Source organism: Spea bombifrons, chromosome 4, assembly GCF_027358695.1.
Source record: "Spea bombifrons isolate aSpeBom1 chromosome 4, aSpeBom1.2.pri, whole genome shotgun sequence".
Taxonomy (NCBI): domain Eukaryota; kingdom Metazoa; phylum Chordata; class Amphibia; order Anura; family Pelobatidae; genus Spea; species Spea bombifrons.
The window spans coordinates 45,352,202-45,417,101 of NC_071090.1; the positions used below are offsets into that span (position 1 = coordinate 45,352,202).

Below are 64,900 nucleotides of genomic sequence, written 5' to 3' on the forward strand. Positions count from 1 at the left end.
AAAAAACATGATCCCTTATCTTTGGTGTTCTCAAAAAGGGAGGTTTCTAAGTGATGGGGTGAGTTAGAGTGGCTTAATGTATGGCCTACACAGTAATACAAGCCACACCTTCCCATCTGAATGCCCATAACAACTTGTTGTAGGTTTGTCTGTATGCAGTGCAGCCAAGTGACTAAACCTGATCAAAAGGTTTTGACCCACACACCCATTCTTAACAGCATTAACTATTCGTAGGTTAAGGGGCAAAAAAAAAAAAGTAATTATTCCATATCCCCCGTCTTACAGCAGTTGTTTTCATTAAACCTGGGATAGTGAAGGGATTACAAAGAAAGTGATCAACAAAGTTCTTGGAAAATTTGTGAGATTTTGTTCCATCCCCTACACAAAAGTGGAAAGACTGTAGTAGAAGAAATTAAGTGGTCAAGGCAGCGTTGTCTTTTCCTTTCTAAGGCCCAAATTCACTGAAATATGCTGAATATGAACCTAAGAAACCCAACTGCTAGTTGAGGTAGAACTTGATTTTGGCGTTTGTCTAATCTTCTTCAGATTCTTGTGAAGAGGTCTCTTCTGTTTGTTTCTAAAGGAAACACAAATGACAAAAGGTCAACATATTTCGAATGTTAATAAATATTCTAAAGCAGCATTCTTTAGGGTCTTTAGTTGGAAAAGAGTTAAATGCACACTTTATCCCATGTAATAAAGTCTTCCTTCTAAGCATCACAATTTTTTTTTTTTAAGATTAAGCAGGTGTAGCCTTAGGCCAATTACAAAAAGCCAAATGATTTGGGTGGATATGTAAATGAGCTCAAGTAGATTTTTTTTCATAAAACAATGTAAATACTTAAAAAAAACTTATATAACACACATTATAAAATATTTTCATTAATGTACATTGGAGTGATTTGGTCACTTCCCAGCAGTAGAAAACTATTTCACAAAGAAATCCTTTATGTAGTTTAACAAACAATATTACATCATTGGGGCTGATTACCAATTGTAGTCACACAGAAATTACACAACCAAATCCCATAAGGTGGTAAAATGTCAATTATAAATGGTTCTTCAGACGCCATAAAGAACCACATGGCGTGCAAAAGCAAATAAATTACAAAGCATTATGGAGTTCTTATTGTTTATATCAGCCATTGTTGAACAGTTCCACAGGGATGCTGGGCCTAATGATTACTCCTGCACGCCTCATGGTGAAGTTGACTTCAAGGGTTAGTTGGATTGACATCAAGTGACTGGACACAGAAATAGGCTGAATTCATGGTCCTGTGTATGACTATTTCTTGAAAATCCTAACGTTGTGGCAACAAGCCAATGTTTTAATTGTTTAGCCAACCTCAAAGACATGTTTCGCTGAAAGAAGCGGATCTGTGGTTTGGCCTTGGCTGCCATACTTTATTCAAATCAAGGAAGATCAAGTTGTTTAGTAGATCTTTCCACAATTATGTTGTTCTGAACCATCAGTTGACCAACTGACAGCAGTTTGGGTTTTAGTAACCACAGAATAGGAAGAGAAGCTAATGCAGTTTAATATTTATTATATTGTGTAATAAGCTAAAAATACTGAGAAACATGTTTTTATTCTAAGACTACTGCATTTCGTCCAGGCATAAGAAAGAAAGATTTCATGAATTCAGTTTACTGAAAGACATAACTGAATGCTTTTGCTGAACAGGAAACTAGCGGGGGAAATGGAGCACATGTAGAGTTGGCATGAATCACATCTATAGTTGAAACTAAAAAAAGGGTTGCACCTTATATCCTTTTTCCTATGCCATTATGTTTCTGATAATTATTAATTTTTCCTTCCGTTGTATACAGCTGGAGTAGCATTGTAACAATGCGTAGCATAACCACTCAGACCTCAAATTAACAAAGGAGCAACACGAGGACATCAGCTTCTGTATCTATAATGTACTCCAACAATCCCACTCAAACTAGTAATTCTGCATGTCTTGAGGAATATAGAGGTTACATTTGAGAAGTACAAGGTCAAAAAAATGGCAAGATTGCCTGACAAGACAAGGATTGCCAAATACATAGCATTTGAGATAGAACTCCAAATACATGGATAGGTAGCGAGATGTAGCTGCAGCAGAAAACTTTTGATGTTGAGCCTGCTGGCAACCCTAAGGCTTTTTGTATGGTACCTTACCACTCTGGAAATTCAAGTGGGCTTTCTTCCCTAATTTAACAGTGCCATGGTCATGCTTCCGAAAGTTGTACGGCGCCCCAGTGCAAAGGTACTTATTTTTATCTGCTTTTTCTACAAAGCAACAAACTTTTTCCTCTCCTCATCACAATGATCTAATGGCCCAGTGTGCATTCAATGGTTGTGTACACACATTACACAAAACAAATTCAGCTGAACTATGACAATTATTCCCAGACGGAGCATTCACATACAAATTTAGGCCTTCAGGCATAGAAATTTGATCACAGCAACAATCTGAGAAATCTTCATCTTGACGCTGCAGAGATCACAACTTTCGAGCTGAGGACTTCATGCCGCAACAGGTAATTAAAAGCAGAGATACTTGTGGGCTCCAAAAGTATGGATGTACAAAGGACATATGATGAAGGCAGTGATTAATGACTACAACTAAGTTCAGGAATAATTGACTGCATTTTATAAAGATTATTTAGGACTCCCTAATCTGAAACATCATATGACAGGTAGTAACTATAAAAACTATTCTGGATGATAGGTATGGATGCTAAAAGCACTTAGACACTGCATACATATCCACAAACAAGTGTACATTTTACCAAATGCTCCGCAAAGTACGCGTGCACAAAGGGCTAAAGTACACAGTTAAATAAAATCACCTCTGTAGAAAACGTAAGCCTCCCAAGAATCAACAGCTAAACCAGATTATAACAGTCTTCGTGCTTTAAAAGATTTAATTTTCCACATGGCTTCATTTTATCTGGATGGCTAACTGACTGAATTTATAATACTCTTCCTTTCTCAGGCTTCTACAGTATGCCATTCACCAACGAAAGCCTTAATGTTTGAGTTACATGGGCAAGCTTTCATTCATTAGTGTTTGAAACACTTCAGCTGTGAAGGGGCTCCCCTAAACGCTACCACATGTAACACCACTGAAACAAGAAAAGCAGAGAGCCCCCTCCCCCAAGAAATTACCCTTTTAATCATGGGTCGCCGCAGCAGGCCTTTTACAAAAAGTATATATTTATATATTTTATTTTTTTTTACAAAAATGGCCCCCCACACCACAATCCTCCTCCTCCAAAAACATGTTGCATGCAAAAGAAACACAAGCAGAAATTATCGGATGGCAGATTAAAATATGACCACAGCACCGTCAAGCCGTGAGATTTCACACCAGTTTTGTTTAGTCTGCTTAAGTCAATGAGAGAAATGAAAAGGTTGAAGAGCCTTTCCCCCATTAAAACAACGACCCCAAGCTATTCTTAAACATTTTCTATCAGTTGTCGGCAAAATATGAGCTTTGCATGTTCTGGCCAAAGAGGAAAAGACAGGGACTCACAGCTTGAACTTGTCATCAAAAAGTCAAATGACCCATGAATAGAAATAGACAACCTTTGACATTATAGGTTCTGTGGGGTATAGTTCCCATGGTACGATCAAGACGAGCAGATTATTTATGGTTAGTAAGGTGTGTGACTGCAGTGCCAGACTGGTGTTTTTAGGTTTTCTAATTGGGTGTTGCTGCATATAGTGGGTTTGTGTTTCATAAACATTATCAGGGCAGCTTCTGTGCAAAATGCGTTAAGCTTTTTCCTGTTTTAAATTTTTTTTATATATACATATGTAGATCATCCTCTTATGACTGCTGATTATTTGTGGTTGCTTTTGATGAAAAACTAAGGACCTAAATAAGGCGAGTTGTTGCTTTTAACTCATTACACACATGCCTCATTTATTCTCAGTGTCAAGGGTGTTATTTGCCTTTTGTCTTCAAAATGAGCTGGGCCCTCTTATTGAGCACTTGTGGAGAGGCTATTCTGCACATACTATCTCGACCGAGCCAGATATTTTGTGAAGTGTTATAGGCTCTAAGTGGTGGTGTATCTCTTCTCACAATATAGGTATAGGTTACAGGAAAATCATGTAATCATACAGTCAACTCTAAGTTGACATAGCTATTTTTTATAACACAGTTTAAATGTGTCAAGAATGTCAGGTGTATGTCTTCATTTAATTTAGTAAACTACGAGCTTGTCTTGAATTGTTCATTCGGGTCTTATGTTTTTATGTTCATTGTGTGGAGCTGTGATCCTTTATTTCATTAAAGAGGAATTGTTAAAAGTAAATGGAGACATGTTACTTTTTGTGTGTTCTAAATGAGCAAAACTGACAGTGAAACTTTGCAGCCAAGAGACACATATGGACACCTCATTAAGGCCTAGCTATGTGCCAAGGCCAAGATGCTGCTTCCAGGTCAAGCTACTCAGACAATGTAAAGCAGCTTTAGAAAACATAAAAAGAGGCCTTTCAAAGTACAGTGACATTTTTATGAGCACCAGGCTGTTGAACAACCACTTCACAAAGAAAGCCAACACTGCAGCAAGGAGCATTCTTGAGGTGGGGATTAGCAGAACAGTGGGATGCAGGGGAAGCGACCTTTTTACAGAACCTTGCGTCTCATGTCGTTTTTCTGAACATATTCTATGAAGATGAATCTCTTGCTTGTTTCGGATTCTCTCAGTACCAAACTTGACACAGCTTAAAAATACCTTTTTGTCTGCTTCTCTCTCTAAAAGGCTATTCAAATTATATAAATTATGCCGAGTCCTTTGGCTGACATTTTCACAAGTAGTTCTTAGACTTTACCGAGAATGAGTGATGCACAGGAAACCAATATGGTGCAAAAATCTGGAACCGGAACCAACCCCCTGTTTGCAATCTAATATGCAAACCTATTTGGTAGAAACCTCTCCATATGCACAACATCTCTCCCTTACGACTTTATTACAAAAGCAGTTGCTTAGGATGATATCCATAACTTTGGCCCTCAAGTTCCCATAAACAGACACAGACTCTCCAGCATCAATTAACACGATCACAGACGGATCTTCATTCACAGGTCTAAGATAGACACAGACTGATAAAATAGAAACCTTACAAATACACTTGTGTATGACATTTCCCACTATATCTTAAGGTAAAATACCCCTGCGTGACATCCTCGCCAACATCACTGCAAACTATTAAACTATTTATCTTGCAAAAATTTGGCACCTTGTTCAATACTCCGTGGCAAACGAGCTATGCTTTCTTTCAACTTAGATTGAAGGGGGTGGATGGGGGTCCACTATTTAAATTTATGAATCTTGCAAATCTTCAATATAACCCTCAAGCCTTATTATTGGAGAAAGAACAAGTTATAAGGCTAATTCACATTGCCACATGGAAAAGCCATTAGTGAAGGAAGTATGTTGAAAAGGAAAGGATTCCTGTGAATGTATTTATTTTAAGTTTTACATTATCATTCATGGACTTCCACATAGTTCATGTTTATATAATTCATCATCATTTCCTTAGACATGTTAGATCAGGAAACCCACATGAGCTAATGTCCTTATTGTTAATCCTCAGGCAGCCCTTCTCTCCTTTAAAGGGAAACCCAACAGTGCACAAAAGAAAACAGAATAAAACGATAGACTGCACAACAAAACATGGCTCTGAAATGGGAAATCCGTCTACTAGCCAACAGCCGAACACAAAGCTTTAACTTTCAGCCACGTGTTTTACAAGGAGCTCTGAACGGAATCCAAGGTCCTTATAAATATGGTCGCTGGGTTTAACATATGACAAGACCTTTCACTAGGTATGTCCTGTGTGACAATCTTTGGCCTTTTTCAAGAATATTTCCCTTTTATTAATATATATTAATATTTGAAAAGGTAGCAATCAAAGGAATTGCCCAATCGCCACGAGCTGCACTACGGCATTGGAAAAAAAGACTTTTTAAACAAAACTGTTTGAAAATCAAGGGTTTTTGTGCATGTTGTGTCAGAGTAAAACTGAATTGGGATGTCTTTCCAAGACTTGATACATGTGACAGTCATTGGTCAGGGATGGGCTCTCTATCAATTTTAGAGAGCATCTATTTATATTTTTCAACCATCACAACATTTTTTTTTTTTTGAACTTTGCCTTTTGTTATTGGGCTTTATCTTGAACCACTACTTACTCTGTCACATCCTATCTAACATTGATAGAATGATGGCATCAATAGTTTGTCTGTCACTGCTTGCTAACACAATTCTTATGTAGCTCACAGGTCTTCTTAAAATCTCTGGGGTCATTTATTAGATGCATGGAGATAATCAGAGGCATTTTAGATGCATAGCGTAGTTGAGTTAAGTAATGGTAGAACTCACCTGACCAGATTTTTTCTCTTGTTGTGGCTGAAAAGAAAAAAAAAAAACACCTTGTTAATTGTACGTCTTAAAACCAAAAAAACCCCACAGCAGTCAAACAAATATTTTTTTCTTACAATGGTATATTATGTACAGGGCCGGCCAAACCATGGGTATCCAGTGAGTCTCAGTGGGACCTAGGCGGCACGTTGACAGGGGTGGTAAATTACCTTCCCAAGACAGTCTTTCCTAAAGCCTTTCCGCGTCCCTCCTTCTCCACAAATCTATCTGAACCTCTTGTGCACTTTCTCAAGAAAGCGGAACCACGGAGTAGAAGCTCTGCCCCTTTGCGGAAGTGCAAAAAAGGGAAACAGGAACGTGATTGGATCGTGTTGTGGCTGAGGTGAGTGAGGTACTGGGAATATGCATGTATGGATGTGTGTGTGAGAGTGCATGGCTGTGTAAGTATAGATGTGTGTGACAGAAAGTGTGTTTTATCACGTACGTAGAGTGCAAGTATAGATATGGGCATGTGTGTTGGTGTGAGTGTGTAAGTCTGTGCAAATGTGAAAGTGTGTGTAAAATACATGCCAGTGTGTATGGCAGTTACTGGGGTAATAAAGACAACAAAGTATAAGAAGAGCAAGAGAAGAAGTGGCACTGTGGGAAAGGGAGACAGGGATATGAAAGCAGTCGTGCAGTAAGGTAAGAAGACAGAGCGTGAGTGAATTTATTAATCATGACATAATGGATGTTGGTGTGGTATCGGTGGGCGTGGTTGCAGAGGGGACGCATTTCATCCTTGGACCCAGCAGCACAATGTCTTGGGACGGCCCTGGTTATGTAGTACTGTAACAAGTTACTGACAAATATACAAATGCTCAATTTGTATACAATAACTGTCACTGTACACAATTTAAAAAAAGTTAATTAGATGGACAATTGTAGGTCAATTAAAAGGGAGACCATCTTTAACGGTTCAAACTTCTCCTGCCGGCAAATGATTGAAAGGGAAGATTGGGGGATCTAATACAGCAGCAAAACACCCAATGTTTCAGGTGTCCAAAAAGGGAGATTTTTTTTTCTGGAGATGAGTGCATTAAGAGACAGGGAAGGCGCTCCAAAAGTGGGTGGTGACAGCTCTGGGTCAGTGAGCGATTTAGTGGTGGCAACTACCCAGGACAGTACCTGGAAATTGGGACTGTCCTACAAAAACCAGGACTGTTGGGAGGTATGCAGAGGTTAAGCATAGTGTTAGTACCACATGCTTGCTCACAAAGCTAGCAATCAGTTCTCAGCCCATTCACATGTCTGTGACTTTAAACTCAATAGCATGGCACTATAGAGTAGTATAAGAGTATAAGGGGTTGTCCCCTCACCTTTCCTCAAAGATCAGTGAAGCAAACCATTACAGTGAAGCAATATATTTATGAAAGAAAGACAAAAAGGAAAGAAAGACAAAAATGAAAAAGCAGGGTAAGAGGGTCCTGCTCTTGAAAGGCTTATATATTTTTTTTAAATTCTGCTCTACGCCAGGCAATAAGAAGATACTATGGGCCTTATATTTATAGCACTGACAAAATTGCTTTAGTATAGAATTATTAAATTGAAATCACAGTGTAGATTTACTACTTAGTCTAAGAGAGCCACTGCTATGTTTAGCAGTAAGACACACAACTATTTATATTACGCATTTTGTGACGTCAAGCATTTCGCTTCACATTCATTTTTGTAGCATCATTCACTCCTGAAATTAAGTATAAACGAACTTAATGAGACATATTTCCAGACTGACTCGTCCCTACTGTATTGAAAGCCCTGTGCATCATAGGCTGCGGATCTTGAACTCATGTGACTTTGGAACACTGCAAGGCTATGAAATCCAATGAAAGAGCTGCCAGCTCCACCAATTTTTCCATGAATTACGTCCTGACACTTCAATGAAGAAAAAGACAATGTCTGAAACCAAGCCAGCCTTGGCGTCTTGCCTAGTATGTGTCACAGTATTTCTGTAAGCCGCCCTTTAAAAAAAAAAGTCTATACTTTCCAGCCTACCAAACAAACAGACTCTTTAAAACTACTGGTGCTAGTCAGAGCTATAGATGCATACATGTTTTCCAGCTTGTGGCACTCAATGGCTCCAGACGCTAGTTTTTTTTTTTTTTTTTGAAATATACTTTAAATTTATGAATGGCATGCTACACACAAGCCAACCAACAGCCAGATGTTCATGTTAGAAAGAAAACAAAAACTCGATCGTATTTGTCTACGACATGCAGAGCATATTTTAATATGTATGAGTACACAATATATACAAACATTCTATTAGCTAACCTTTCCAAAACATAAAATATTCATCATTGCAACCTGCATACAAAATCATAAAAAAAAAAAAAAAAAATAGCTTAACCCTTTCAAGTGTATTTTGTATCCTAAATAGTGGAGTTTTTTGCCATATGTTTATTCTGGCATGATCCCCTTTTGTGTTTAGTGTACCCACACTAATATAAAAAAATATTAATTAGGACGTACAACGATAAATATGCCACCATTTCAAGAAATATGAATATTCCATGTGCTCACTTATAGATACGCATTATTGTTTTTACATTTTGGAAGCTAGCAAGTGTTATATACCTGTGTGTGTATAATCTATATATACACATTTTGTTTCCCTGCATACTGTGTGCACTGCTCTAATTAGGGAGCAGAGCAACGTGGCTAGAGATCCCGGGTCTTTTAAGATGCCAGGATTCTATCTTGTAAATATAGGGTACCCCAGGTGTATTGTTGACATCACTGGGCCATGTAAGAATACTGTTTTTTTCAGCAGCAGAAGTGTATTTAAGGGCTTTATTAAACCAAGTGAGAATTTGTAGGAGAGGTGCAGTTTCAACTCACCAATTTCGCACTACAATAGCCCTGAATAAATTTAGTCAAAGATGCGACTTATAAAGAAATCTCACCGATTTACATATTTATTATACAGAGCCACACGATTTTTTTCTTGCAGGAGAATCTTTCTGGGGAAGGTAATTCATAATGCATAGCCGGATGTCAGTGAGTTCAAACCAGAAAACCCACCTGCCTTAGTTAAAAACAAAACACATTTTTAAGATATTATATATCTTTTTTGTGTGATTCAGTTATTAAAAATGACCTAATTATTTTCTATTCATTGCATTTTACAACTTTCCGTGTCCTAAGCATTGTTTTTTTCTTTATCTGCATACCAAATAAGATCTGAACCAGATAATAAGCAAGCTTTTATGAATGGATAGCATGTAGCAGCCAGACATTACCTAATACACTATGATGATTAAAATCCTAAATTTCTCAGTAGTATTTTCATATTGTCACTAAGGTCAAGCTTTTAATCTGAATGGAAATTTCAAAGAAATCAAATCTTGATGTACTTAACCCCTTATATTTCAAATCATGCTTTCTAAAAAAATGTTAATTGCATTTTGTGAGTCTTCTAAACAGGCTTTAATTTCAGCAGCAACCTAAATGTTGGACCTGTGAATACCACCTAGTGGGAGAAAATAGTATTGCAACATTTATTTAAATCTCTAGAGCTCATCAGAACTAAAGTTACAAGGACATTTCATGAGAACGTCTTTCAGGACACTTATTTTGGAAAACAATTTTGAAGCTAGGGAGTTTTATGGAGCTGGACCCTTGAAGAAACTCAGTCTCCAATGGCTTCTTTTGGGAACATATAATTCGAGATGTGGCTTGTATCAAACCATTACATAAAGCCTTTGCTCTACTGCAAAGCTAAAACTCCACCTGTTAGGCATGTATATATATATATATATATATATATATATATATATATATATATATATATATATATATATATATATATATATATATATATATATATATATATATATATATACACATATATACACACACACATGCCTAACAGGTGGAGTTTTAGCTTTGCAGTAGAGCAAAGGCTTTATGTAATGGTAAAAAATTTTTTTACACCATATTGCTAAAAATCTTTCTATGCCAGGACGTATTATGCATGATTACCAATCGAATGTGCCCTACACAACAGAATGTCTTCCTGCAATGTTTTTTCCTGAATCAAGCAGACGAATTATACACAACTACATATCATATCTATTATGTTGCTGTACTTACGATAACGAAAACCAAAAAGTCAATAGTGCTTTACTTATTCAGCAGAGCAGGTACAAACACTAACTCCTTTTTCACATCAAATGTATTTATTGCAAGAATTGTTTTGTTAATACAAGCCTTGGTACTTCTGAGTTTGAGGTATTTAACCAAAGTCCAAGAACAACGATTAAACAATCATGTATGGGCAAGGAACAGCCACCAGAGATGTGCCATCTATCAAGTACCGTATATCGTAGATATTCATAGTCGAGGTTGACTGAAGCAGCAGGTATAAAGCATAATTATCAGTTACAACAAAAAGCATGCCTCCTCCTGATATAACTTTTGTTATATAAAAGTAAGCTATCATTTTAGCTTCCTGCCTTGAGGGTGTGCTACACCTTACAACCTTGTAAATTCCACAGGTAAAAGATTTTGTTTTGGAAAAAGCAAGTCTAAACGTATTATTGGTATAAGAAACGCCAATGCCTTCTGCCCCCACAGCACCGTTCCAAATTATAAGGTAAACAAGAAATTGTAAGGAAAACATTTAGTGGCCCTCCATATGCAGGAATTAATTTTGTATTCTTGGCCATAATGTTTGTTATCGTGTGAAAGTCAGTAGTCATTGTGGACATGGGCCAAATTGATCCTTGAATTAACTTCAAAATCAAAGCAACATATATACTTCACTCCCAAACCATCTCTCCACAGCCTTTAGTCTGGAACTTTCCCTTTATTTTTTTGTGTTGTACAGTAAGTCCTTGTTTTTAACGAATTTGCCAATTCGCAAAAATGTAAGTGTATGGCATTTCACTAGCTGATGTAATGGAGGCACCCGCAGCCCATCTGTAGCTTGCTGTGCGAGTACTGTATGTTAGTGTGTGTTAGTATGCTAGTGTGTGTAAGCAGTATGTGTATTGCAAATATATATATATATATATATATATATATATATATATATATATATATATATATATATATATACACACACATATATATACACATATACATACACACACACACACACACACAAACTGCAAAACCGCCGACTTAACTTCAAAAGTAAAATACACTGTTTAATATGATTGATCGTGTCACGCCCTAGAGGCAATTTTTCTGGCATTTTGTACTTACGTCCTTGAGCCAATTTTACTGGCTAAAAAAATTTGGTTGTAAGTACATATGGCGCGTTGTTGCAAATGTCAGGTAATGTAAAATGATACAGAACGTGTGGCCAGTAAATCTGTTTACAGAACCAATTCTCAGTGTGAGAGTACCACAGTTACAAAAAAAACCAAAACAAATAAAAATAAATAAATAGCCATTATGACTTTAGAAAAAAAGACTTGAGTATGTAAAGCAGGGGATGGCAAAGAACAAGTCAGGAGCGGTGGATGTGGAAGCAATTTCCCCCATTGCAACAGCTTTGTGATCCCGCCAGTAACATTACACAGTTTTGTTTACAATGAAAAGATCCCATTAATGCCTGGCCCCATCACACAGCAGACTGTGTCCATGAATGGCACCTATCAGAGTCTAGGAAAAAATCCAGTGATTAGAGAGAACTTGCCAAAGGGCCTTTGTAGCTAAGAAAAATGCCTACTCCAGAAAGGAATGCAGAGAATTCATGGGAGCACAGGTCCTCTTTTGTTGGAAATCTAGTGGTATTCTGGAGCAAAGAAAGGCACAAAAAGGGATCTGAAAGGCAATAAGTATTCGGGGGGGGGGGGTTGTGTAAAAGTTTCATTTAAACATTCCTTATTTTTTTTCCTGAATTAACCTGTTTAGAATAATATACAACTCGTGTAAGCATCATTCGGAAGGAGTTGCAGAATATGAAAGCGACTTTAATATTGTGATCTTTCTGTAGCGAATCATTCAAGTCTCTCCTCTTCTTTAAGTAGTTGCTTTCAAGTAGTAGTAATTTGTACTTTACTTGCAAACAATGCAAAAAACCCTTTCACTATATATATATATATATATATATATATATATATATATATATATATATATATATATATATCTTACTGTATAAACTTTTTTTTTGCAAACAGTGAGAAGAATAGTCATACTACATAGAATGCATGAAATGCTGTGTAAATTGCTGATGCTATGTAAATGCTGTTTTAACAAATATTTACCAATAGGCTTGTGGTAACCAGATTATTTTTAAAATGAAGAAAAAAAATGATTTGCAAATAAATTAAGCCAAGAAATGTGAAGAAGAGTACTTGCATTGTGAAACAGGCCTCAACTGGCCACAGGTAACATAGGGGCAAGTGCTCCAATGAACCAGGCCTATTTTTCCCAATTTAGAATGTAATCATAGTATAAATTTAATGTGTAGACTGTAGTACTTTCAAGATTCAACCATTTTTTTGTCAGTGATAATAAAAAGATACATCACAGTTTTACCCCAAATTTAAAAAAAAACTCACCATTTGCTATCAACTAAAAACACTAGAAGAACTCTAAAATTAGAGGTTTTTACACTGAATGATTGGAGCCTCTTTTCTTACATGCAGCAGACTACAGATGTAAAAACGGAGTAAACCGTATTTAGCTTTTTCCAAGTGTACATCTGTGCAAAGCAGCACTAACTTAATTATCATCAGCTGCATAAATCCTAAGCACATCTTCTAAAAGATATTTATCAGCTCGAAAAATACTTCATCAAAGAAATATGCAGTGCCTGCAAAACAAGCAGCCCTTGATTTATCATGTTCTATGAGAAATACAGATGGTCAGAATTGATGAAGCATCTTTTTATTCTAATCATCTGTGAGCTCTCACTATCTCTATAGGCCCAGGGATGTGCTCCACCACTTTGAACCCTGTTAAATGTCCTTGCATAAACTCTCTATTTTTTTTTACTTTGTTCCAGCAATCTAATTTTCAGTGATGCACACACTTGGGAGTGAACCGTGTTAGTAGACTACCCCTCAGGGGTGTTCAATAAGTAGATCTTTAGTCATTTAATTACAGCAAAGGATTGGATCATGGGATGCTGTAACAAAGTGTAAGGATTTTGCCAGCTGTAGTTCCAAAAAAACGAGATCTCTTGGTCATATCTTACAACACTACTTAAGAGATTTACCATTTCACATGATGACCACAAATTGAAATGTGCGTGTGTTATGGGCACTGCTTACAGTAGTCGGTAAGCAACAGAAACACAGATCTTTTATTTATTAAACCAATTCTGTAATAAGAATATTTGGTACATAATATTTTCCACAGAGCTGTTTAAGAATATTTAATACCATAAATATAATAATTGGTTTCTACCAATATATTGAGCATAGTAGTTCTAGCTTGCTAGTTCTTAAAAGCCAGTTACTTTCTAGAACACACCAGTACTGCGACACACAATCACATCTGTAATTCTAAGACCTGTACAATGGGTGACTCCGGATACAAGACTCCGGATGTTCCTTGGACAAAGCTAAAAGTGTGTCTGTCTGGCAATGCTCTCCAATAAAACTTCAACCAAAGCATATTTACATTACCTTCCCTTAGCCTCTTTGTGTAGAGCCATTAATAGTTCAGAGATCCATCATGGATGTTTACATTTTGCCAAAGATACAATACCTTGTTTAACCCTGGGAAGAATTTGTAATTCAACTACAGACAGGAGGCTCATATTTCCTTAACCTTCTTTACTGTGTCACCATAGCAGCAAAGACATATGTTGCTCTTCCGGTTCAAGCAACAAAGAAAGAGGAGGATTCTGGGATGCTGAAAATACTTATTGGATATACTGTGTTTTAAATGGTTATCAGAATTCACATTGGTAAAATAAAGGGAAAACACTAAGTCAATTTACATGATATATGATATATATACACCGAGCATGTAATCCAGACAATCCTTACAGGCAAGGTCTGTAAAGCGTGGTACTGATGGATTAGTTTAGCTCTACAGATTCATGTTCTCTAAAGTCACAAATTGGGTATTAAAAAAAAATTTGGAGCCACAGTGCAGAAAATTGTTTCATTGGTTTCTATGGGAATAGTGCTTTAATACCGTATTTGCTCGATTATAAGATGGCTGTCTTAGAGTTCCCCGCACCGGTGCGGGGAACTCTGATCTCTGACAGTCGGGGAAGGTCTACGCGACGGACGCAGACAACCCCCGCTGCTAGCCACACCTCCTTCCGGCTGCAGCGGACGTTGTCTACGCGGATCGCGTAGACGTCAACCCGCTGCCCCGGCAACACAGCAGGAAGCACCGGTAAGTGTGTGTATGAGGGAGGGGGGGCGGGTGAGACAGGAGGATCCAGGTCCCCTGCAGCGGTCTGATTAGAAGACGACCCCGATTAGAAGACTAGGGGTATTTTTCAGAGCATTTGCTCTGAAAAAAACCTCGTCTTATAATCGAGCAAATACGGTAATATAGCTCATAAAGCACTGAAATTATAGCTTTGCTAAAATGTCAATACGAAGCCCAAAAAGGTAAAAAATATAAAATCACTTAATGCACCAAAGTGATTGAATAAGGGTTTTTAAAAGAAGGTCTTGTAGCATGTAAATACTCAAATGCAAGTAGTTCTGAAATAGAACACCAGTCACTTATGGTCTTAAACAGCCGACTGCATTTGTGGACTCCACAAATATGAAAACAGCAAGAAAAGAAACTTTTTTTTTTCTACCTTTTTCTCAATTCCAGGGACACTTTGGTTACCTGAATGTAGTTAAACTACAAAGTGCATCCTGTAACCAGCCAACCATGAAAATGCAACTGCTCAACCACTAGAAACTATGAAGAGTCAATGGAGAAAGTAGCACATTCGGCCTTGGTTTGCTGCATTTCTTAACTGTTCTCTTGTACAAACATCAATTAGAAAGCAGAGTGTAATTTCACCCCTCATTCATAGAAGACCTACTCTCACCTTAAACAGGAAACAAGAGTTAGCGGAGCAGAGCGTGAATAGGCTACTGACTGTAGCACAGTAATCAATTCTAGCACATACACAATGAGGAAAGGGAATTCTGTATCCCACAGTCAACCCCGCCAGGCCCTAACTCTGTGATATGCCATCATTTTCTAAAGCAATTAAATAAAAAGTGTACACAGTGTTTACATAACATACATCTACATGTCATTTTTTTTCTTAACTGTGACATAGCTTGTCTGTTTTGCAAATGCATGAGGGTGGGATTCTGTACCCTGTGCGCATGGGTGGCAATCAGTAGCAACAAATATCGTACCACAGAGGAGGCCAACAACTTTTTTTTAATACTCAGAGTACTTTAATGTGCATTCTTCTTTATAAAGTGTGTCGGGGACACTAGACTGTCCCTTTAAAAATATAACAGTAAAATAAACATTTTAGTATTTTGAGGAACTGATGTCTGCTTTAAAGAGTAAAAAACACCTAAATGAGGAACACAAAGCAAAGGTGTGTGTATGTATGAATGTATGTATATTACACACACATACATATTCTGCAATCCCGGTAAAAGAAGTTGTATATAGCAAGAGGTAAAAACATCCATTATGCATCGTCTACAACTTACTCCTAAGAATTGGCAGAAGTAATGTAGGACAGTAAATTAAAAACAAATTGTCTCAGAAAGTTTAATAGAACGTTTCCTACAAGCAAGTGGTCACTGATTAAGTAGGTGACTCACACGGAGGCATCAGAGGTGGGCTGGAAAGCGAAGTTCAATATTTTGCATGTGTGCGCTATAAAAAGAACGTGACTGTATCTGCAGTTTTCTGGCAGCGAAAGCCTTTCCGAACTCTCCTCATTTCAAGAGTACAGTATGAATCACAATCATGCGGCTCACATCCTTGCCAAATTCTTCTTACTTGCTACCACTATGAGTTTCTCTGTTCTCTGCCAACAATATTTGCTCTGCAGCCAACACCACCAGGGTTATTGCCGGAGTGGGAGGGAAGGGTTTTTATTTATTTATTTTTACTTCATTCTACAAGGAGCATGTAGGCAGCAGCTTAAAATACTATAAACGTTTCAATGACCAAGTAGCCAGACAGGAAACTATATATACACATGATGGGAAAAAAAGGAAGGACACAGTGAAAGTAAGTGGTAGATCGGGAGTTACATATTGCCGATTGCTCATTACCTCAACTCACACACCAAACGTAAAACCTTAAGATTCTGTCACAAAGAGCAGAACAAGGGATGACAATTCTCCAGACTTGCTTGCGGATAAACAGGTCTGCATTACGGCACTTGGTGCGACATGCACTGTGCTTTAGTCAGTCTTTGTTTCAAGCTTTTTCTATTATTTCCTCAAGAATGTTTTCAGTGAAAAGGAATGTTAAGATTTTGTGCATTTAACAAAATGATATGCTTTGCTTGCGTATTGTATAACGCTCAGCAAAGGATTATAATGACTGGATACTTAAGCATAAAATTAACCCGGTATTGTACCAGTTTTCAAGATGACGGCATCAGTTTATTATTTATTTTTTTACACCAAGAAATTCCTTCTATGTAAGATTGTATTTGCAATGTATATCCTCTAAAGCACAATGCATTCTGGGCCAAGGAAACCAGAGTCCGACCCGCAGCAGTAAAGGGTTACTTGAGGAAAGCAGACAGCACATTTTAGCCGGGTAATGCACTCGCTGAGGACAGAGATGCTTAACAAAATGTGAATGGGAAAGGATCTTGGCTCATTTCCACAAAGACATTGCTGTACATGTTTTGGTTGTTCCTCAGGGCTTTAAACCGCATTACAAACACATGGCAGACAGCACAAAGCAATGCATGTACATGCAGCTCTCATCTATACGTATGTGGTAACAAAGGCACAAAGAATTTGGGGAATGAATTAGGGACTAGGAATAAAGACTCTGAACACCCAAATGACAACACTAAACATGTGTTATTTTTCACTAACTGAACAGGGCCGTGTGCATATAATCCAGAAGATATATATAAATCACTATAACAAAATATAAGTATATTGTCAGGTCGAGGATTTGCAGTTTTCATTCCGATTTCAACACCAAAAAACTTATACGCATACCTGGTAACGTCTTCACTGACGTCAGCGGGAAACATCCCCATTTAAAGGGAAAATGGGCGAGGAGCAGGGTGTGTCAAGACCCCGCTCCCACGACCTGGAGGATTCGGGTGTTGACCCGGAGAATCGGCGCTTCACCAGGAGATGTCCGGGTCAAACCCGGAGAGTTCCCAGGTATGCTTATACGTACATATTTAACTTATGAAAATAAAATTCAGAATCCAAACCCAACTCAGTCCAATTGGGCGTGAATTCTGTAGGGTATTCTATAGTCCAAATTAGATTTGTGCATTGGGATTCATTTGAATTTTAACAGAATTTGACAATTTAATTAATTCATAGGAACGACCGAGAATAAGGATGAAATCGAAGCTGAGAACGCCGACGCTGAATTTTAATTTGGAACTGCTTTTTCACTGTCTCTCTGTACCTTCTCAGTCAACCTCTTCAGTGTTCCCATCTCCTTTCTCGCTCCGCTTCTTCTCCGTGGCTGACCCTTTTGCAGAAGTACTCTAAGAAGCCAGAATAATACAGAAGATTTGTCGGAGAAAGAAAAGTGCAGAAACTATTCTCTTTCTCTGCGAATCTATCCGCAACATTCTGGTTTCCGCAAAAGGGCCAAGCCCTCAGGGAGAGGGTGTGCACGGAGGCTTCACCCTTTTGAGGAAGCTCACCGGAAGGCCTGATCAACTGAGCTAGTACCAAGGAGTACCAGGATAGGAAACAGAAGAAGAAGCAACAGAAGAAGCAGGGCTGTGGTAAAGACAGAGATATGGAAGTGGTTGGCAGAGAAGGTAGGCAGGCATCGAGTGTGAGAGTTAGCGTGTATGGTAGCACTCCCAGGAGGTCTGAGTGAACTGCCATCAAAATATGTTGGTTGGACCGCGAGCCAGAAATTACATGTAAAAGAGCTGCATGGAGGATACAAAAGTGTATGTAAAGTGCATTAGAGGTGCTTGGCTGACTACAGATGTTTGGGCTTCAGGGTAATTAACGTAGAACAAAGGGTTTTTTTCTCCATAGTTATTTCTGTAATAATGGCTTAGTGCCAGTTGGAAGATAAAGAAACAAAATATATTAAGCTGGGACAAGCAGAAGCAAAGTCAGCTCTTATATTATCCTTCTTATTGACCGATTTGAAATACCTTAGTTTAAAGGAGAATGCATGTTAAAGTGCTCTGGGTATTTTAGTATGCATAAAAAAAGCACACACCAATTAAACAACTTACCTGAGGTCAAGGCTGCAGCCCTGAAGCCCTCCTTCCTCTCTAGTTTGAGTATTCTTGCCAATCAGTGGCAAGAACCCTTTCCACACATGCACATGGAGGTCTGGATAGACCCTTGCCTGCAGCCTTAGCCGGGCCAGCTCTGGAGCTGACTGGAGGCAAGTATGTTACGTTCATTGAGAATTTGTCCAGCTGAAAGGGCAAATGCATATGGTGGGTGGGAGATTCTGAATGTTTGAGCAGGATAACCAAGCATAACAGCACACCATTATTGAGAAAGTAGGTACCATGTGTATGAAGATTTAGAAGAAAAAAAAATGTGTTGTATAACTTAATTCCTCCACAACGCCAGTTTACTATATCAATGTACAAAATGAAGAAAATCTTCATAACCTATCCAACAAAAAGTTATGGAAACATTGTTTGACAGGAAACCGAATGACTATACTCTACACTGCAACCATTAAATGCACTTTTAACACATATGGTGGCCAAGTGTTCCCTTTGATTTAACATTCTATCCACCTTGAAAATGCATAAAGCCCCCCCCGATGCATTTGCCCTCAGCTCCTTGGCTTGCCATGGCGAAGCACATCTCCTGCGCACAGGCAACATACAGTGGGTATAAAAAGTCTACATACCCCTGTTAAAATGCCAGGTTCTTGTGATGTTAAAGAATAAGACAAAAGATAAAATCATGTGAGAACTTTTTCCACCTTTAATGTGACCTATAACATGAACAATTCAATTGCAAAACAAACTGAAATCTTTGAGGAGGGGCTCACAATAACCACTTTACGAAATGGGAGAAACTGGTGTTGATTTTTTTTTAAAATGTATTGCATCCCTGTTCCAATGGGGTCTAGAAGAAGGAAAAAATAATTATTTTCTTTTAAGAAGTCTCGCTTTGAAAGCTTCATTATAAGAAAACAACATCCAGCCACCTCCTAGTGATGTGAAGACCTCTGTCCAGAATTTGTGAATGGATTTCAGAATGTGTAAGTGGCACCTCCCATCGTTAGCCGTCTACATTTTTCTAACCGCCTGCATACTTTTGGTCAACCACTGTAAAATAAACAGACTTTCCCAAATGTTTTTGTTTTCCGTGACAGCAGTGCAATAACTCATAAAAAGGTATAATACACTAGCCTTTTCAACATTTACACTTATCAGGTTCCAGCTGCAATATTTTGGGACTTAAAACTGGTGTGTTTATAATGATTTTTCTTCCCAATTTATTCCAAATACCCTTGAATTTTGTCAACGAATGTAAGAAGTCACACTGTGACACTCAATATGGAAAAGTTCAAATGAGGGGAGCACTAAAAATAGGTTTACAACATGAAACCTTTAAAATTATGCAACGTGTCATAAAATATACAATAGAAGTGACTTATTCTGTCTCGGGTAATGCGCTTTTAAATATATCTTCCATACCAGCTGGCACAATTATTTATATAAATAATATAATAATGCACCCCCCCAAAAAAAACAAAGTGCCACTAAAAAAAAAAAAAAAAAAAAAAAAAAAAAAAAAAATCTAAAACTGGCGCGGTTTATCCTCCATGGAACCTGCCACATCAAGGTTAACCAAAGAACTTAAGTCCAAGCCAGTATTGTTTTACTTTGTTCATGGTACCGCTTAGAAAAAACAACGCAACAATTTTAGTCTGCCTTGTATATATACTGTATACCGGCGGGATCAGAGGGGCTGTCGGTTATCAGTGCAGCCATTACACCTGTGTCACCCCCCCTTTAACTAGAGACCAGTTACCCAGTGCTAGACTACCTCAGGGCTTCTCCAGCAGAGAGCAGTGAAACACTGCCAGTGGGATTACTATTCTTCAGCACGGAAGGGAAAAGAGCAAATGATTTGTCCAGCTTGGAAATATATGAAGGGGCAGCTGGGTTTACAGCAACGGCTGTATAGCTATATATAATATAACATATATAAAAATGTAACCGGAATTTTTTTAAAAAAGCTCCTTTGTTGCAGAATTTCTATTGATGAACAAGGCGCCGTGCGGCTTCTTCCATTAAAAAAACAGCTTGCTTTGCACATGTTCTCAAGCCACACAAAGCATGAGCATTAGCAAGGGGAGGCAGTTGTTAATGCCAGTTAGGGTTGCTGATGTAAGAAACCTGGGTGGCTTTTCCCATTGTTAGCCATTCACAAACAACCCTCTGCGGTAACACATATAGCACTTGCAAGATCTATATATCGTTTGGATTAATTGAATTATATATCAGAGGGCCAGGTATAAAAACATTGCCTTTATAGCTGTTCTTTGGAGGAACCAGACCTCTCGCTTGGCTCACTGAGCAACATGAGAGCAAAGCCAGACTTGCCTTCCACATAAAGAAAGATGCAAAACAACAGACATAAATTCCCAAAGCAGAGGAGGCATTTTAACTGGCCTGACTCCAGCTCACCTTGATGTGCCGGCCCGAGCCAGGTGTTGGGCTCAAATCCAGCTTTAATTTAGTCAGGTGCATCTCACGCTTCATATTTGGGTGTCCTAAGCAAACTTGTAAAGGGGAATTGCCCGTTTTCTCATTGGCAGGATAATGGAGTATAACGGAGTACTTAGTAACTTGCGACTCGGGTAGTTATTTGAAATAAACCTTACATAAAGTTTTGCAACTACGGACTGGCTTTTCCCAGTGTGGACAACCTGCAGTAAAACGCAGTGTTCGCTACACTACATTATTACATTTTCTGGGCTTTAATGTCAGGAAAGTACTGCCCCATGAAGTTTAGACACCACTTACGTAAAGCAACGTATAGTTGATAAAGCCAAAATATGCAACTTTTTGACAATATGTGTTGTTGGATGTAATTTGCAGCATTCATCGCTCCAACGCGGTGTGATGTAATCAGTGCAGTATATCTCAAAGAGGCTTCAGAAGTAAAAGAGGATTGTGGTTAGGAGTATATAAAGTGCCAACGTTTATATTTATAGGGGTTTGGCCAAAACATTATTGCTTATATAAATAATGCTTTATACAAAAACCCTAAGCATATGGTGGGTGTCCCTGTTTACTATAGGATTTTTGGGTTAAACCTGTACGTTTATGATGAAGGATTGAGTTGGGCTTTGATGCGTCTTGCATTATTAAAATTCCCATAGTGGATGAGCTACACAAGACCATTGTACAGAACAAAGAAACTTAGGAAGCTAGTAGACGTTAAGAAACACACCATGCCAGGTATATTTCATCAGCTGTACAACATACTGAATAAAAGGCATATCTATTTGGTATAGATTAAGAGTTTCACTTATCAAATGTTACAAGCTTAAAAAAAAAAAAAAAAAAAAAAACTCTACATGAATTAATGTTTGGCTCACATACTTCACACAGAAGATATTTGTATGCAGGTTTGGCTTATGTTGTAGCATGAAGACATGTAAACCTGAAGCAAATATTGGAAAGTCCCTAGAAGGGGCTTGGCAGAAAGAAGAATGGGTTTCATCTTGCTGAGCATTTGCACACTTAAAGAATTTGTGTTATTATTTATGAATCACTACGGCAAGATTATTTTTTTTGTATTATATTACCTCAGTGCAGTCCTGCCACGGCTAGCTTTATAATAAAACCAGATACATGCCAGGTAAAACAATGCGTAATGAGCAAGGGCTGCTCCATTAAGCAGGTATTTGCATGATTCATCATCGGGTAGTGTGGACTTGCTTAATTGCGATGAGTAACGTGTCTTTTCCAACAACACAATGCTATTCTTCAAAAAATACTCTGTCTCTGGCATGCAGTTTAAAGGAGAGAAAACCATGAAGTGCGATTACATCCAAATAACGTGCAATTCATATAAATAGGCACATAAGCTACTTATAAAATATTACAGAAATTGCTTATCACTGACTCTATCCATATCCTGCATAAGCTACAAGGTAGACTCATAGAGCTTACAAGGATTAGAGCAAAGGAAAAATATATTAGGATGTTGATCTGCTTCCAATGTGCAATCATGCATTTAGACTTCAAGGAGATGCCTCACAGAGCCGTAGGAAGGGTGAAGCGAGTAAGGCACTCGCCTCTGGTGTAGTTGTAAGGGGTAGCAGAAAGCATGTAAATACGAAGTACCGTATTTGCTTGATTATAAGACAAGGTTTTTTCCAGATTTCTGAAAAATACCCCTCGTCTTATAATCGGGGTCATGTTACAATCAGACCTCAACTAGGTCTGACTATGAAACCAAGATCCAGATCCCCCGCGATGCAGGGGACCTGGATCCTATTGTATCCCCCCCCCAACTTACGGGTGCTTCCGAGTCCCCAGTGCGTAGTCCGGGCAGCGTGTAGAGCTCTATGCGATTCGCATACACAACTTCCCCTGCAGCTGGGATCTCTGACAGACAGGGAAGGTCTGCGCAATGGACGCAGACAACCCCCGCTGCTAAACGCACCTCCTCCCGGCTGCAGCGGAAGTGGTCTACGCGAATCGCGTAGAGCTCTACACGCTACCCGGACTACGCACCGGGGACTCAGAAGCTCTGGTAAGTTTGGAGGAGGGAGGGAGTGTTAAATGGGGGGGCATAAGGCATTTCTGGAGGCAGAGTGCTCTGTGAAATGCCTTTTAACCCCCTTAATGCCACTCTGCCTCCAGAAAAGCCTTTTAACCCTCTGTATGCCACTCTGCCTCCTGAAACGCCTTATACCTCCATATATGCCACTCTGCCCCATAATATGCCTTTTAACCCCTTAAATGCCAGAGTGGTATATAGGGGTATAAGGTAATTCTGGAGGCAGAGTGGCACATAGGGGTCAAAAGGCACATCATGGGGCACAGTGGCATTTAGAGGGTTAAAAGGCATATTATGGGGCACAGTGGCATATAGGGGGTATAAGGCATTTCTGGGGCAGAGTGGCAAGCAAATAAAAACAAAATATTTTTCTCAATCATAGCTTTTATTAAAAAAAAAAAAAATGTTCACAGTTTACATGAATTAATGTTTACTGGTAACACTTTTTTCCTATAGGGTCGTCTTATATTCAGTCTTTTTTCATAAATATTCAGATTTGGGGGGGGGGTCGTCTTATAATCGAGCAAATACGGTAGAGTCGCTACACAGGGCCTGCTCTCCTCGCATATACGCAAAAGTCAAAGCATTCGGGGGCAAGGTGTCTGTACACAGACACCTATGTCCGCCACCCTGCAAGCTCTCTCCAGAGGTGCACTGGATTGCCTGCCCCTGGAGGATCATGGATGTTCCCCTAACCAGCCTAAAATAAAAGGGAGCGCACAGCCTGTTCACAATAACAAAAACACAACATGCTACCTGAAGCTGCTATAGACCACACTTCATGATGCTCAGCCACATATTTTTGTCTGGCAGAGCATCATGTGATCTGTAGCGCACAGCATTTAAATGTATTTACTGCATGTCCCATTATTTAGATAAAATACACTATATGGACAAAAGTATTGTTAGACCTCAACATTACACCAACAGTGCTCTCCAGCATACCAAGACATTTTGGACAATGCTGTGCTTCCAACTTTGTTTCTTGTCCCCCCATTTACTTGAAGGCTTCTATGTATAAAATATTTTTGCCCGTTTTTCTTTTCTTAGCAGCTCCTGCTCCTTATTTTGTGACCGTCTGTTTAAATCATTTTGCCATTTTTTTTTTTTTTACATATGTTCTTAAGGATTTATTTACTCATGAGAATTTATTATATGTCTGTTGATTTAGGTTTTAGATCTGAGGACTCATTTTGTGCTTTATTTAAGGATACCCAATGTAATATATTCATACCTGGGAACTTCTCGGCTCAGACTACCCGGAGCCTTCCCTTGCAGGACGCGGCCAGGACTGCACACGGATGTCGGTGGGCGGACCTGCTGGCGGCAGCAGGAAACACCCCCATTTTAAGTAAAAATGGGCAGGGAGCGGGGCGTGTCAAGACCCTGCTTCCGCGACCCAGAGGATTGGGGTCTTGACCCGGAGAACCGGTGCTCTCCCCGGAGAGTTCCCAGGTATGATTATATTATTTGAATAACTGTTGTATTAGTTCATATATTCTTAGACATTGAAGGCACTTGTATACAATCTTGAGGAACAGTGATATTCAACTAAAAGAGAACCCTCATCACTCATTTATAATGTGAGTAGAAGTGACAGCGTTATAGCAGTAAATTTTTTTCCTTTTTGTTCCTCTAAGTATTCAATTACGGTTACACCTCAGGGATAGATTACCATGAAAAACACAATTTTTTTCCATTTAAAGTTTGTATAAAACCTGAATATATCTTATTTACCGAAGTTTATTTTGTATGCAAGTTACATATGTTTATAAAGCTCATGTAACTGAAATGAACAGTTCTAATATCCCTCGTTATTTAAATAACCTCTAAAAATATAGTAAGGGGGCATTATTTTCTGTTCTTGCATCCGGCGCTAAAGAGCTACAGCTCTGATGCCTCAGATGAAAAACGTCGCCTGAAATTTAAAATTCCTCACTACTACAGTGATCAAACTCTTCTGCCGTACACACCGACAATCCCCATCGTTTCCCTTGGGTCTCCTACTGGAGAGAAAAGTATGCTGCAAACAACACACCTAAAGCCAGTGCTTCCCTGCTACAGGAGAATGTACAGTGAATAGCTTGGGAAAATACACCCTGCTGCTCAGTGTCAACATTCCACCCCCTCTGCCTTACCCAAGGTCTCCAGCAGAAAATCCTTTTTTGTTCTTATCAGTTCAAACAAGAACAATGAATTCCTCTAGCCCTCAAGAATGTGACAAGGTGCCAACAAAGCCATGCAGGATGGTGATGTATGGCCCATACGCTGCAGCTTAAAGGGAAAGTCCCTTGGAAAAATACCTCTTTCCTCATTAAATAGTGCTGTATGCAGTAATGTGGTTTAGCCCTGGAGAAAAGCAGGTTTTCTTTATATTTTGTTCCAATAAAATTCCTTTATTTGCAGGCAAATAGTCATGTGATATTTTCAGTAACTCTCAAAGCCCAGCCACCACACTTGGCTGATCCTTTGTGGTAATGCTACAGAAGTCTTGCTTATCTAATGAAATTCCTTCCCCCACAGACCTCAGGTCATAGGCCCCTATGTGATTAAGATCTACTATTTACAACCGCTCTGCAGCACTTTGACAAAACAAACTGCAAACAAATATGTCATATTTTGACTCATCTGTTTAGAGCACCTGCTGCCATTGTTCTGCACCCCAGTTCCTGTGTTTTCGTTAATCGCCAAGTACCTTGGATTTGTTTCCAAGAGGTATGGCTTTTTGGCTGCAACTCTTCAATGAAGCCCACTTCTGACAAGACTTCCCTGGATAGTAGACGGATATACCAGGGTCCCACTGTTGTCTGCCAATACTGAGCTGGTGGGAATCTTCTGATTGCAAAGGGAAATAAGCATGATGTGTCTTACGTGCCGCACTAAGTTTCCTTGGCCGACCACTGTGTCTACAGTCCTCAACGTTACCGGTTTCTTTGCCTTTCTTCAAAAGAGCTTGGATATAACATCTGGAAACCCCTGTCTGCCTTGACATTTCTGCCTGTGTGAGATCTTATGTCTTGGTGCTATGCTGAGTCTTGCCATGGTATAATCATTCAATCATACACCTAACTATGTGCCTACAGAATCCCTGACTTTGTGCAAGCGTACCTAGAAAAATGGATGCTGTTTTGAAGGAAAAGGGTGGCCACACCAAATATTCATTTGATTTCGATTGTTATTGTGTTCACTCACTTTTTGTTAAATCATAATAGTTTATCTTTAAACATGTCTATTCTTGAAAGCATTACTACTTAACACTATATATTATACAAACAGAGGGAAAAAAAAACAAAAAAAAAACAAAAAAAAAAACACCATAAACTTCACGTGAAAACACAATGATCTGCACGTTCCAGGAGCAGCCGGCAATAAAGCACAGCAGGCTCACCCGATGGCAGTAAACTTTTTATAAAAAATAAATCCTTGTTTATTTATGCAAAAAGAGTTAAGTCATCCTAACATCGCTCAATCGGCTGTACAGACAGGTACCCGAGCAACCTCATAGATATTGTGCATTAAGCAAATAGTCATACACACACACTTTGTAAGAGGTGAACACATGTAGAGATATCTTCAAGTGGCATAATACAAGCACATAGTTAGATGTTACATAAGTTGTAATGATGGTTGACTACCAGCAAAGAGAAAGAACACCTACTACACCACTGATGGTTATCCCAGAATGACCTGAAGGCTGCTGAGCATTTTGGGTATGCATGCATGCCCCCCATAGAGGGAAAAACTGGAGTTAATTTTTTATCTATATAAATATGCATGTTTATATAGACAACTACAGACTACAAAATCGCCACATTTAGCTCATACAGCTTAATAAGCAAGTCACTGAATGCTGTTTGGCCATTTAACACGGTAATATAGCCTTAGTTTTAACATATTCACATTGATTAAAGAATTCCCATCCTTCCATACCACATTTTAATCATCTGTTCAAATTCTTCATTAAGCAACATTGGCATGTGCCAATTTTTATGGAGGTCTTGGTTGTCAAATGGGCTTTATAGAACGTTCTAATTTTTGCCATACCCCATTTATTGCTTAATTAGTTTGACCAGTTCCAACCTCTGCCTCACCTAACACATTTTATTCATTTTCGCAACTTTTATGTCAGCAGTTTAGAAACCCTCTATATAAATGTGTCCCCCTTTTTAACCAATAACCCCACAAACAACCTCAAACGTTAATGATCAGATCTAAGTGTGCTAGGGGTTTACCAGTTTCAGGGCGAGCAATTTTGTATTTAAAAGCTTAACTAGCCTGTGTGATCAATTGTAAAGTTAAAAATGTATTGACCTTGCTATTTGTGCTCAAATATTTGAGCCTCTCTTTGTACATAAAATGAGTCCTATTATTCACCAACATTTCATGAGAAGCTTACCAAAATTCTACACCTTAAAGTGACCAAGTTACTGCTATCCACAAAAAGTTTTGGTTTCTTATATCAATAGACAAATAACGTATCAATATTGTTGGCATCTATAACCAACTGCAATAAAAAAAAAAGCTAGGTTTCCCTTACTTACCATTTAAAAGGATATGCAAGAAAAAAAAATTAAATTGTGATTGGAATTTGCAACAGAAATATTTTTATTTTAAGCGTAAATGTCTTAAATTCAAATAGGTAGCCCTACTGGTGTGCCCATCTCCTTTAGTAGAGTAATCTTAGAACACTTTATTAAACAGTTAAAACAACCCGGATATGAATCTAGTAGTATATTATTCAGCGATTGTCACCACCAATGCTTGGGATCAGAGGCCATTTAAAAATATTTCTCATTTGTAACCGTTAATGGAGCATAATTAAATTCAGAAGTTACTCAACAGGCCCAGCGGCTCTTAATTATAAAATATGTGACATCAATATTAATGCATTTAATAAGCATGCATGGGTAATGAGGACATGATGATTTAGAAAAAAAAAAAGAAAAGAAAACACCACCACAAATTTCGCCGTAAATATGACATGACAAAGTTAGCATGTGGAAGACATAGCAGTAACATAAGAAAAGTCTACCTTACAGAAAGGGTAGTAGAAATGCGGAGTGGATTTTCACTAATGGAATTCAAGAATGCTTCCGATGTACATTTAAAAAAATAAAAAAAAATAAAAAGATATTCTAAGGAGTAACTAAGTAATAGTCTTTCTAGATCTTCCATGTCGATACACTATGCTCGTCACAAATGCTATGCCATGACACATCTGACTTAATTTCTAAACCAATCTCTTAAAGGAACTTCACAGGTTCTAAAACCTGAAATTTCTATTTACCGGTATGAGTTGCAGCTTAAAACGAAAAGCACACTTAAAAAACTTTCACAGGGAAGCCAATTCTCTGCTTCTCTGCAGATTTTGTCTGACTAAACCTATTAGCTTGGATTTGCAGTAACTTCGCAAAAGAAATAAATCATTTTTAACAAGACAGTATATTTTATGTATACCTATTTGGCCCTGAGCTTTTATACTGGTAAAGCCATTGTTAACCTCCACACTGCCAGTTAAAAGCTTAATGAAGACTCATTCCAAAGACTACTAGATTCCAGGTGACCTGACCTTGCCATATATTTTGCAAACAGACAAATGGAATGCTTTGAAGTTTTAATGTTAAAACCTACATTTCATGGAAGATTTTTTTTTTATCTAAGGGACCTGTAGGATTTTAGTTGAAAAGTTCCCTTTTAAATAACATAATAATGGAAAATTGAAGTCATTGATTTGACTTCTAAAAAAACAAAACCCCCACACGTGAACTACATATTCATCTTATGGATAGAGGTAGGATCATCCACCTACTTTGCCCATCTACCCTGGCAATATATTGAAGCAGAATGCTGGGCACCGAGCATGGCAGCCACATAGGAGATGCCATTGGGGTCTGTGCTGCAATTTTACAGCTCAGTCAGGGGGAATCCTCTGATGTTCCTAACCCGGCAGTATGACGGGCCAGTACCTGAACCTATGTCACTGGTGCCCTCTATTGTTAAAAAAGGAGACCCCCCCCAACATCTGAGTACCATAGGGAGTCGCATAGTCAGTAAACAGTATATGGACCCTGCACACACCTCACCAGCACCATATACAGCTAGTAGTGCTAATTGAATAGCTAATTTTTCACACTACATCACATTAGTTACACACATATATAAATGTGTACGCGGACACATGCACCTTTATGTATTAAAAATTACGTATATAAAACCGCATAGTAAAGTTACGTGTACAAGAACAGTTAAAGAACCCGATACTGAAAATATCATAGGCCTCGAATGGTTATATGCCATGACAATATCAGGTTTTATATGCTAAATATTACAAGGTGTCCCCAAAAGGAAGAGAGCATTGGGGTTGTCAATTTTCCTGCCAGGTTGTATTTTGTCTTCTAATGGAGCCAAATAAGGTCTTTAGCCCGATTTACAGTGCAGATGAGGACTGGAATGGAGCATGTGATCTGTCTGAGAGTCACATTTTCCATATACATCAGCTATGAAAACGGCGTGTTGTCATTCATGCATTGTGTATGTAAACTATGTCTAAAACTAGAATAGTAAAAATGAAAAAAGTGAAATAACCACTTAATTTAGATAATTAATGATACAACAACTTATTTAAAGGGAACATTTTAGGTTTCCAAACATAACAGTTAATATGCACCATATTTGATGTATCTTTCTTATAAAACAAAGTCAGAGTCCCAGCAATGTAAACAGAATTGCAAATGTTAGCCTTCCAGTTGTATACGTTACTGATTGATTCAACTGTCTCTAAAGCTTCCTTAAGCTGCAACACATACCTAGTTTGTCTTCAGAATAGCCATAAACATACAAATAAACACTTAATGTGTGAAATGTGTTAAAGTTGTCCGCCTTATCATGGCTTGCACTAGCTTTAAATCCATTATTTTTTTACATTCTTCTTTCTGTAAAAGCCACTGTATGATTTTCGTTACAGTGTCTTTTTTTATGTCCTTTAACGTTGCTGTGATCATGGGAGTTGGGATACCACTTGTTGCAGAGCACCGCCAGGGTTTAATATCATGAGGCTGCAGTTCCTGAAGTATTTTAAATTTGAGAACCTAATGTGAAAGTGCCACTCTGGTGTGCTTTCTTACCTTCAATTGTATGCAAGGTTTCTATACCAGGCTTAATTTTCATTAATTATTTCTATAGTCGCCTGTATATGATCTTCGAATCGTATCTTAGTTTTTCAGATAAACGCATCAAGGTTCAAAAGGGGTTTATTCTCTAAAAGGATAGCCGGCAGAGTTGTGTTAAAGCTCATTCACTTCACTATACATTAGATAAGACACAGCCATGATGAGCTTCTGCTGGAGGATGACAGGTCCTTTATAATCTATAGTTAAATCAGTGAGATTTCTTCATATCCACTGAATTTTACAGGGCCAAATCATCCCTTTGTGCTGGGGAAACCTGGCAGTGTTGGCCCTCTACGAGTGTATTATGAAGTGAGGGAGTAGAAATCACAACTCTCCCTTTAGTGAATAAACTTAAGTGTTTTTGGTGGAGTTTCACAGTACCTAGTTTGGAGCACCCCCTCCCAAAAGCACTAAATATAGAGGAAATAAAAGGCCACTTTGGCCTTTTGTGAAGAGACTCCCTTTGTTTAAAACTCAATAAACCTGGTTTTTATGTAGCCTATAATATCTAAAAGCCCTTCCCAAGAGTCTACTGCACATTCAGATAAACTGACACCATGTCCAAGAACAGCTGGTATATTGAACATCTGTTGATTTGTCAACCTTCAGCAAATAAATGCACTTTCAAGTCTATGTTGTCAACAAAAATTGGGACTCAATTCCACTTGAGTAAATACACAGGATTGTAAGGCTATGCAAAATAAAAATAACCCAACAGGGGCTCATGGCACCCGGGAATTCATAAAATTCAGTGCCAGATTACATGGAGAATACTTATTTTCTGACCTAAAGTGAAGGTACAACCAAGAAGGTTGTTGCATGTGTGCCCAAGCTCCTTAAAGTTAATGAAGTCAGGTACAATTCTTTTATATGATAGGGTGTTTAACTGTTACTTCTCAGACCCATCTGTCAAAGGAATCAGGTCCCTGCTGTAAATCAGCACTGCTGAGCACAGAGAAAGATTTGTGTAAGGGCTTTCATAAACTTTTAGGCACCTACAATTTTTGAATAATCTTATACAAAATATGTTGATGATGTTAATTGCAGATCCACAGTTGTAGCATATTATCCTAATATATGTTAAGATTTCTCTATGTACATGTAGCACGTGAATACAAATGAGAAGCTAAACCAAACGTTAACCAATAAAAATTTCAAAAAAAAAACAAAACGCATACCCATTTTCTGGGACGACCTCTTGGACGTTTTTCACCACTGGCTTCTTCTTTCTGAAACACAAAATATATTTAATTTTAGCCATGATTATCTTTCAGGCTCCCTTTCAGAAGTCACCTTCAGCAGACTCATCGATAATTAGTGTAACAACAAAACAAACTAGAAATCTTATGCTAATGGAACCATCTCAGCAATTAGTCCAGGAAGATGGTAAGGCAGGTGGCTGGGTAATGATTATTCCCAGCCATTAATGTGACCAGCCCCTCAGGACTAAGCAACAAGATGTAACTTATGTAAGGGTTGGGCAGGTCCTACAGATCTTTTAATTTATAGGAACTAAACTACAATGCTTGCACTTAAAATAGAAAAAACACCTAAACACTTAAACCAGAGCATGCAAATAATGATCCAAACAGCATTCACGGACATAGATGTAGCCCATAACATTACGTCTTAAAATCAAAACTATCCAAGATCGTGGTTACGCAACTTTTAAACAGTGGGGACCTAATACACAAAAAAAATAAATAAAAAAATGGCCCAGTGATAAATGTAGGCAGTTTGGTGAAAATATCACCATGAGATAAATAGTTAAATTACAGTCTGCATATAGAACTTACCAGGGAGTAAATATTACAACTTTAGACTTTTAAGTAAGATACACAAAATAGATGCTAACCGTGGCACGTAACTTAGCTGTCATTCATGCTCTACCATTACTCCACTCATGTTGCAGATTTGTGCATCTGCTTGAAGATGGACCTAACTGAATGATACAAGCTAGGCGTTCCTTTAAAAGAACCATTATAGAGACACTAATAGTCTGTGTTGGGGAGGCTGCATGGGATACTCCAGCCATCATATCCACTTTAACGCATGTTGCCTGTCTGGAAAAGTGCTTCCATGTCACTGATTAACTGCTTGAAGCAACTAATCAGTAGCAAGAATCTATAGACCACAGAGGAGGACAGCAGCTGCAACCATCACCTAAGTAAGACTCTGTATTTTGTTTTTGCACACATATTAAAAGTATTCAAAAAAAATTAAAAACAGATCTTTACAAGTATCCTTGGAACAAATGGTTCTGTGAAGGAACCTCCACTGATCTGTTCCTACAGTTTTTTTTATTCTTTTGTGAATTATGTTGATTCATAGACCTCAACTGGCGTTTGCAAGTGAATGACAGTTCAACTGTAGGGTTGTGTAATTAAATTCCACTTTACACTTTATGGAGAAGAGACCCCATTCCCAATATATTCAAGCCTACCCTGAGCCTCAAGATTGTAAGCTTGCGAGCAGGGCTCTCTCCAACTATTGTATCGGTTTGTCTTAGTCTGTCAATTGTCATCTTGTCATACCCCTTGAGTATATGTATTGTATTAAGCACTGTGTAAATTGTTGGCGCTATATAAATAAAAAGATAATGATGATGTTTTAATGACTACTGTACATACCACCTTGTACTGTAAAGTGCATGGTTAGTGGGGTGTAAATAAAAACCAGAATTAATGTACACACATCTGCATTATTAGTCATGTTATCAAGATATAGGTTTAGAAAACCGTTCATTTTTGGAATATATATTTATGGAAATAGGCAACTATTAATCATTTTTCTTTTCAAAAATATTTTTCATATAGATATACTAAAGAATGAGGAAATGCTATAGTTTATGTTTCCCGTTTCAGGAGACACCTGACTTTATAATTTCCTGGCTAGACAGAAGTACACAAGTAAAGTTAAAAGTATCCTCTAACTTGGTTTTCTTAATCCTCATCTACTGTGGTAAAATTAAAACAATACGTAGCACTTCTATGTATTATTTGTCTCATAGTGTTACTGGTAACCTTAGAAACATAGGAGCCTTGTTAAAGAATACAGATCGGTGGTAAAGTAAAATTAAGAGTAATTTAAAGAGCTATTTTAAAGGGGAGAGAAAAACAAACAGATTTAAAAGGCTGCTTTCACTTTCAGAAGTGAACGAAGGAAAAAAGCCACAGAAATGTACAGACACACAGAGTCAACCTCTGGCCAACTGGTGTCAGAACAGACATTTAGGAAGGTGGGCTCTTAACGTGGTACTATATTAGATCTGCAGAAGAGCGATGCAGATGCACTGAAGGGTTAAATCCAATCCAAGCTGAATTACGGTAACAGTTCTAATAAAATGACATAGTAACACGTCAATAATAACAAAAAACACAAAGAAATGAGATTTCCTGGAATAAACTGGTATTTACAGTTACTATGGGATATAAAAAAAGCTAACAATATACCAAGAAAGTTAAAGCAACACCCCTTGTTAACATTACAAAGATTAAAAGGTGTTAAAAACTTAAAAATATATATAAAATAAATAAAATGTTTAACAAACTCAGTAATTACTTTCAGGAATATGCTTTGCCAACCAACTTCCAGATCAACAAAGATTATACAGATTTTATTTTATTTAAAAACACACACAAATGTCATTTAAATTGCAGTGCTTGTTACTGTCCTAACTGTAAGGTCATGCAATGCATGGTATTATTTAAATGTTGTGGGGACATACCTTGGTAGAACTTCCAACATAAAGATTATTAATGGACTTTATTTTGGCTTCTGCTCGTATTTGGTTGGACAGTTGACTATACATGTAGGTTCCATCTAGTTTACAATCACAAGCATGATATTCTGATCTCACATCCACCATGACTCATGTAGGGCCCAAGTATGTGTAAGACCCTTTCGTCTTCTTAAGCCTGAAGGTCATTATATATTATTAAAGAGTTACACTGCTGCAATATCCACATGGCCAACCTATAACAGGTGAGGTATGGGGTATTTTTTTCACTTCCTTCAACAAAAGCAGAAAATGCAGGCTAGTCATAGAAATACATATGATGAATAGTCTGCTTTAAAAAAAATAATAGTAATAATAATAATAATAAATAATGTGACGAGCCGGTCTGCCACGCTTTCAGTGCAATTCATGCAACAACTGCCACCCGACGTCAGTAAACCGTGCTAGGTAGCTTGCACTCAACCCCCTGCATATATAGTATTTGCTCGCATCCAGTGCCCACCGAGATGATATATTTCATTATGTATGTCAATGGGAGACTGTAGGGCTTAAGTGTTGTGCTGCTTAATGCGAAATAAAAGGACGTTTTTCTATTGCATTTAAAAGCAGATCAATTTCTCCCAGACTTTACATTTTGCACCCAGTTTTGCAAATAAACCTTTGTGATGGTGCTTACAGATTAATCAGTACACTAAATAAACCCATGTAGTATTAGTACAGTATTAGTACAGTATTAGTAACCTACTCCTTGTGAATACAACTGGACGTAGCCCTCTTTAAATCCCGTTCACGGGAGACTTTATATAAGATTATTTCTCCTTGGTGAGATATATCTCCGGTTCCGCTAATTTGCTGTGCCTCATTGACAGGTTCAGGCGGCGCTGGTAAAGGGTGAATACAAGGTTAGATAACACGAAGACAGGAAATTAAATCGATATGCTACTTCTACTACTGTACAATGCAGTAAAGATCCCTTATTTTTAAAATTACATTTTTCTAAACTAAAATTACGCTGATTGACATAAGTATACACTTTAGACACTAATAAATTAATCTAGTTATCTTAAAAGCTGTTTGTTGACCCTATGTGTTAAAGTAGAATGAATATGCACAAAAGATGGTGGCATGTTTCTGCAAAATATTACTTTTTAAGGGTTATTCCTCATAGTGAAAACATATCAGCATGTGTCCAAAAATACATAATAAAGGTTTTGGAGTGATGAGAAAAATCTGATTTTTTGTTAATTTCAGATGAAAACATTCATGCTTTCAAATTGCAGATGTATAAATATTCCAAATTGCTTATTACATTTGACTTTATAACATGTTGCTTTTGCATATTCAGTATAAACACACACTGGGGAGTTATAGATTATGAAATCTACTATTAAGCATGTGACCAAGGTGTGATGCAGTTCTGATAAAACGGTTTTATTTAGTAATTGATCATTTTATATGCACTATAACCACCTGTGCTTTTATCACATTTACCTACAATACATTGTGAGGATCAAGGTCCTATTCCATTTACCATTGATAAACCACAATTTTTCACATAATAGGTAATATATTTTTATGAGCGAGGTCAAGAAATTAGCAGTCTTCATTTGGTCCATGGGTCAGGAGGTACAGACTCAAAAGACCAAACTCAGTTTTGTTTGCTAACATTTATGTGAAACAGGGCATTCGCCTTTTTGACCTTGCACAGTGTGTAGATAATGAGGACTCCATTATAACCATGCACAATAGACCAAAGGTGAATGTGTGGGATTATACAGGCAACCTCAGATGACTCAACATATTTATTCTAGAATACCTGGGCATGCCTTCCCATGTAGAAGCGCTCCTCATACTAAACTTTACCAATAATGTTTAAACGAACACAATGGAAAATGGACCGCCTAATCGGATCATTACAGCTTAGCCTGTATAACTGAACTTAATGCATTTAAGTGAAAAGTGTTCAATAATTGATTCATTTTCACAAGTTTAACAAATAATCCACTAACAGGAGTAGAAGGAAAAAAAAAGCAATGATTGTGGGAGGTTGTTTTGTTTAGACTGGCTACACAAACATGACATTTAACATGATTATATTAGCGAGTGGAAGCACTCAGATAATACACAACCCTTAGTGGAATGTGGAAAGGGAAAAGAAAGAAGTTTCCCCATAAGATGAAAGTGATAAGGCAAGGAGGATTACCCCAATCAGGCAAAGTCATTTTAATGGCCTATTTTGTTTCTAAAAACATACAAATTGACCTATCTAAATAGATATTCTGCATAAACAAAGGTGTGTTTTCATAAACGGTTCATGTAAATTTAACACAATTACAATTAAACAGAAAACACTGGTACACCTACTACCAAATAATCATGCATCATTAAAGCATATTCCTATTCTGCATGAATATTAGCCTGTTAAAAAAACAGTGCTAGAACTATTAATCACGAGCCATTCTACTGATTAAATTTAGCCAAGGTGACACCGGAGTCAAAGTTTGATCCCAGCTCATTCCCATCATTATACATCAATTGGGGATCATGATAACATGGTCAAAACATTAAGTAAGAACTATGATTAGCAGTCTTATCAAAGTTATGAAGTTATGTTAGGACTGTCAAGTTTCACACAGAAAATTCTCCAATGTGCACATGTTGTGAAATACACCAAGGTCTGTTGATTTAAACCAAAACTTAAATTTGTGAGAGCAAAGAAACATGCACGCTACAAATTAAAAATAAACCAAACAAAGCACGTTAAAATGCGATTTGTTAACTGATACAAAGATTCCCTCAATATTTTTAAATTTCCCAAGTGTTCATTTATGAACAAATTTGTACATTTGCTGGGTGGGTAACAAAAAGGTGCAATATTATCCAACACTTTGTGACGTCACTGGAATGCACTGGTGTGTGCATGAATAAGACAGACCACACACACATTATTCTATAACAATCGTTTTCAGCTTCATTACTTAAAAATGGTTTCAGGGATCACATAACCTAAATTAAGACGTTAATAAAAGCTATTTACCAAAGGAAAAAAAAAAAGTTTTATTTACTTACACAGTGATAATGACATTTTGATCCACATATTATATAAAGTAACTAACATTCAGACACTTAAATTTCAAACTTGATTTAGCATTCATTTAATAACACCTCACTCTCCAGATTTAACGCAGGATCTTAAATGTCCTTTGAGTATTTGTAAAGCAGAACAGATCAGGAGCCATGCCTGGTACTGTGATGGGTAAGCAGTTATCTACATTTAGTGTGTTTAACTTGCACACATATATAAGAAGCATTATTATGTTGCCTATTAACATTTGCACAGCTAATGAGCATAAAGTATGCTAAATTAGTAAACTTGAAATACACGAAAAACTAGAAGTATTTGTAATTTGGGGACCAGCAAAGTATATACTAAAAATAGTATTAAAGGTACAACAACATGCGCCAGTGTGTATATCATATCTTGTAATAAACATTTCAACCAGGAATTCTGGTCTTTCACCCAATATAATGAATGCGACAAAACAATTTTTTTTCTACTGAATGAAAACAAAGTAGTACCCAAATTCTCAAACTACAGATAAACTGCTTACAATCCACAAACCTGAAATAAGATCAGCTTTACATATTTATAGAAAATGTTTGATGTAAAAAGGTATTACATGCCTCATTACCAAAATATGCTTGTTTTAAAAGATACCAAATATTATAACCTCTTTCTCAAAATAACTCCTTTTAACAAATACAACTAGTTTGTGCTTAATGCATGCAAATGACACCCAATTCTTCATGTCCAGTGAATTATATTTAACTGTTTGATAACTAGAAAGGGTGAAAACCGTGAGAAGACCCTTATGAAACAGGGAGGGCAAAGAAAACCCATGTAGGAAATATGGGGTTAAAAGGGAATCATAAAACATACACACACTTTGGCCACACATTCAGCATGGTTCCTGTACATGGCATGCTAACCTCACCTTTTGTGCGGATTTGGAGGGACTTTTGTTTTTGCTTCCCTTAGGTCTTCCTCTGGGTCTTTTCGGAGAGGGTTCCCCAGCTGCTGGCTCCTAAACACAGAATACAATTTCATATAGTGGAAGGAATTTAAAATAGGAATTAAAATCCTGCTCTGTCCAAATAAAACCTACATTTTTATTCTGCATATGATATAGTATAGTATTAAAACCCTACCCTGCAACATATGTAACCAATGTACAAATCCAATGATCTACAGGAAAAGAAAACATTTACAGTGCTGGAAAAGGTAATAAAAAGTTAAGTTCTGCACTTACAAATTCAGGCGTTAAAAAGTGACGTAATACTTTGCCATGTGTGTTCATATAATATTTCTATATTAACGCCTAGCCTGATTTAATACTTACAAAATGTTACTTATTTGCATTTGACGGTTTAATATCAAAAACACACATGAACTAATGAAAAGCAATGCTTGTGTGAATCAGTCACAAGAGTGCACAACACACTATTCACTATATGATGCTCTATTTTACATATAACAAGCAGCTCACCCTCAGCTATACATTATATTCAGTTACCAGCGCCTAGTCTACAGTTAGACATGAAGCAGACTTAGGGAACCCCATTACTTATTTTATTTTTATTATTTTTTTTTATTATTTATAACTTACAATGAGCTTGTATAATGAAACACGTGGAATGTGGTTTTGGCAGAACATAATATATTTATCAAACATACATACAATATAATACTTAGGCTGACTAATGCAGATTGAACCCCCTAGGTTGTTGTGAATGCCTTATCACATTTTAAAGCAATATAAAGGCGTCTGCATTCATAAGAAAAGCCAGATCAGTACAAAGAGTCATTAAGTTGTTAAACACCTCAAGCCATGGCTATTAATAAAACCACATCTTCATTAAAACGCTTTTACAAATATCAGGTGATCTGAATTTTTTTTTCTTTTAAATACGGGTTAAATAATATCTCCCCGGTAACGTCGCAAGCAAAATACATCAGATCAAAAACACGAACCGCTCCAACACATTAAAACGCAATGCAAGGGTTAACTTTTGATATGAATTCACATGCGACCCCCTGTTTGTACACAGAAATAAACCGGACTATATATTCCAAATGCACGTCAATGAATAGAGTTCGCCGTGTAGCGTATAGGCTGTGAGGAGACTGCCAGGAAGGAATAGCCTATTGTTTTGAACTCGGTTGGCTGAGCTATAAGCGTGGCTGGTCGGTACAATATAACAATGAGAGCCCCGCTTCCCTATGGATCAGAGCAGCCCTTCCCGGGCACCGTGTGTCTGCGCAAAGTTACCCCGGCGCAGACTTACTGGTTGAGAAGCCCGGAGGCTGGGAGCCGGGGGCATATCAGGTCGGTGTCTGCTCTCCACATTCTTGTCTGTGCCGCCGGCATCGACAACCCCCCCTCACCCCCACCTCCTCCCTCCCCAGTAGCGGTAGAAGCCCCGCTGTGTGCGGCTGGACCTCCCGAGAGCCCTGACTCCCACCGTGTGCCCCCATGTGCCGGTTCCGTGCCGCACAGGTCTCCGTGGACTGTATGAATGAGAATACACCAGGGTGCACGAGGGGGCTCATTGTGTGTGGCAAACCGCGCCTGGATGTGGAAGCGAGCGCATTTAATGAAATGTAGGATGGGGATGCGGTACTGACTTTCTGCGGTTTCCGGGGTCTCCCTCGTCCCCTCTTCGGTGACTGCGATGGGGATGCAGGTTGCTCCACCGAGGTGGACTGGCGGGCTCCTTCCCTTGAGCTCATGGTGAGTGCTCAGCCCAGCGATCTGCTGCTGCACCTTGAGGGATCCACACGAGGAGCCGCCGCCGCACCGGACGTCCTGAGGCTGCTGCTGCTGCTGCTACTACTGCTGCCAAAGCGAGAGAAGGGAAAGAGGAGGAGAGCGAGGGGGATCTCCTCTAATATTCTGATCAACTACTCAAGAGGGGGGCTTCAGCAACAATACAAAATAAGAAGCAGACTGGTAGTCCTTAAACGATGCCGGCTCCTGTACCAAGTATTAGGTCTGATCGCTGGGATCGAGAGGGGGATACAGAGTGATCAATATCGGACTTGACCGGATTAGGACAAATTAGGTCACAGGGCACTAGAGGTAACCAGTGACACAACTTTCCTGCATTGGATCCACGGCTCCGCGTTAGCACATATAAGTATAGCTGTATGCCCACACGTGTGTGTGATTTGGGGGGTAAGGGAGGTCTTGTGTTTGTGTGAGTAGGGCATGTGATACAAGTCCAGCCCACGGATTAAAGTGGGACGGGAAAAAAAAACCGAAAAAAAACACCTTTACCCGTGGGTGGAAAATATAGGAGGAGGCAGGGCGAAGGACCCAGCGATCAGTGGCTGGAAACGAGCCAGATATAACAGAAATACAGCAGCACTGGGGAGAGAATACATCGAGAAAAACTCACGTGGCTAGCGGAGTTAAAGTACAGTGGCCCCGCTCCAAGCCGGTTTAAAGGGACAGCCTAGGGAATCCCTGTACGCGCCACACACCGGCAGTCACAGACTCGAGCCGGATGCCGGTAGCTGTGAAGACACACACACTCGCATGCATTATATATACCGGGATATATACGGTACATATATATATATATATATAGATGTATCCCATCATGTGTTTTACATGTATTAATGGGAGGGACCGACTGAAATCATAGAGGAAACCATGCTGAAGAGTTACCACAGTAATAAAATTCCCAAAATGTTTAAGCTACTCTTTTCTGACTCTTTTGTTGAATTATCAAATATTCAGCATTTTGTGAAACAGGTATTTGGGGTGGTTTGCCAGGCAGTCTAATCTGACACAACATATAATAATTATTATTTATATAGTACCAACTGTAACACTTCTTACAATACATACATTCAAGTATGACAAAACTAGAATTGGCCGACAGCGATGACCCCGTACATCAGATATAGAGGGCCCTTCCTGCAAGCTTATTGTTTGGTTTTAATCATTTGTATTCAGAAAGACTTACAAGAAAGCAAAGCACACCCTTAAAAATCATATACATTCAATTTTTGGGGTGCTTCTGAGAAGACCGATATGTACAAACAACAAGGCAAGGGATCAGCGCATACCCACCAAATACTAATTAAAAGCACTGATCGGAGACATAAATATTGGGGATTTCGTCACACTATACATATATTGATTAGCTTGCCACTACGTCAAAATAGTAAGACTTGCCAAGATACTTTGACATCTATAAGGACTATGGAAATTTGGTCAGCATGGCACATGGTGCATTTTATTATTTCATTAACATTAGTATTGCTTCTTCTCTTGCATGGCCGATGCTGCCTATTATTCAAGAAACTGTGACGCTTTGTAAATAAAAAAAATAATCTTTTACCCGTCTTTATAAGAATCTATCACTTGGCCACAAGGTTAATCTCCTTAAAGCCACACTCCACACATCTGAGTGCATCCTCTAAGGTAAATGTGTTCCTGTTTGGCCGTTTGAAGTGTTGGGATGTACAGCACGGCATGGAATCCCCATAATCACTTATTGTGGAACGAAACCCTTCTTTTCTTGTGTCCTAGTTTGTATAACACCTATTGTCTCCCGTTGTGTTTTAACTATGAAACTATACATAATATAAAGAAATGCTCTTATGTGAGATGGGTAGAAATAGAGAGCGGGATGATATGTTTCCATTTATGGAAAAACCGCTCAATAAAAAATATGTATGCCATAGAGAGATCTGCGATAACCTTGCAAGCCAAAGAAAGGACAAATTAGCCCAAATTCACACCAAACATTTCTGTATGCACCTACATGGTCAATCCTTTTCTTTAGACAGTTTGTCGCATTTCCAGACATAGGCTCTCTTGTGTTTTTCTTTTTCATCCATCCAATGGAGGTGTTTGGTCAGAACTATTTTACATCAGAAAAACTGAGTTCTGTAGCCGTGGATGACACAATGGGCATAATAATCACGAAAGTCTAGTGAAATATTAAGGCGGCAGCAACTTGCATATGCATAAAGTGTAATTAGAGTATAATGGTTATTTTAATCTATGAACATCAATACATCGGTTTATTAAAGAGGTCCTGTGGATTTCCCAAATCCTATATATTTCTTTGATTCTGTTGTCAGTGTAGAACCATGGCGTCACACTCATGTCTACACCTCTGCTGTAGCGGTGCATGTTGCATTGTAAAATGAGACACATGATCAGTGTCTTATATATGTTTTGGACCAGAAACTATGATAAGTATGTGCTTTTTGATTAGTTTGATGATCTAAGATGTCACACAGGTCATTGTCGTTGTAAGGGACAGTAGCAGAATGTGAAGGAAGATGATAAACATTAGTATAACACAAAATCCCAGGGCCTCCTGGAAGTAATTGTGAAGCCCTTCCTCTCCACGTCATATGAAAGTGTGGTGCTCTGACAGTATGTCTTACAATGACAATGGTGGCCGTGTACATGAAGCAATATCTGGTCAGGATGGAAGTTCTTATCTTCTATTTGAACTTGGGCACACAAATGGTGATATGATGTTCTGGGCTACCTTATTAACGGCCTGTTTGGCAGTCCTCCCCTGCATTATTGTCGGAAAAAATACAATATATATATTTAATTTAAGGTATCATGAAACCATTAAATCAAACTGCTATGTAGAAAAGCCTATCCTTTTGAGCTTAATTCATTGGCAGTCTTACTAGTGGTTCAGCTTCTCGTATACGTAACTGAGTACTCTGTGATATACATTGGAGGTGAAGAATTTCCTGCTCCCGCTAGTTAGACCTCAGGGAATGTGACACAGGAGGTCCAGGACTACCGTGTCTTTTCAGGAGCGGGAAGGTGGTAGCAGCTGCAACCCTTTTAATACAGATTATTATAGCACTAAATAAAAATCCCTCCAACACCGCACAAAGCTATTGTATCAAACTGACAAGTAAGCATCGTGTAGAGCAATTCTACATCTGCATTTATATAGATGGATTTTTTTAAACCTGTTTACGTGTTTCACACACCTGATTAATTTCCCTTCCATAACTGATTAAACGTGCAGAGCAGGACACTTTTTTTTTGGGGGGGGGGGTATTACATTTAAGTAATATAAAGAAATATATTGACTTGTGGATTGCCAAACCATCTGACTCACGTACACATTTGCTGTTATTCCAAAGTAATATATATTTTCCTATATATAAAGAAATAATGTTATTAAATATTTCCTTCATAAAAAAATATTGGGAAGGTTTTATGTATATCCTGTAGTAGAGAAGCGGATAAGTAGTAAAGCACTGTCAATTTGGTGCCAGCAAGTCACACTCCATAAATGTTGGACTACAATCTTTTTGCAGGCTTGTATTTTGTATAATATAAGTGACTAAACACTGACTCATGGTTCTGTTCTGTTCAACCACCAGTGAGTAAGTGTGACTCACAATTCACATCTCAAAACCATTTGTATATTTACTTAAAAGATTGAGATGAATATTTCTAAGGACTACGGAACCCAAAGTATTTCTGTTGCATGGGCTGTCTGTCCAAACATTCCGATATTTTCCCTTGAATTAAAGTCACAGCCCTCTCTGTACAGCTTGACTGTTACTTCCTGCACCGAGTTTGCTGAACCATTGAACTCAAGCACAACTTCCAGACGTAGCGTAATGATGATTTGAGAATGAGATGTCAGGTGCTTTGCGGATATGCCGAGTTAATAAGGAGTGAATGATTTCCTGCGACGGTACATAACGGCAATATGTAAAGGACCGATGGTGCAGGGTAGTACATACTAAAAAGGGATTTTTACTTTAATACCAAGAAGGATACAAAAGTGGAGAAGTAAAATCATGATAGTGAATATAAAATGGGTGTAGTTTGATATAAGGAAAGCCCAATGGATCTAAAAGGTTGGTCAGTCTTAATTCATCCTACCTAGTTGAATTGAACTTGGCTACCCGTTAATCTTTCAGAAATGAGCTTTGTTCCAGAGTGATCAAGATGTTGAGACTTCTCTCGTTAACCCAACCAACTCTGGATAATGCGGCCATTCTCTGTCCATTACGAAAAAAATTGTTTCCAACAACCAGTTATCAGAGACGTGTTAATGATCATTTGTTCTTTTTAGGCAGCAATTAAACCTCTCTTATGTACTGTAAAGGGGCACAAAGCCTGATGATCAGTGGAAACCAAATTTAGAGCATACTGAGTTGCCTCCGTGGGAATCGCCGAAACACTCACAGTCTAAAAAATGGTACTTGTGGGTCTCTGGAAGTGAAAAAAATAGTCATGTGTTAGCAGGGCAAACTGTAGCCAACTGGTTCAGAAAACTCAGATATTGCACAATGGTGGCATGACTCCATGACTTCCATATCTAATGACATTAAAACAACAACAACAACAAAAAACTAATCCAATATGCCATCAGAAAGCAACAGAGGCTGATGCAGCAGTTTTGTATGCTTTATATTGTTTACTTTGTATGATTTTTCAGTAAACTTTCAGTTTTTTCAATGCCCCCCAAATTTTAAGAAGGCATCTTGCAGAAGGTACAGTCCTGCAGACAGTGATCTAGTCACAGTCACTCATTTCCCTTGCAGTGAGCAACACATTTTTTACCCAGATTGGTAAAGGGGTCTTAACTAGATCCTCTCTACTGTTTGTGAGTCAAAAGGAGCCATCCTCACTACAGCAGTAGTGACAAACGATCACTACGTTAAACCCCTGGTCTCAGCAGAATGTCTAAGATTTATGCTAAAATCATCAGCAAGCATCTGCCGGCCATCAGCTGTCAGTCGGACAGCTACATAAAGTGAAGAGTATTTCAGATACACCTCATTTTCTGATCATTCCAATAGGAATAGAGAAATAACTTGTTGTTTTAGAAGTTTACTGACCCAAGGCTTCATGTTTGACTGAGAACTACATCAGCTATAAGATCACCTGAGTTTGCTACCGAAATTGCTGTGCCCTTGAATTCCAAGCAGCAGCGTTTCAGTGCTTACCTGGTGGCTACGAGCTGAAGGACCACTTTTATTGCATATGTGCATGCGCGCAGAGACGCAACTCTTACTAATACAAATCAGTACTATTTAAATCTAAAACTATTAAAGCTTTGCTAATGAAAACCCTTCATTATAATTTATTGCATATTTAAGTCTTGATGTACAAAAATATACACATTGGTTTTTGGTTTGTTTAAGGTACATCTTCACAAAGGCTTTCTGTATCAAAAGCCCTAATACTGGGTGACATGTTTTTTTCTAAATGGTGTGTGATATTTTGTTTATTCTTCATCATAAGTAATAGTTGCCCTGGAACACCAGATACCCCTGCTTGTAGCGCTTTCAGTACTCCAAGGTAAGGGCTCCAAGGTAAAGGTAAGGTGTGTAAGGAACGAGTGAAGATGTTTTAGTATGAATGTGTATATGTAAGCGTGTTAGTATGAGTGTGTGGTTTATTGTAAGTTTCCATATGTGTGTTAAAGTGTGCATATTAGTTACTGGGAGGGGGATAACTTGGCTTTACTTGTCCCCCAGGCCAGAGGTCCCTGCTATGCCCTGACAACAGCTATGATGTCACGACAGACTGGGTTGTGGAACCTTATTTCTATAGCTAGGATTTTGGTACAAATACATAGAAGGACTGCAGAGTCTTTAACTTGTTCCAGTCTTTAGGGCAAGCTGTGTTGCACCTCTTAAGGTTCATGCTGGAGCAGCACCAGTCTTTATAGGACTCAAACAAAGCCACAGCAAAAAGAGTTCAAAATATGCTTTGTGCATAAGAAGAGAATCTCCTGTGGAGCAGAAATGTGTTCACTGCTGTACCTGGTTTCCCTTTACTAAGCTGTCAGTATAGGCATGTCAAGGTAAAAATGTGCTTTTATATATATAGCATTTGTGCAAACCAAGTGCCCTAGACAAATTACAGAAATATTGCAAATTTATAATGAACATATTAATTTAACACATTTTTAAAATAATAATTAACAACTTCAGTTTCTACATGTTTGTTTATATATTATATTTAATAATGTATGTTTTTGCTGTGAGCGATATTTGTAGAACTATGGCCACAATTCTGAGCACTGAATGGATTACCTTTCTTATCCAAAATATCCCAAAAACCTTATGCAGCATAGAAATAAACATTACAATCTTTTTACGACATGCAGCTTCTTTTTTGTTTTAAAATATGTCATGTGGTCGTTACAAAATGGCACTGTTCCACTGTGAACTTTGTTCACATACCTTCTCCACATGGGAATAACACATCACTTTAGAAATACACATGTTTTTGTTTCACTTGTTTGGGATAACTAAATATCTGACTCATGGCTCTGCCACTCGTGACTGATGGTTATTCATAACTCTTGACATAAAAAACATGTATTTTAGTAAGTAAACAGATAGGAGATCTGACTTTCGAAACTGTTTTATTGCTTTCATTGAGAGCATGGTCACAATATATTGGCTTTATCAATGTAATTCTTGAGTCCCGGGGGTTTTCCAGCATCCAGATGTGTCCCCGGAGGCACCAGTCCAAAACAAAACAGGATTTAAATAGAACTTTCATTTATGCAGGAACAGTGTTTTAAACAAACCTTAGTTATATCAAATAATATAGACTAGTTTTTTTTATACTGATGTACTATATGTAATGGTTTTCAGGAAATGGAGATACAGCCAATGGTCCGCACAGGCGGGCAGCGAAGAGGTACGCCATGAAGTTGGAACAAGAGAACTGGAGCCACAACCAGAATCGGGAGTCAAGGAGTATGCCAGAGGCAAAAATTGATTTTTACCAAAAAACAGATGCAATGTGAATTGCTATTCAAATTAATTTCAATCAATATATACCGTATTTGCTCGATTATAAGACGACCCTGATTATAAGACGACCCCCCAAAATCTGAATATTAACTTAGGAAAAAAAGAAAAAGCCTGAATATAAGACGACCCTAAAGGAAAAAAGTTTTACCAGTAAATGTTAATTCATGTAAACTATTTTTTTTAATAAAAGCTATGATTGAGAAAAATATTTTTTTTTTGTTTTTATTTCTTGTATTTTCCAACCTGTCCCCCAGTTACGCACATCTGCCCCCAGGCTTGCCACACCAATATGGCACTGTGGCCCATGATATGCCTTTTAACCCTCTATATGCCACTGTGCCCCATGGTATGCCTTTTGACCCCCTATGTGCCACTCTGCCTCCAGAAATGCCTTATACCCCTATATCCCATTCTGGCATTTAGGGGGTTAAAATGCATATTATGGGGCAGAGTGGCATATAGGGAGGTATAAGGCATTTCAGGAGGCAGAGTGGCATTAAGGGAGTTAAAAGGCATTATATAGAGCACTCTGCCTCCAGAAATGCCTTATACCCCTATATGCCACTCTGGCATTTAGGGGGTTAAAAGGCATATTATGGGGCAGAGTGGCATATAGGGAGGTATAAGGCATTTCAGGAGGCAGAGTGCTCTATTAAATGCCCCCTTAACGCCACTCTGCCTCCTGAAATGCCTTATACCTCCCTATATGCCACTCTGCCCCATAATATGCCTTTTAACCCCCTAAGTGCCAGAGTGGCATATAGGGGTGTAAGGCATTCCAGAAATGCCCTACACACACACACACACACACACACACACACACACACTTACTTACTTACGGGTGCTTCCAATTTCCTGCTGTATTGCCGGGGCAGCGGGTTGAAGTCTCATTCCGCGGCAGCTGGAAGGAGGTGGAGTTGGCAGTGGGGGTTTGTATGCGTCCGTCGCAAATACCTTCCCCGGCTGTCAGAGATCAGGAACTCTTGAACTCTGATCTCTGACAGTCGGGGAAGGTATTTGCGACGGACGCATACAAACCCCCGCTGCCAACTTCACCTCCGGAAGCACCGGTAAGTGTGTGTGTGTGTGTGTGTGTGTGTGGGGGGGGGCGACGACAGGAGGATCCAGGTCCCCTGCAGCGGTGCGGGGGATCTGGATCTTAGTCTCCTAATCAGACCTCTATTTGAGGTCTGATTAGAAGACGACCCCGATTAGAAGACGAGGGGTATTTTTCAGAGCATTTGCTCTGAAAAAAACCTCGTCTTATAATCGAGCAAATACGGTAATTTGTAATTGTCTCTGTTCTTTAGTGAGTAAACTTTCATAAAGATAAGCAGTTCTATTCGTAGATGTTTTGGGAATCTGTCAGGATGGTTTTCAGATTAATTAGAATTTATATTTAAATTCACTGATGACAAAGAACACATTGTGGAACTTACTAAGAAGAAAAGAAGATAGTACAGCACAAGATGTTTTTATGCTTAAACATCAGACAGCAGAAAACATGCCTTTTTACATTTTTGTTCCAATTCCGGTGGAATTTTTGCTGTAACATTCTGTTAAAGACGCATTAGAGAAGGAGACCATATCTTCCATAAAGCAGAGTAAGCACTTGCCTAGAACATCATATTCATCAGGGGAGTGGGGCCAATTTCCAGTCCATGTCACACAGTGCTAACCTAGGATTCACCAACCATGCGCAAGCAGACTAATGGTAAAATATATCACTCATTATTGTAAAAAATGACTACAATTAGGTATATTTTAATTGTTCTGTGATTTGGGACAGTGGAGGGACAACAGCAATGGATAGACCCAGGGTTCAAACCAGGAGGGACCTGGCAAGTTTTGGTTACTCTGCTTAGAAAATATTTAGAAACGTACATTGAAAGTATACAGCAGAATGATTAATAAAACACTGTCTTTGCCTTAATCTAGTACTAAGGAAAAATCCATATTTAACAGTATCCATGGTAACTGACAAATAGCAGATGTTAACATGTTCTATAAGGGCAATTCAAGGCCAGTGTTTTGACTAATAAATGTGTTTGGGTCTGTTTAGAAGAATTCTTGATCCTTGGAGCTGAACCCTGTTATATTTAGCCTTATAGACTTCCTGGCTTCCGAGAGACTTTTATTCTTTACTGTTAGTGGGCGTTAATAATAATGTGACTGGTAGGTGTTTTTTTTCACTAAAACATCAAAATATGGCTAAAACGATTACGTTTTAACATTTATGATCATGACACTTGGCTTGCAGATGTAACACATTGAAACAAAATAGACTACAGGAAATACTGACATAAAACATAAACGATGAAGGGTCATTCAGAGGAAAAAAAATGCTCTAATCTGATTTTCTAGTTTTTAAAGCATAATAAAGAAATCAAAAGAGTCAAAAAAAATATGTTCCAAAATATTGAGCCAAGTTCTAAACACCTTGAAAATAAAAGTACTCAAATATTAGTAAAGGAAAAATGAACAGTCTGAGCCAAGACATTCCAGCTCACGGACTTTCCTATGCGCTCCGAAAAAAATAACCCCGGTTAATTCCTTCTTCACAAAAAGATAAGCTGGTCCTGGGTAATGTGTAATTAAATTTGTGAGATGACACTCAAGAACCATCACTGATTTAATTATGTATATAATTTTACTTTCCCACCTTACTGCTTTCCATCTCTTTACATAGCTTTTCCCTCCTGTTCTTTCCTTTTAAGCTCCTTTTTCATTTTCGACTAGCGTTCTTCATACCTGGAAACAGACGTGGAGTCTCTGGATGAAGCCATGCTCCCTGGGTCTCAGGGTCTGTTTCCTCTTTATCTTGGCAGTGGAGCAGCATCTAGCCATTTGGACCCCTAACCCACTAAAGGTTGGATGGGGCTAGCCCCACCCCTTCATGAAGCCACTCCCCCTATGTAAGGGAGCGTTATGGGTAAAGATGTATATCTTTCTGAGCTTCCCACAGCTTTAGGATGCTAAGCACCATGGGATACTATCATACACATATGCCCGGTATAATCTGGTTATTACAAGGATGGTGAGGGAATATGCCATAGTATTTTGTGCTGGTAGTTTCACAGATATACATTGTCTTATGAACAACAATACTGAGGCAAAAGATGATACAATCCCTCCAAACCTGATCATTAGTCCCTGGTGGCTCAGGTTCAATCCTTTTCTTTCCGAGTGCTGGTTGTGGGTTAAGGGAGCTCTGCTGGAGAGCTAACAGTTGGCTACCACTGTCCTAACCAATGTATACAGTTGCTAGATGAGCCATTTAAAACTGGACACCTTTTAATGAATGCCATACCGTCAACATTTCAGGTGCCCAAATAGGGTCACCTGTGTTAGGGGTTTTGGTTGAAGGCAGGAAGAATCAGGACTGAAACATGAAGGGGACGCATATGAGAGGTACATGATCATGGGTGGGACCACCTGCATACAATGCAGCTTTAGAGAGTTGTAAGGTGGCCATGTGGGAGCTGAAATTGAGCACACAGACCTCCATTTTTTACATCTCCTTTGGGACAGACAACTGTTCCATGATTCCCACTGCCTGCAAGAAGGTGCTTAAAAATGGGGGCAGTTAGGAGATATGAGATTATAGAGGTTAGCCAGCCAGACAAGTGCAGACCAGAAATATAAATTAATTCACTGCCAGAATTAAATTAATGTTGTACATACATCTTTCAATTCCAGCAATTTCTAATATAGAGTTTATAGGCCCCTAATTTAGAATGGCGGACAGGGTAAGGAAGCTGGTCAGTCACACACTGCAAGGAACAAAGTTGCCTGTATGAGAAGTAAGAGAGCAGGTGTTCACTATAACAACAGCCATGTTGATACTTTGCAAGGAAAGAGGATGGATAAAAAGCAACAATGCAGAATGTGCTTTAAATAATATAAAGTGTACATAACAAATAGATGAGGCAAAACCCCAAACAACAGGTATTAAATATGCTTAGTGAAATCAGCCAAAGCTTAAATAGTATGTTTAACAAACATACTTACAAGTACAAATAAATCACTATGAGATTGATAAAAATAAAAAGAACAGGAAACAACTCTTAAAAGTGGTTGATCAGATCATTACTAGAAGGAACTGCTAATTGGCAGTGTCCGTAAATACTTTCTAGTGGGCTACATGAAGATAACCATCTGCAGTGAGTCCCACTAATGTGTCTGTATCAGGTATCATGAAGGTTATAATGTCGGCAGCTAATGACATCATCTCTTACTATACCACTGCTTCTATCCTGTATTCAGGAAATAGATCCTCGCATAGACTGCTTTCAGTATCTTGCCCCCAAATCTCTGATTTTGAACCTTGCTTTCAGTTTCTCCTTTTTTAATTATCCTGTACCTGCACATGTTTCAAACTAATCTTGTGAAATGGAATTTATCTTTAAAAAATGTAAAACATGTTGGGATGTCTAATTAAATTTAAATCTTTCACCTTGGAGTCACCAGTTGGAAACCTTAGCATGTAAGAAAAGGTCAGTGCAGGATAAGAGCCAACCCAAATAGTACACAATTTGTCTTCCTGAGCAAGTGGATGCCTTCTAAAATAGAATGACACATATATATATATATATATATATATATATATATATATATATATATATATATATATATATAACACATGACTATATTAACAATTGTGAGCTATAATTAGTTAAAAGGAAGGACTCCAATCAGGGGCACTGCTAGGATCCAAAATAATCTGGTGCTAAAGCCCAATAAGAGCTTCGACATGTGTGACATGAGCTGCAGAGCTGCACGCCACATTTTTGTATCTGCTCTATACCTGATCTATAATTCTATTTTGTATATATGCATGTAGTAGTACATCTTATTTAATAGATGTGATCTTAATATTTTGCATGCAAAATTAAGTTAGTTAAAGTCAAAGCATTCCCAGGCACTCCTGTCTCTGCAGTGTCCTGTGAACACTCATTCTAACACCATACACTAAATCATGCATACATGCAAACATACATACACACTTTTTCTCCATTTCCATCTTTTCCCCTTTTCCAGGTACTACTAACCCTAGGCTCGCTCTAACGCTCTAACACCATAAACTGACACACACACACTCATACTAACACTGTATACTATACCCACCCACACATGTTAACATCAAATATAAACACACACATATGCTAAAGCTTTACACCAAGAAACACACTGTATATGGACACACATTCACACTTAATACATACAGGAATAAGCTCACACACTAATGCTATAGAAACGCACATACTCTAACGTCATATGGTCACACACACACATACACAAATGCCAACACCATACAAGTCTCTGGATCTGCCCAGAAGGGAACTCAAGGAGGAAGCCCCAGAAACTGAAAGCAGAAGAATACCGGCGATTTAGATGAAGGATGCATTGCATTTCCCTTTGACTTGCATAGGTCATTGAAGTTGCAATGCGTCCTCTAACCATGGCGTCTGGAACATAGAATAAACACACTCTAGCACAACCAGCTGTCATAAAACCTTTATCACAGGAAGAGCATCTGATTTTTTGACAAGTAGTTTTTATTTTTAAGTTGCTGGTTGTTTCCCTCCTTTTACTCTGATGGAGATAAGGACTTGAGGGCATTGAGATTGTTGCTGGATAACTAAACATTTTTTCCTCGCAGCTTATACCTTTTGTGCTTTGAGCCGATCGACAATGATTTTCTCCTGGGTGGACTTCGTCCCACTGTGACAGGGAGTGGGGTTTGGCAATAAATGTGTCATTTCATATTAAAACTTCTTTCAGACTGCCATCTGATAACTATAATAAGATATAAATTGGGGTAATGCTGACCCTTTATGACTTTGGATTATTATTTGAAAGATCACATGATATTGGAAACCATGAAACTAGCATAATTGTATTTTTAAACTCACATTTCAGATATTTTTTATCCAATCTAAGCAGAGAAAATACTTTCACACTATGAAGTTTGCACCTTTTCCTGGCATAACAACAATAGCACAACATCCTTATGAGAGACTAAAAACATTATTACATCCTTCGCTTGTAGTATGAGATATTATCTGATTGTTTGTGGCTGCAGTCGTGTAAATGAGCTCATTAAAGTTGGTCTCAGTGGGTAAAAATGTGCCATAAAACTGCACACACACATAATATAATGATAAAAAGCTCAAAGTCTCTGGTTTATTTGGCAAGACCTGAAAGGATTAGATTACAACACCTCGCTAACATCCTGCCATCATAGAATCTGAACTCGAAATATACTCTACATCACATGCATGTTTTATGTATGTATGATTCTTTGTTTTATGCTTGTTCTCATCAAATGATTCTGGCAACACACTAGAGTTGTAGGGTCATCCATATTAACCTCATTATTCCCGTTTGGAAATGAAAGCACCTGCCATAATAGTGTTAAAGGGGTAATAATACCCAGGGTTTTTTTAGGAGCCAGGAAAATAAAATATTTTTGCTACATTCTTATATGTGTTAGAGTTGAAGAAGCAGTAGTTCACCATGAAACCCAACTTGTTTACTAGCAGCTGCAGAGTGTAGGCTCCCAAAAACACCCAATGACTGTTCCTTTAAGATTTGTGTCCCTATAACACTGTGTCCACATTAGAGGAAGGACATTCCAGGACGTTCCCGAGAGTGGTGATAAATTGGGATTCCATGGGGGAGCATAGTGGAAGCTTACCACCTACTTGCTAAATTTAGAATGATTGCAGTCCGAATCCTATACTAAATTATGCTCCTGTTCTTGTTCCTTTTTATTAGACTCATAATCTTATAAGTACCTCTGTTAAACACATAAGCTTCAGGAAAACCCAGAAAACTACTGTCAATTAGAGCATAATGTTTGAACCCCTGGTGAGACTCAAGGGGCTACCTGAGCGTGAACGTGGTGTTTCCAATTTGTACCGTATTTGCTCGATTATAAGACGACCCTGATTATAAGACGACCCCCCAAAATCTGAATATTAACTTAGGAAAAAAAGAAAAAGCCTGAATATAAGACGACCCCAAAGGAAAAAAGTTTTACCAGTAAATGTTAATTCATGTAAACTATTTTTTTTAATAAAAGCTATGATTGAGAAAAATATTTTTTTTTTGTTTTTATTTCTTGTATTTTCCAACCTGTCCCCCAGTTACGCACATCTGCCCCCAGGCTTGCCACACCAATATGGCACTGTGGCCCATGATATGCCTTTTAACCCTCTATATGCCACTGTGCCCCATGGTATGCCTTTTGACCCCCTATGTGCCACTCTGCCTCCAGAAATGCCTTATACCCCTATATCCCATTCTGGCATTTAGGGGGTTAAAATGCATATTATGGGGCAGAGTGGCATATAGGGAGGTATAAGGCATTCCAGGAGGCAGAGTGGCATTAAGGGAGTTAAAAGGCATTATATAGAGCACTCTGCCTCCAGAAATGCCTTATACCCCTATATGCCACTCTGGCATTTAGGGGGTTAAAAGGCATATTATGGGGCAGAGTGGCATATAGGGAGGTATAAGGCATTTCAGGAGGCAGAGTGCACTATTAAATGCCCCCTTAACGCCACTCTGCCTCCTGAAATGCCTTATACCTCCCTATATGCCACTCTGCCCCATAATATGCCTTTTAACCCCCTAAGTGCCAGAGTGGCATATAGGGGTGTAAGGCATTCCAGAAATGCCCTACACACACACACACACACACACACACACACACACACACACACTTACTTACTTACTTACCGGTGCTTCCAATTTCCTGCTGTATTGCCGGGGCAGCGGGTTGACGTCTCATTCCGCGGCAGCCGGAAGGAGGTGGAGTTGGCAGCGGGGGTTTGTATGCGTCCGTCGCAAATACCGTCCCCGGCTGTCAGAGATCAGGAACTCTTGAACTCTGATCTCTGACAGTCGGGGAAGGTATTTGCGACGGACGCATACAAACCCCCGCTGCCAACTTCACCTCCGGAAGCACCGGTAAGTGTGTGTGTGTGTGGGGGGGGGGCGACGACAGGAGGATCCAGGTCCCCTGCAGCGGTGCGGGGGATCTGGATCTTAGTCTCCTAATCAGACCTCTATTTGAGGTCTGATTAGAAGACGACCCCGATTATAAGACGAGGGGTATTTTTCAGAGCATTTGCTCTGAAAAAAACCTCGTCTTATAATCGAGCAAATACGGTATGTTTGTTAACAGAGAACAATAATGACCAAATAAATATTTACAGATGGTATAATCTAATGAAGTTGTTGTAACCCACATTTCCTACTATCTGAACAGCGTGATGTAGAGAATACCTCATTAATTTATCCATGGAACCATATTTTCTAGTTCAAGATTACTAAAATAATGCATTCAGCTCTCAAACTGAGCCATGTATATATGCTGAGCATCTAGTTTGATGTCTGTGAGGATTTCTACTGCAGAGAAAAATATATAGAAGGTCTGAAAAAAACACTAATTGGGTTTGCCGATTAAACCAACACTTAGATTTGAGCCCACAAAAAAAAAAATCAGTTTCACGTTTGGGAACAATATGAATGTTCTTATTCTACTCCTGTAGCTAGGAAGAAAACATGAACTATAATATTTGGTGTATTCAGCTGTATATATGTATATAGTTTGGATAAAAAAATATTACCAGAAGCCCTGTCTAGTTGCTTGATCTTGAGAAATATGGACTTTCATTTATTCATTTATTTATAGCCCAGAATTTAGTTAACTTTCTCATCCAAAGGTAAATGCATTATTTCTAATATTGGACACTTAAGTGGCAAGAATGACACTGTGTTTGTTTTATTCTATGAGAGAACAAAAGATACAAAAAACATTTCCACATGCAGGTTGATTTATTAAATATGGATGGCCAAAACTATACATTGGTGGTCCTTAAACAAAACCAAAACCTCATGAGTGATATTCTCATTGTATATAATCTTACAGCTTAGTCGCCAGTGTGGTTTCATGGGTTTTATACTATTAATGCATGCAAATTCTCTGCCCGAGCAAGAACTCTGCATGATTGTATGGTAACACATAAAGGGATTTTCTCCACTCCCTTACTCGATATGCTCTGCTAGTTTAGCATAAATACATCTTAAATCCTCTAGGAAACATTTAATAGTCTATAAAATCGTACACTCAACTCAGTATGTCATTCTTTGGCATCAGATGTTATGGCCTCAAATGCCCCCTGTGTTTTGATACAAGTGCAATGTATAGCTTCTGCTATTGGAAGCACTCTTTCAAGATTTAAGGATGAAGTCACATTGTAGCAGTTGGCTCATATCACTCACTGAGGTTTGCCACATAAATAGCAACAAAGGCCGTTCTGAGATACAGAGTTTGGAACACAAGAGAACACATGCTTTATTCATAAACCTTCTTTGGGATCCCATACACTTCTTGGGCACACTAGCACTTTAATAACATTTAGATCAAGATAAATTGTTCTTTCAAAAAACATAGCAATAGATCCAAGAAAACAAAAAGCTGAGGTCCCAAAAGTTTACACCCCCTCACATATCTAGATCTTTGTTGATCGTGTTATTTTAAAAGCGCCAACATGTCTTGCTGCACCATGAAAACAAAGAGTTTTATAGTATAGTAGTGTATATAAGATAACCTACCAAAGGTAATCACTGTATGATCATCCCAGCAAGTTTTAGAGCGCTTTTGTAAATAAATAGTTCTTTTGTACATGAATGTTTCCTTTTATAAAATAGTAAAATTGCACTAGTTTCCCTCTGTTCTGCACGACCCAAACCTTGCTTTATGATCATGTCAGGGTTCAAAAACCAGGGTTGAAGTGCAATGATTGTGCATGCATGTACAGTAAACCCATCGGAGACGTCTGCCAGAAACTGCAGTCCTCAGGAAGGTACATGGCTGAGGTTTCTTGGTAAAAAAAACAACACTTTTTTGAAGGAAAGAAGGTCATCACTGTTTACTGTTGGGAATAAGGGTCTGACTTAATCATTAATGGCATCAGTTCCTGTGAGCTGGTGAATGCTGCTGTTTCTGTTAAATAACCATATAGACCCTTATGATTCACTAGTTATATCCCCCCACTTTAGTTCTTCAGTTAGTTTTTATAAGAAGCGAAAGGCATTTAGATGCAATTTCAATTATTTATTTTCCTTTTTAACTCACATCCACTCCATTTAATTGATTATATATTGCCAAGTATGGACTGGAGATGAAAAACTTGATACAAGTGGCCGCACACTAATGAAACCAGCACCCAATCTGTACCCAAGGGGCGGCCTCACAGTAACAAAAATCTGGTATGTGTGCCAGTTCATGATTGCAATTTGCTATATTTACAATTGCATATATTCCATACATGTCCCTTTATGATCATACATCTATGTATGGCCTTGTTAATATCGTAACATGAGCTTAGTAAACAACAAAACATAATTATTAACTATTCACAAAGCACCAATGTATTCATCACTGTTCATTTAGTGGGGTTGACAAACAAGTTACATACAGTGAAATAGTTCATTAAGTAAAAGATACAAATTTCATTGCTTTACCAGCAGACATTAATAATTTAAAAATAATTTTTCAAAAAAGGCAAATAATGAGAAAAGGGTACATAGCGATGAATTATGTATCATGATATAACGCACTGTTTCCTGCTATTTAAGGAGTGGACTGAAATAAAAACTAAATGACCAAATCCCCATACTGCAGTAAAGATGAAAGAATATTTGGTTGAGATAATAAGGAAGCAGCTTTAAAGATAGCAGTGATATTAACATGAATGAGGTTTCATAAATGAAACGTGGTGCTCTCCTAAATGTAAGATCCAGCATACTTGGGAATGTCTAAGATGATTTCAACAAGTGAGATAAAGGTCCAGAGGAAGAGTGAATCATTGTTCTTTCTACATTAGCCCAGTTATTTCCTTCCAGAAGCAATCACAGCCTATCAACTCGCTATCTGCATTTAACTTTGGAGCATGTTCCATTGTGAACAGACTTTTTAGCTGTTTCAAGACAGGCTTAGGAAAGCAGAATTACATGGTGATACATTGAGTTAACCCTTAAATATAGTAAATATGAATATTTTGGAGTAGTACATTTTTACAGATATTTTAAGCAAGAAAGAGCTAAAAGAGTAGAAGACCTGAGAAAAATACATAAAGATTGTTGAGGCTCTCAGATGTCACTGTGTGTAACTTGTGTGATTTATTAGTGAATGCAGTGGTGGGACTGCAGAAGGATCTTATGCCACCATGCACCTGATCCACTGCCTTTCAGACCAAGTACCTACATATGTATTGATATGGAGCGAGCAGACTTACTCAACAATTTCCATTTGACATCCCATTATCGAGGTTTGATAGGGGGAGCATGAATACAGACAGAATAGCAGGAACAGTAACACTTTCATTCCTTTTGTGATATCCAGGAACAGGTGTCAGATAGAAACCCAGGGTAGATGTTATCTAGCTTCTATGGAACCATCATTGGAAGCAAAGTAGGCCATGGGCAAGTCATTCAGCGGTCTTTCTCATTTGGGGGTTAATTCAAGGGAAGATGCAATTTTGAATCTTGAAAAAAGAGACAAGGTTGTTGTTTGCTTGGATACAAGAGAAGGGGAAAGTACAGGGAAAACCACGGCATCTACTGTGGGCATAGCAGTCAAATTATATGCTGTCATACTTTTTACAAGAAGGCATAAGGAGATCACCCACATAGCATAGGGGGGAGTTCTAAAACACAGGTGCTAAGCAGAAGTAATAGGGTGAAGGCAGACGTTTGTTGTGAAGTACCTCATATATATATGTATATATATAACGTTCAACTAAATTACCCTGTACGTTTTTTCAGAAGTATGTTTAACTGGCTTCACACTTGAACTTTGCAGTTATATTTTATTTTGGCATTTCCCGACCATTGAAAAGTCAGGGAATATTAACTTAAAAAGAAATATTGCATGCTTTGTTCTTGTAACATTATAATTTTAAGACATTGATTGTTTGAGATTACTGGAGCTGAAAGCCAATTTCTACGGTTGCTAAATTGTATAAAATATTGCTTAAACTGTGAAAATGTGTTATGTATTTTTATTGGAAAAGTGTCTCACAGCATACAGGAGAACCTCAGTGTGAAAGCCCTCACACTGGTTACATTTCAGTACACTTTGGTGGCACATTTTACCCATGAGAATTAAAAGTAAATAGAAAAAAATATATTTGAACTTGGTTATGTATGTGGCTCTGTTCAAAGTATATAAACCCTTTCAAAGAAAAGCCAGTTGGGGTCCTTATTTTAAGTGTGTTGGTGATATTGTGTTTGGGGTTATTTTGGAATTTTGTTGGCATTGTTTACAAAGAAAGAAGTACGGTCTGATAGGATAGGGTATCTGCTCACATTTCAATATAGAATTGAGTTTTAAACAACTGTACACCAGCATTATGTTGCTAGTTAACAAAAAAAACCAGTAAGTAACACAACAGAAAAATAAACAGCAAACACAACTGCATTAGATATTCAATTTCTACAACAAAACAACCAAATACACCATAAAAATGTGTGCACTAAAACACTAAAAAGAAAGAGAAGAAGACTCTTTCTACTCTTCATTTTATTCTGAGTTTTACTAGCATCCAAAAGTGTAGAAGAACACAAAATACATATAAATAAATCATAATATTTTTGTGAAATCCAATGCCATCTTTAAGGCAGGGCCCAAGCTGAGCCGACCATAACAGGCTAAGATAACAAATAAAAGTCCACAAAAACTCTGGTTCATTCACTTATCTTTTCCCGTCTTGACTACTGCAACCCTCTTCTGGTTGGTATTCCACTGTCTTGACTCTCTCCTCTACAGTCTGTCCTAAATGCTGCTGCTAGGCTTATCTTCCTTGCATGTCGCTCCTCTTCTGCTTCCCCGCTCTGTGAAACCCTTCGCTGGCTCCCAATTACCTTTAGAATTTAATTTAAAATCCTGGTACTGACATATAAGGCCACCCATAACACTGCTCCTCCGTACATTTCTGCCCTGATAAGCAAATACTCTCCTACTCGATCCTTACATTCTTCCCACGGGCTAAGGCTTTCACCTCTTCCTTTTCCGGTCTATAAGATTTCACTCGAGCTGCCCCATATCTCTGGAATCTACTTCTACCGAACCTTCAGCATTCACCCTCGCTCCCGACAGTCAATAAACATCTCAAAACCCACTTCTTCAGAGAAGCCGCACCATCTTAGCTGCTAGAACTTCGTTGTCACTGATAACCACCACACTACCTCTCACCCTTTCTCTATGCCTTATGTTTGTCACCCCATTCCCTCAAGATTGTAAGCTTGTGAGCCGGGCTCTCTCCACCTAATGTATCGGTTTTTGTCTTAGCATGTCAATTCTCGTCTTGTCATACCCCTTGAATTTATGTATTGTATTAAGTGCTGCATAAACTGTTGGCGCTATATAAATAAAAGATAATAAGAAGAAGAAATAAAAAAGAAAAGGGGTACCATGCTGAATGCTGTGGATAGGTCTCTGGGCTAACATTGGGATGTTTAAATGTAGAATGTCTTTGGGAAGACAGCATGTAGATTTCTGGGTGGTCCATATAGGCACAGCAATTAATCGGTTTGATAGAGATCATACTATTATGGGGCAGCTGTTATATAAAACACGTTTTTGTCTATTTTATATAGACATTTTGACATACTCCTTTCATATATATATTAAAAGCCCCAAAGCTTTATCTTTGTGTGTTTTAAGTACCTCTGGGTCTAAATGTCACCAAATGACTTAAATAGTCAAGTGTCATATTAAGGTTGTATAATAATGAGGGTTATTCACTTATGCAGGAGTTTGCTTGTCAGTTTGCAGGAGAGCTGCCGTCCCAGTTCATTATGAAGGACCTTCCACAGCTTTTTATGGAAGAAACGTTGAGTTGGTGCTGCATGATGCATAGTTCTGTTAGCAATGTGGGTCGTAAGAAATCTTACTGATTTAGCAAAGTTGAACCAATCAAGCAACTCTCCCAAAAACTAATTCTAATTTAGTCAATAAACAAAAAAAACATATCTAATGAACATTGATGACTTCACTACATCCTGTGTGCACAGACAGATAGATGAGATCATTTGTGACATGCGAGAGCAAAATATATAATTCTGTGAAGATCCTCTGAAAACAGGTCTCACTGGCATTCCTATCTAACATGTACACAGATACACTGCACTGAGACAAAGATATGCTTAGAAAATACTCTATAGAATGACAGTACCAGGCTTTTGAAGTTGTTGGCGCCTGAACCATCATTGCCGCAGTTGCTCTTCTTTGGCTGACTAGAGGGCTGTTGCTTACCGTTGGTCTGGAGGTACTGAAATCACCCAATATCTTCAGCTCTTTTGAAAGTAGTGAAAACCCACCAAAGCTAACCAAGACATAGTTAAAAGGTGTTCCATGTGGAATACTATTTTAGTGTGAAAAATCCTCATCTTAACACTCTGAAGCAATGTTTCTATAAAATGAAACTTGATTAGCATGAAAATGCAATCTGACCAACTGGAAAAGCAGGGTTTCTTATACAAAAACCAATAAATGAATACACAGGGCAGGTAGGTCAACAATTACAAACACAACAATACCAAGTAGACAAAATGCTTATTGTTAATCCCTCCATCTGGTCACATACTCTTTACATTGAAAGGCACAACACCCTTGAACTCTTACTATGGGGTCATTTTAATGCTACTGCCTAGTGATAAACAACAAAGTAGCTTTGGTCGTAATCACCAAAACCATTTCACCTTGACTAATGAAAGTCTATGGAGGAAAGTATTTCACTGGACAATTTTAGTGTTGTGTTTGAGCATAGAAAGTCAATCAAAGTATCACATTGTAACAGACTATGACCACTAGACGGGTCTGGAACCCGTCTGGAACAAATCCAAGGGGAGCAAGCAGAATCGAGGTCAGGCAATCTGGGTTCGGGGCAGGAAGCAAAGAATCCCAGGTCCGTATAAGAAGCCGTGGGTCACGTAGCAGGGAGTCCAAAAGGGGCAACAGGAGCGCAGGAACAAGATGGTGCACACACACTGCTAACAGTGCTGATCGCGATGCGCGCATGTCTGCCTGCACAGGGAGAGTGGCTCCACCCCCTGCTGCCTCATTACGCTTTCATTTGTAAAATAAGCAATTAACCAATATTAAACAAGTTGGATCAAAAACTAAATGCTAAATGAGGGATTCTTCAGTGGAAACATTCCATAGGAAGCTAACTGAATTCCTTAGCTCACTGTAACAGCACACACAGTTCAATTGTTTCTTCTTTATGTGTAGGTACAGTCCTAAAAGCTTTGAGTACTATTTATTTTCATAATGTAAGCCAGTCTATAAAATGAGAATTATTTTTAACATACACTTGACTTTCCATGCTGTATTGATGGAGTAAGAAAATTAACAAACCAAATGGATCGCTCCAGAGCTATAAGTATCTGCTAGGCACCTGTTCCATCACTCTTTCATTCACATTGAACATATACCAAGCTGCTTGAACAGTAAAATATCTTAAAACTGCCTGGTTATTGAGTGAGAAATATGGGCTGCACCAAAATATATTCTTAAACCTGTTAAATAGATTCTACTATTTGTCCTGAGTTTAGAAATACCCAATGTTATTGGGCAATAGGTACAAGTAGCGGTTCAAAACCATTTTTTCCAAATCTTGTAATTTTTCCCCCATGTGCTATTACGGCCAATACAATTTACCCCATCAAACCATATATTTTTGAAAACTAGACACCTCAAGGTATTTTAACCCTTTGCATGCACAAATTCTACTACTACCCTTTGTCAAACTTTGTGGTAGTATTTTTTTTGTATTTTTTTTCACACAAATTGTACAAATTTATTTTTGTATAAATTTATAGCTTTAGGTATACATCACTATCAAACAACACCCCAATGCGTGTTCAGCAACATCTCCCGTACAGTGATACCACACATGCATGGGTTTGTCTGGTGTTTAGGGGTTAAAAGGCTACATTTGGGAAGTGCGCCTCCCCCCCCCCCCCATTTTGGTCAGTCTAGCCCTATCTTTGAGCCTGGCCACTCCAATTTACCCCATCAAACCATTATTTTTTTTTTTAAGGGGAAGGGAGATCCATGTGTTCGATGAAGGTTATCCACATGTTGTAAAAGGACATCTAGCTTTGTCATGACATTGATTGAAAGAGGGCTAGATCTGACCAGAGGGGTGTCTTGTACAACCATTTGGAACACACCACATAGTGATGGCAATACGTAAATTACTGTCACTGGTATTTGGTTTTGTAACTAGCATTCATTTATTTGAACCCAGAGTGGGAGAAATTATATTTACAAGTTTCTTAGTTGTTTATGGTAGTGCGATTGTATGATGCAATATAAATTACGGAGATTAGCATGAACCTTCAATCAAAGCTTGCATGAACCTTTCCCCCTCTTATTGTGTGTATTTTGCTGTAAAGGAGCTGGTAGTATACAACCTGCTTTTTAATTGGGACTTCAACGTGTTTCCTAGGTGGCAGCCTGCCAAATGCAAAAAAGAATTTACAACACGGCTTCCTAAATCTGTATCCTCTGTAATTTGCAAATGAAAAAGATCAGCATGAGTATCGTATTCTGTGAGGTGTCTGAACTCTTTTGACCCTTGCAAATTGAATTTACATATTAAAGAGGCTCTTCCATGTAGCTGTGTAAAAAATGTTAGCCATTTTACCACAGGATGGACCTTCAAAGCAATGTTTCTTGTTGGTCTGTGGCAGAAAAATTGGTTAATCCCATTGGTGTAATTGGCCTTTAGAGAAATAGCTCTTATTGAGGAACTGTCACCGCGACAGGTTGTAGCATTGCTAAATTTATTTATTCAAGCTACTTAAAACATTTTTTATAATCATACAGAACTGGAAAGAAAGTTAAGATTCATTTCCTTAGAATATACTGTACGTACAAGTTGGGTTTTAATACTTGTACATTGCTTATTTTAATCCGTAAACACAAATACATGTTTATTTAGGGTATAGGACTGTGAAATGTAGACATCATTATTACATTATTCACGTGTTTTCAGGAGCATAAACCATGCTGTATTGTTTAGGTAAAAATCTTCAAATAATTTAAAAGAAAAGCCTATAATTTCAATAACCAGTGCAGTGACATCAGCAATTGCAGATTATTACAGTATAAAGAAATTAGTTTCACTGAATCAAACAATGTGTCTTATTTATTACCTGTCTGTGTGTCAGCTGTGAAAGCAGAAGATAGTATGACCTCATATATCAACATCATGTATTAATCAGTCAGTTACGCACCAGGTAGCTCTGCATGTGCTATATCTGAAATGCCCACCGAGACATTGTCACAGCCAAGGAAGTGAACTATATTTCTACAAACTACCGTTCGGAAATATACATATTATGTAGCACATGCTGTTTCTCAGCATGTTTTTTGCTCAAGACCAGCAAAATAAACCTTGTCTGGATATTCTGAAAAAAACTCTTCTAATGTGCCAAAAGCTATGTGACGCTATATATTTTCAAATGCTCGAACAATAAAGTAGATTCCGTATGACTTTACAATCAGAGTTGGTAGGATACATTTAAAATCACAAACAATAACAAACTGGTACAAAAGCAGAAGAGGGCCCTGCTCTTGCGAGCTTACAATCTAGTCGCTTGAGGGGGAAGTGAAATAGTAGTAGAAGATTGCTTGGATGAGGATGAGTTGGTCGAGGTTGTTGCTCAGATGGGTTAGACAGGATGCTGGCTGCTGAGTGCAAGGGAAGATGGTGCTGCAGTTCTTCCAGTTTAACTCAAGTGTAACTCCTATCATCTGTCCACTTATGAAGAGTCTACTGGGGATGAG

At 38.3% G+C, this 64,900-nt stretch overlaps 1 protein-coding gene across 1 annotated transcript; it reads right to left on the reverse strand.

Moving 5' to 3' along the window:
- Nucleotides 1–272: 272 nt before the first annotated feature.
- HMGA2 (high mobility group AT-hook 2) lies at nucleotides 273–40,306 on the reverse strand. The gene is made up of 5 exons (XM_053462047.1): nucleotides 39,862–40,306; nucleotides 38,171–38,260; nucleotides 31,615–31,665; nucleotides 6,385–6,411; nucleotides 273–577 (listed from the first exon to the last, which is right to left on the reverse strand). The coding sequence occupies exons 1-5, from the start codon at nucleotides 39,964–39,966 to the stop codon at nucleotides 533–535; spliced, it is 318 nt and encodes a 105-aa protein (XP_053318022.1). The 5' UTR covers nucleotides 39,967–40,306; the 3' UTR covers nucleotides 273–532.
- Between the last annotated feature and the right edge of the window lie 24,594 nt (nucleotides 40,307–64,900).

Coding starts and splice junctions, on each gene's coding strand:
- HMGA2 (XM_053462047.1), bottom strand. CDS start 39,966: ATGAGCTCAAGGGAAGGAGCCCGCCAGTCCACCTCGGTGGAGCAACCT. Junction 38,261..39,861: donor GACCCCGGAAACCGCAGAAA/GTCAGTACCGCA, acceptor TTCTGTGTTTAG/GAGCCAGCAGCTGGGGAACC. Junction 31,666..38,170: donor CCTCCAAATCCGCACAAAAG/GTGAGGTTAGCA, acceptor TTTGTGTTTCAG/AAAGAAGAAGCCAGTGGTGA.